Source organism: Drosophila santomea, chromosome X, assembly GCF_016746245.2.
Source record: "Drosophila santomea strain STO CAGO 1482 chromosome X, Prin_Dsan_1.1, whole genome shotgun sequence".
In the NCBI taxonomy this organism is placed as follows: Eukaryota; Metazoa; Arthropoda; class Insecta; order Diptera; family Drosophilidae; genus Drosophila; species Drosophila santomea.
Genome location: NC_053021.2, coordinates 20,004,382 through 20,076,470, shown reverse-complemented (window position 1 = coordinate 20,076,470; position 72,089 = coordinate 20,004,382). Strand labels below are relative to the sequence as shown.

At 42.5% G+C, this 72,089-nt stretch overlaps 1 protein-coding gene and 1 long non-coding RNA gene across 3 annotated transcripts; one reads left to right on the top strand and one right to left on the bottom strand.

The window, feature by feature from the left end:
- Nucleotides 1–34,879: 34,879 nt before the first annotated feature.
- Nucleotides 34,880–48,014, top strand: LOC120455784 (runt-related transcription factor 3). 2 transcript variants are annotated; one of them, XM_039642241.1, is made up of 5 exons: nt 34,880–35,481; nt 41,167–41,280; nt 42,730–42,831; nt 46,477–46,674; nt 46,993–48,014. In XM_039642241.1, exons 1-5 carry the CDS (start codon nt 34,926–34,928, stop codon nt 47,979–47,981), a joined length of 1,959 nt encoding a protein of 652 aa, XP_039498175.1. In that variant the 5' UTR covers nt 34,880–34,925; the 3' UTR covers nt 47,982–48,014. The 2 variants fall into 2 exon arrangements, with proteins under 2 accessions (XP_039498175.1, XP_039498174.1); XM_039642240.1 differs by having other exon boundaries at nt 42,715–42,831.
- An 11,954-nt stretch (nt 48,015–59,968) lies between these two features.
- LOC120455785 lies at nt 59,969–61,196 on the bottom strand. The gene is made up of 3 exons (XR_005616769.1): nt 61,090–61,196; nt 60,648–60,937; nt 59,969–60,154 (listed from the first exon to the last, which is right to left on the bottom strand). It is a non-coding gene; the product is annotated as an uncharacterized LOC120455785 (long non-coding RNA).
- Between the last annotated feature and the right edge of the window lie 10,893 nt (nt 61,197–72,089).

The window sequence follows — 72,089 nt, the reverse complement described above, 5'->3', positions numbered from 1 at the left end:
AACAATAAAGAGAAAAACACCAGAAACACCAGAAACGGCAATAACAACCGTGACTGGTCGAATCAATTTGTTGTTGCTTCGTTGCGGTTGACCAAACCCGCTGGCCACTCACTTGGAACCAAAACCCGCTGCCTTTTGGGAGCCGGAGCCCCAGAGTCGGCGTCTTAGCCGATCTTGGGCTAGAAAGACCCCGGAGCTAAGCCATCCCGCCATTCTCAGCCCAAGCGCGTTCAACCGAAATGAACTGCTTAGTGTGACCAGGCCCCTAAGTGGGTGTGTTTGAGGTGGCCATAGTTGGGGAAACTTCACTTATGGCGGCGGCTTGCAAACTGAAGACCATAATGGGCTGATGGCAAACGAGGCGGGAAATCGATTATATATAGTCACTTAATAATTAGCTTTGAGGTTTTCCACGCTTCCGATGGCAGTTTTTGCAGTACTTTTTTCATAATTTACCCTAAAATTATATTTTATTTGCCAATTTGTAGTCCTCTTATAAACTATTATTGCTGTAAACTTGACCGACTTTTGGCAAATTTTAGTAGTATATCTCTATGAAATGAACTCTATCTATCTGTATGAAATTTAATGAAGCTTAACTAAACTTAACTTAACTTAAAAGCGAGCAAACACAACATTTCCTCAAGGCATTTAAAGTCTAAATGCGCAACCAACCGCCAAAAGCCCATCGAAATGTCCTTTAAGTCCTGGCCCACTGGACAGGCCCACTGGCCACACAGACGCGTCGGCCATCCAGTGCAGAGATTTGACCATTAAAATGCTCATTAATATCGTATGGCATGGCCGTGTTGTTGCAGTTGGCCCTTTGTTTGCATTCATGTCGCCGCTCGGCTGCCGTTGGGCTGCATTTTGACATTTTGACGAAGAGGAAATGTCACGTCACGTCGTGTTTTGCCGCACACCTCCAATTTCCGGTTCAGTGAGCCTATCCCCATACCCATCTCCATTCCCATCTCCATCCTCTATCCACTACCATCTGCAAGAGCGGACGGACCAGCGCCGGAGTAGTTTAAGTCCCCCATCGAACTTCAGCCGAAGTCTGGGCCGTTGCAATCAAAAATTGCACGCACAAAATCATGGCGAAAGGGGGCTTTCGAGTGGTTTTTTGAGGGGTGGTGCACGGGAAGTGGGTGTTTGTTTGGTTGGGTGTTTGGGGCTCGTTTGTGGATGTGCCGTTCATGCATTGAACGTCCGCTCTCGGACGCACATTTCGGCATATACTTTTGCGGTGGGCGCCGTGTGTGGTTCTCCTCGTTTCGGAGTTCCCTTCCCGTTTGAGCTTGATTAGTGAAAGATAATGAGAAGACCCGGCTGGTTTTTGATCAGAGCACACTGGGTGTTAGCGATTTTAAGCCTTAGGCCTAGGCATATTAAATTATGCATTAAATTATAATGTATTTAAATGTAATGTAATGTGTTAAATGTTAATAGTTTCAGTTTAATATATAAATGTTTGAAATAAAAAATAATTCCAATAACATAATACATTTTATAAATATTTTATATATTAAATAAATGTTAAATTTTATCTTCACGTATTTGCTGCATCTCCCATTTAAATATATGTATATAATATATGTAATTAAAGTTTTCCCTCGCACTATGGCAAACTCCGTTTGGCGCCATCTATCGCAGCGCCGCGGAAGCTGCGCATTTTTATTTAAAATGGCGAAAGCTTTGGCGCCATCGCTTTGGCTTAAAAAGCGAAAGGGTTGCGCCTGGGGGCGGTAAAAAGTTCTACCCCCAAAGACTTGGCGCTTCTTTTTGGGGGAGCTTGGGTGGATTTCCTTCGCCTTGGTATTTTCAATTTCATTTTCCGTTGAAGAGTGTGATAACTTTAACTTCAATCTTAAACTAAAATCATTATGCAGTCTGTTATCTGTTTTACTCTCATTTTTAAATAAATGGTGGTTTCTTTTATTTTCATTTTTAGCATATAAAGTTAAAACATTTATATTCTTGCTTTTGCTACATAGTTTGATGGCTGTTTATTTTGTGTAAAATAATAGCACAAATATTTAAAATAAAATATATATTTAAAATATTATTGATGGATCCTTATTGGTTATCTATGTCTGGTTATCCTGCTTCTGCTTATATCCTGCTTCAGAATACATATGCAAATTGCAAGGGGGTTTTCCGTTCTTTCCGTTTTGGTTTTCGTTGTGGGGCGACTTCAAAGGATCTTCGCTGGACTTCCGAAATGGCCATGTGTGTGGTCGCCGGGCATTCGTGTATGTGGAAATGTATCTGCATCCCAGTATCCTGGGCTGATCCTTGTTTGTTGTTGCACTTCAAGTGGGCGGCCACTTGAGGCCGCCGAGCGGTCTGGTCGGCCTGACACAAATGTCTTGTAGCTTCCGGCCCTTGAATGACAAACGGCAGCGGCGGTCAACCGAGCAAAAGGTGCCGTAGATCCCAGGACACTTGACCAAGGACACGGCGCAGCCTCCATCGGAACTCTGGATATAGAATATCAAAACCGGCGACGTCCCACGGATAATTAATGATTTGTTATTTCTGACCCGGATCGTTAAATGTTGTGATCGGCGGGGCACGAAAAACAATTCGCTGATTGATGGAATTCCGGCAGGGAGCGCTTATGATCTGGGTTGCAATGGGATACTTTGGCTATTGTCAAAATCCCAGTATGCAATATTTTACACTTCTTGCACTTGGACTAAGACGACACAGATGTATAAATTAGTTCCTATGTTTAGAACTAAGATTTTGAAAGAATTTCGGTGCAACTAAGCCAGATAGTGTTTTAAGTTTATTAAGTTTATATGTACAATCAAAAGTAACTTTATCCTGGGTTCGTACACCGAAAAAGAACTTTAAAGCGTTCTATATTTTAATTCGTTTGCTTGCCCCTTTTAATGGCATGTAAGCCAAATACTTTGAGAACAGCACAGCGCACATTTCTCATGTCGTGTGTAGTTTTCAATTAATTGGATTTAGCAGATAGCTCCATCAAAGTGGATCCCAAATCTTAAGTTCGTCTGCCACCCATCCACCAGGGCACACATAATTAATGAGCCGGCTTTTCCGACCGCTTTCCCTTTCCCTTTCCCAATTCCGCCTCACATGTCGGTCACATTCAGCTGGAAAAACTTATTTTAAATTGCATAGATTAAAAGACAAGCATAGTTTTCTGGCTTAAGTCAAGATAAACAGCTGGCCCGCGATTTGGGGAAGGGGAGTGGCAACTGGGGGGACAACTGGGGGGCAAGTGGGCGTGGCCGTGAGGTAGTCATGTGTGGCATGAGTGACAGACTGAGAAGGACGAAGCATCGCGCGCTGTCACTTTTGACAAATTATAAACGTCATTGCCAGCGACTTTGATGTGGTGTTGTTGCTTTTGTTGTTGGTGGCTTTTCCCGGCTTTGGCTTTCCCAGCGGCGCTTTCCCGAGGCTTTTCCGAGGCACGCCTCAAGCCGGCGAGTTTATCCAACTGATTAATGCACTAGTTTGGCCAGACGTGAAATTAATTAAAAGCAGTTCAGGAGAAACGGACAAGAAGGCGACAACTCGCAGTTGTGAATAAATTATATTTCTATATCCCAAAATGTGGGTCATGCATTCGAGCTTATCAATCAAAACTAATTAATAAAAAATAGTTAAAGAAACACTTTTTTTTGCCCTTGCAAGTTTGTATTGTGACGCTACTTGAAGGCCTGCGAAAGTTTTTCAAGGAAGCCTTGGTGGCTTGATAGTTGCTAATTGTTAAGCAAACTTGTTAAATTGGTAAATGTGTGTTTTATGATGTGCGTATGTGTCATCATATGCCTCATCCAGGCATGTCAAGATTCTATTTATTTATCTCGTATTTATTAAGTGCGGATTAAGTACTGGCAGGGATTGCTTCTTAAAACTAGTTCCCAGATGGATACGAAACACGATGAGCTCGGCCACATACGGTATCTTGTTATCTGCTAAGCGAACAATCTCAAGGCTGGTTACGCGTCTCTCCACAAACTATCCTATAACACTACCAAGCTGATCGGGCAGTTGTCCTTTGAAAAGATGTCCTCCATGGTGGCCAAGTTCGTTTTTCAGTAGCGAACAGTGACAGATCTTTCGCTCTTGTGCTTTATATATTGTGGTCACGGCTAATTTTATATTTTGCCATCAGTGGCATTCTTTGGCACCAGAAGATTTCTTGAATGCGCTCGGCCATCTTGGAGTTGGCCAAGTAGAAGATCCTTCAGAGCGGAGTAAGCTAAGGAGTAAGGCCACTGTGAGCGGTGTTGTTGACCAATGACCTCCGCATCGCATCGACCTCCACATCCGCAAACTAGTGCGTGGCCACTACGCTTGGGCATCCTTAAGTGTTGTCCTTAATAGATATATTATTAAGAGATATGAAGTATAAGGCTCCAATTAAGCATTGTTATTAAAATAAGTGTTATTTAAACACTTATTAAAAATACATAAAATAAAATAAATATCAATATTGTGTGGGTGTAAACCAGCATTACCAAATAGCGAATACATATTTGCCAACCTATATACTTCGTATATAATGAACGAAATGTGCTGTGCATATCCTGCTTAGGGTTCCAAAATCCCCTTCCACGGAGTTCCTCTTCGACCAATTTTTTGTATTGTTCCTCAGAAGTTCCGAGAAACGGAGTGGCGACAGCAAAAAAAAAACTGAGGAAGGATAGTTTTGTAACAACTGACGGAATGTTGGGCAAACAACCCCCGCAGGGGCATCGCGGATGAAATTTAATAACACCAATAAAGCCATTCAAAGGAGCACAGGCCAAGCACACGTGATCCTCGAAGGATACGCACACACATCGTGTTGATGGCGCAGGCGTATAATAAATCAATTAACGAGCTGGGAGTCTGCTGGATTAGTGGAGGATCGCCCTCTGCGCGGTGTTTGGTATTTATTGTTTACAGTTCCGGCTGGACGAGCGTGCGATGGGATCACGATCCCAATTGCGATCAGCCAGAAAATAGGGATCGTATATATGGATCGCTATCCAGGGCCCAGAACCCAGGATCCAGAACCCAGGACCCAGGAAATGGCACGCGATTGGAGGCCAATTAACGCATCTTTGGCCTCGGCTTACGCCTTTGTGCCCGGTTTTATGATCCCCATTTTCGAGGTCCGCCAACTGGCGCAGATATCCTGCACCCACACACGAAGAACGGCGAACGTGCCCAGGATAATTCCCGCTTTCCCGCTCTGTGTTTGTTGCTCTAACTTGAGGCTTAGCCCTTGGAAATATTATTTTTATTATTTTAGGACGTCTCTTGAAGGAGGCATGATGTGCAATGGCTCCAAAACATAGTATATATTCAGTTTTACAAACTTAGTGGCTCAAACTGCAAAAGGGCACATTAGCTCATGCTAGCAGTGCTATCATTAAGTGTTCAATGTTTTCACTCTTTGCTTTGATTTTGTTTTTGAATATTTAACGATTTTTATAAAGAGGGGGCCTGCTTATCACATACTATCGTATTGAACCAAGGGAATAGAAGAGGTTCTTACCAACACACCTAATATAGATATATAGTATAGTTGAAGCATCAACGGTTTTTGTATGCATATAATATTTATATATATTATATATTATTTATATCTATATATATATTTATTTATATAAGATTTATTATTAATATTATGAAGATATTTCCGTTGTTCTATTTTCAAATATTATCTTTCTAAGCCTTGTACATAAGTTATTTTGTAGCTGCATTGATCAAATCATTAAACTTGAAGTTAACTTCTTCCAAAATATATCTGTATTTCATTTTCAAAGGTTTTCACCAGTTTCATATGTAGAGGAAAACTGAATAGGTATACATACAGTATTTGTCACGTAGTTCTTAGCCTAGTTTTGTTAAAAAAACGCAAATCTAGCATATGACTAATAGTTTCATTTACGCATGGTGTTTAAGTGGAAAATTCGAATTTTCCGATTGGAAACGGTTGCTAGGATCATGCCTCAAATCGAGTGGCCTACTTTTCAGGGGAAAGTTTGATTCAAAAACGAAAGTATACTTCTTGGCTGCGATGTACCGTGGGACATAATGCAACTCGAGTAATAGAGGGTGGCAATCGATCATGTTTATTAAGTTATATCAAGTGAAAATTACATATGTATCAATAAAACCTTCAACGATTTTATTGAAACAAATTGTATTGGCTATTATAGCTTCCTTAATGCAATTTCGTGTTGCTCACTGCATAGAAAAATTTGTATCTTATTTTAACTGATCGTTTCCATGGGGAATTTAGAATATCAATTCAGAGGTAGAGGGCGCCACGTGATCGTGTTGGTAGTGACAACACTTCGCAGAGAAATAAGAAAAGGGGTCGTCGTACTAATCTTATGCAAAGTTATTACTAAAGAACACGGGCATGTCCCATTGCTTCCGGCTCTTGCCAAATACGCTCGCTGTCTGTGAAGTAGAATGGAAATTGGCTGCGATTAACCAGTCGAAAGTTGCCCTTAGTCCTGGGACTCATTATGTTTTGGCCCACCTCCGTTCCGCATTCCGGGGACAGCTTCTCTTTTAATTTAACCCCCAATCGGGGGATCTCCGAAATGACCCGCAAATACGCAAACTCTCTAATACAACTAACGAAGTGGACAAAGGACGCAGCAACAAGGACCAAGGACCAAGGACCTCCCCGCCCCTGAAAAACAAAGGGAAGAATCCGGCACTGGACCTGAAGTCCAGACACATGGAAAGCAGCCCCGAAGAGTTAAAACGAAAACAAAAGTGAAACTATGTGGCTCCAGTGGTGGGGTTGTTGTGGGGGTGGTATTTGGGTGGGGGGAGGATGTGTACGGTGGTTCACACACAAAAAGTGACGCTGCGTGGAGGGAGGGGGGGTGGGGGAGGGGCGTATGGTCAACCGGAGGAGGTTAAATGAATGAACGGATGAATGGATAAAGGCCACCGCATGTTACACAAGAGTCTGTCGCTTTTTCACTGTGTGCTCGTACAGCTGCGGTCAAATAATTAGAACTCTTAGTAGGCATGGTATTACGAGATAAATAAAGGTAACTAATTCAATTCATTTTTCAGGCGTTAAAGAAAACACCAAGCCTCAGGATCAGTATTATATTTACTTTTTAAAAAACTTAAGCTTAAAAAACTTAAAACAAAAATAAAACGGGATTCCGTTGTAAAAATAAATGGCTTATCAAAAACACAAATACTTTGATTTTCAATTCAGTTCTTTCGAAGTTTACTATCCAGATACTAACATTACACGTAAAAAAAGTTTACAAAACTTTTAACGTCTTCGTATTCTATTCCAGTGACCTCCACTGTGCAGCCTGCATACATACATACATATGTACATATGTGTGCGTTTTTTGGGTGGTTCACTCTAGTTTACTTTGGGATTTATGAATGCTTTATGGCGGCTTGTCTGGACAAGTTGTAGAGCGATTTGCATGGGGGAAGTGGGGGGAAAGTGTGTGTGGAAAATCGCGTGTAAGTGAGTGTGTGTGTGTGCATATGTGGGGGTGTGCTGGAAATGGGTAGGGGCGGGGGCGGGGGCGGGCGAGGAACGCAACTAATTTATTGCCAACTTCCGGCAAAGGCGAATAATTTTGTTTAGTTTTGGGTGTTGATAATGAACGAAACGGTCAGTGGAGAATCCCGCCCCATTTCTAACCCCCCGCAAGGACCTTCATTTTTGAGAACTCCTTTGCTGACCACCGGGGTCTTAACCCCTTCCTCAACACACCAAAAGGGGATCTTTTGACCAACCCTCCGGAAATGCTCATTTAATTTTCAGATATTTGCGCATAAAACTTGCCATGAATTTATTGCTTTTTAAATAAATAAACGAGCAAATAAAGTGCAGAAATCAAGGGGTTAGGAGGGGGCTATGCTGCTTAGTTGTGGCGCAACTAATTGAAAGTCACTCAAGTGTGAGAAGGACAGCGAACGGGGGCGGGGCGTAGATAAATATTTAATTAAAATATTTTGAAAACTGAAAAATTGGACGGCAATCGAAGCAGATACCACGAGTTTTGCAGTGAGTAATCAATGCAATTATCAAAACAGTATGGATATATGGAAAAGTACCTACTATTTTGTAGTTTATAATACTTTTCCATTTCTCCAAGAGCATCTGTTGAACATGTAACATGTAATTGCATTTACATTATTTTATATCTGAAAATAATTTAAATAATTTTAAGGACATTTTCAATGAGTTCTATACAGAATCAAGAATGAATTCCTATTTTTACCTTTAGTTACTGTAATATAGAAACTCATTTGATGAAAAACTAATATAAATAGTTCCAGTTTAATACAACATTTTTGTCAACGTCATCAAAATAAATACATTTTGAGTAAATGATCTTTTCCGTTGAATTTGCGAGCAATAAACTTTCGCTGCGAATACATTTTCCTTTGGTTTTCCATTTCCTTTGTTTACTCTGGCAAGCACACATGTACCCCTTATCCCCCCCTCCCTCACCACTCTACGCTTTTCTTTTGCAGAGATTTTCTTTATTCCCCACCGACAGTAAAAAGCTTTCAGCAGCGCGGCAACCTCAAAATCGTCTGCCATAACTAATTAATGCCGTACTAATAGTGATGGCGTACCCGGCACTCTGCCACGCCCACCACAGTCGACACCTAAGGCCCCTTTTTCTATATTTCTCTTATAAATATATACAATCCGTCCATATATACGTATGCATATAATCTGTGTTTTTGCTGGCCCCCTTTTTTCGTTTTTTGCGCCATGTCTCTCTGAGACGTCTTGAGGAGCACTTTCCGGGGCATGGCGATGGGGATGGGTGTGGGTGTGTGGGTGGGGTTTTGGGGGTACGAGACAGCCAACCACAGCCGTGCTGGAAACCGAACCACTGCCGCACCGCCAACCCGAAACCCGAACCACCCGCCAGGGGGCGCCACTTAGAGCAGCAGCCAACAGCAAATGGGAATCACGAAAACTTTCGTTTTTCTATTTTTCCCAAGCAGACTCGCACACATACACACACACACACACATACACTCAGAAGCCAGGAGAAAATTTTCATTGCATTGCATTTATTTTCTTTTCCCCCTTAGCGTCACCATGCCTGGCATTCGTTTAGCATTTTTCGCCAGGAAAAGCGAGCGGAAAATGGGCGCAAAATGAACGGAGCGTTCGTTACTCATTCCCAATGATGCCCCCTGCACTTTGCAATTTTGTTTAAAGGGGCTAAAAAATTCTGCGCATGTTCCCTATTCAAAACGAAAGCAAAAAACTAGAAAAACCGAATGCATTGGATGAATGAAATTTTCCGGGGAGAAGGTTAGTGGAGCAGCATTCAGCATAGACCAAAATGGCGGAGGAAAATCGTGAAAATCTAGCGGCGACCTAGCGATGCACTTAACCTTGGAGCTCAGTCGGAAAATAAATGAAATATTTGTAATATATGTAGGTATATTGCCTTTTTATATTTACATGGATCTTAGTTCAATTTGATTGTCCTTTTAAAAATTGTATTGACGTTCAACCGTTGATACATATTTATTTAGTGCATATAAAATTGCACATAAAAATTAAAATGAGTTTACTATACATGTAAATTTATACATTTCTATATATATATTCCATACAGATCCGTGCCGAGAACCAGGCCGAGTTCTTTCGGAAATTGATCTGCCGTTCATAGATGCATAGGCAATAACATTTAAAAAACACATAAACTATACGTACGTTTTAGGTAACCCGTCACTATAGAGTTTTTCCAGGCAAAATAAAACGAGTTTGTCACCCACAATATGCCATGCAACCAGCCAGTGGCGCACTGCCGCAAAGTGCAGCATGATGAGAGGGTCGAGTGCATTCGAGAAGGTGGCAACGAACCCCAAAAAACGGGGGACTCCCCTCGAAAAAAAAGAAGAAAAGAAAAAAAAAGAAGCAAAAAGGCATAGGAGAGTGGGCCAGTGCAACCCTAGAAACTATTGAAACCATTGAGTGGAGTCGAGTTGTCGGTCCTCTTCCAATCAGCGGATCCGATGGCAGCGCATTTTTCTCGTCTCACAACAAAAACGCAAACACAAACACAAACACGCCGGGAAGAGCGAGGAAAAATCGCAAAAAGGAAACAACAACGAAAACAAGTGGAAAATCCGGGCACAGAAATAAACTAGAAAAACGACGGCTCCGCCTGCTGCTGCCAATGCAATTCGTGGAGGAGTGCTCAGGAAAAGCGCGGACAGGGTTGCCAACACAGGAGGTGGGGTGCTGGTGAAAAAAGGGAAAACTGATGGGGAAAGAGGAGGCTCGGCGGCCCCCTTCGAGTGAAAACTGCGAGTGAGTGAACTAAACTCGGAGCTCGGTTCGCTTTTGACTCGGCCAAAGCATCTATCTCAGAGTTGCCAGGCTCTCCAGAACTTGAAATACCACATTATATATTATAAAATATTACAATGTCGCATAACTTCCAATGGAACTTCATTCTTCAGGTTGCTCTAAATTAAGCAATTAAGCATTCATTTGAGTGCAAAAGGGTAAGAATTTAATTTTTGTAAAAATTTGTAATTTAATGACATTAGTTATGTTTTTTAATAATGTAAGCTACAGAAAACTGCAGCCAAGTACCACTAAATTATTGTGTTATTATTAGTTATGCATTTGGCATTTATGTTCTTCAAAAATTGTCATAAACTAACCCCCTAAAAATTTTGTATGTTAACCTAATTTCACTTTAGAATTAAATTTTTAAAATCGTATGTCATGAAACCTGACAACCCTGTTGCAACTGCAAATTGAGTGCAACAATTTTTTCTTTCGTTTTGCCATTAAATTTGCAATTGGGCAGGGGTCTTTTCTCCTGTGTGCGAGTGCTTCGTGGGTTAAGGGACTGGGGTGCTGAGGGGTTAAGCGGTGAGGCACTGGAGGCAGGCTGTGATTCTTTTCTTCTTGTTTTTATTGCTTTCTGTCGTGGCACGTGGCACACAAAATGTAAACAAGCCGCAAAAGTGAAGCGCGTGGGAGGTCCATCAGGAAAATAAAGCAGATGGGGGGTCAAAGGAGAGCCGAGGGGTCGAGGGGTGGGGGGTGTTAAGAGATGCAAATGCGTCTAGGATTAGAGTCCTGCGGTAAGCAGATGAAGAGCAGCATCAGTAGGCATTTGCTTTCCTTTTGGCCGTTTTTATCCGCAAAATACTCAAATGGTGTTTCCGCAGTAAAATAATAAGCTTGTGCATAATTTAAATCAAGAATAAAAAAATAATAATAATTTGTAAAGAAATATTGATATAGATACAAGACCTAAATATTAGAATTCGAATTCAAACGTGCATTTCTGTGGACACTAGTTCATTTTGCAGCGCTTCTCTTGATGAAACTCACATCAACAACTTTACCGAAAAATAATCCTAACGAGATCTAATGTCATTGACTCCTCAGCATTAGTCGAATATCGGTCTTAGAAGTTGAACAAAAGTGATACAATTAAATTAAATGCAATTTACTACTCTCGAAGTAAGTACTCGTTTTTCAGAAATCTCCCATTGATTCCTTAGTAGTTCCACACTCCATAAAAAACATGTGATGTTTCTGCATCGGGGAAAATGATGTTTATGCGTGGTTGCCTAATCAGGATAAAGCTGCCGCCGCACTTTACGCACTTGGCAACGGGGTTGGGCCCCGCCCACGCCCTGAAAATTGTACCTGGCTCGAGTCCGGGAAATCGGACCGGAGTCCTCCGAACCTCCCGCTTATTCCATGCAAAATGGAATCGTTTGGCCGCCTCTTCGCTCGGATTGCGTGTGCATTGGTTTACTTTTGTTTAGCAAAATGTTCATGCAAATCCGCGCGCTGCATTGCCATTTGCATAAGCGGCCCCAGGACGGGGAATCCGGACCCATAACTCCTTGCCCGTAAACCGTGGCCCGTAGTCTGTAGTCTGTAGTCTGTAGTGCGTTGTCCGTAACCCGGACTCGGTTCCGGGTCCATCATTAACCATCGCAGGTTGAGTGCGCTATTGAACTCCGTGCCATGTGTGTGCCAAGCCACTGCACCAAATTTGTGTGTGCTCCACAAATCTGACTCACACAAGAAGTCCTTTTGCAGTACCCATTGATTGTACTGCCATGCTACTTGATGCACAGCATATATTTTCAGCAACAGAATATCAAATTTAATAACTTATGCAATAAGGAATTTGGCATACTTATTTATCAAGTATAGTTATACCTTGTTGGGTTCTTAGACATTGCAACAATGAGCAAAGATGTTTTTGTGTGTGCTTCTTCAACTTGATTAGTTTTAAGACTTTGGTGCCCCGGGGTATTTCTTCGATAGCTTTCCATTTCCCGTATCGATATTTCTTTCTGATGTTTGTAAAACTATAGGTAAGGGCAGGACCCTTTTCGTGCAGTGTACGTGCTGGAGGACAACTCATCACCATCGCCATTCCATCCTCATTCCAGGTCAATCCTTGCCACGCATATTCGCGCACGCACGAGGACTCACTCCCCTTTTCCTCGACAACTCCTGGCCCAAAGTGAATCCTTTTGGAACTTGCCAAACTGGTTGGTTTAGTTTTCAAAACGGGACGTCCTTTCGCCCCACCCACACCCACACCCAACTCCAACATCTCCACCCCATATGTGTGTGTGTGTGCGTGGAAAACCATTTAAAATTACGGCAAAAAAGCAGCAAAAGTTTTCCAACTGAAGGAGGAAGATCGTGTGGAGGGGATGGAAAAGTGGTTGGGGAAAGTCGCGTTTGCGTTGCGTTGCGTTAAATTAAAACGCGTATGTTGCACACATTAATTGCCAGGAAGTAGATACGATGTGGATGGGCGGGTATTGTGCAGAAAAGAGGGGAAAAAAAAGGGGGAATCCGGGGACTGGGAGTGCAAAAGGGGGTAGCCCGGGCCAAAGGTTTTTCTAATCATTAACACAGTTGCCATCGCCATCGCCATCGCCATCGAGTTTGTTTTGTTTGCCTGGCATTGCACATACGCATACACATTTGCAAATTAGAAATGTCCGTCAAATGCCCCGCCCCCCAGTGGCCGCCCGTCGCCACCCACTGCCCAACGCCCACATGCCACGCCCCATTCAGACAAGTTTCAAAAGGTCGCTCAGATGGCCGTTGTAAGGATAATGCCGATGATGTCCTGGCGAGGAGAAAGCGACACAAAAACTGCACATGCGAGCACTCACAAGCTGCACAGTGGGCCAAATGCCTCCAAAAGCGGATATAAAATGCATGCCTAAACTGTAAGGTAGGATATTAGCATCATGAACAACTAGTTTGGGTGGAAAGTATTTCCACATAGTTTAGTTGATTTTTTTACAACAATTTGAAATATTGAATAATTAAAAAAAAACTGTACTTGAAATGTTTATTCAATTATCTACAAACATAAATGGAAAGGTACGTCACTTAATAAATTAGATTTAATTAGGATGTGAAATAGGTAGTTTCAGATTAAAAAACAGTTTTGGAGAACGTATGACTAGAACTCAATTTGCTACACCTGTTGCCACTGTGCGATGTCTTATTTGTAATGTGTGTAAAAAAGAGTGTATAAAAAACAATCAATTCGAAGTGGAAGTTTATACCAAGTACAGTCCCGCTGCAAACCCACACTAATTTACAGTTAGACACTAATGCGTGCCCCCTTGGAAAAACTTTTGTTTGCCAACCGGAGAAGAAGAAGAAGAAGAAGAAGAAGCAGTGGCAAGAAGAAGACTTGCTACGACTTGGCTACGCTGCGACAGAGCGAATCCGATTCGAAGTCAGCAACAAACTAACGATAGTTCCACCGCCGAGGAAAATAGTTTAAAATTCATTATATATGTATATGAACGAGTGGAAACTACTCAACTGGCTACTCTGCTGTCTCCCTCGCTCGCTGCAGCCATCTCGCTTTGGCACTCGACGGACGGTTTCTCCCCCAAGTCGAGCCGTACATATAATTGTGAGCGAGCTCTAACCATATATTATATGTACGGCATATGTATAAATCTAGTGTATATTATGTAAAATGTTGCATTTTCCTGCTCAAAAATCCACCACCCCCACCAACTTGTTGTTGTTTATGATAATGAGCATTTCGCTCATGTGTACGTAGATGTAGATGTGTGTGTACATGCACAGGAGCAAAAGAGACCCCCCAAAAAAGGGTTGAAAACCCGTTCAGATAATGATGCTAAATTTATGTATTTTGTGTAGAAATAAAACCTGATTTTCAAACGAGTGAAAAGTGCCGGCGACTGACTGACCATTCGGGGTTACGGACTACGGGTTACGGGCTACGGGCTACGGACTACGGGCTCATGGGGGTGGGTCATTTTGCGCTAAACTTGTGGCGCCCCCGGAGGGACCTACGGTAATTTCCCCACTCCCACTTCCTGCCTCCCAGTTCCTAGTGCCCAGTTCCCATTTCCCATTTCCCAGTTCTCAGTCCACAGCTCCCATTTCCATATCCATTTCCACAGACTCTGAGCTCTTCTTCGCTTTTAATTGTTGCTGCTGCTGTTGCTGCTGCTGCGGCGGCGTCGCCGCTTTTGAGCCGAAACTCAATTTCCGTTTGAGTTATTTAAGGCCAGGCCGCACACACATGTGTGTTTTTTGGAGAGCGGCGGCGTTTCGTCTCGTCTCGTCTCGTCTCGCATCGGCTCATATATGTATGCCCGCTCGTTTGAAATTTGAAAAGTTTTTTGTGTGAAAATTTCGAAAATTCGTGTGCGTTGTTATCATTTGCAATTGTGCCGTTAACCGGTTCACCAGCAGCAGCAGCAGCAGCGCAAGCAGCAGCAGCAGCAGCAGCAGCAGTAGTAGCACCAACATCCGAGCCGTAACACTCGCCGCCGACCTTTCAGTTCCGATTGCGAGACGGACTCGTAAGACCCCTCGGTTCGCTCGGCAAGTGCAAACTGCAAATCGGGTGCGCTCAAAGGCTCTCGGGCCGCAATCCAACACTCGTTCGAGTTCGTGCCACAAACGAATTGCATCCCGGCAGCAACATCGCGGCAGCAGGCAACTCTGGAGCTGGTCAGGTGCCCCCGAATGTGTCACTCTGCATTCTGACCACTAACGCGCCGGCTGTGCATCCGTTCTGAACCGAACCGATCCGTTGTGACTCGCTTCGATTCGATTCGATTCGATACGATTCGATCCGTTACGTCGTTCCCTTACGTTGCGTGGCCAATAAAGTGGCTAAAACCGTGCTTGACTCCGGAAATCATCATTTATCGGCTAACAAAGTTGAGATTAACTGTCTACTACTACTACTACTACTACTACTGTAAATCAGCAGAAACTGATCGTGTGGCCAAGATCTCGCCAAACCCAGTTACTCAAACACAAAGATCGTTGGTACAATGTTGGCGCCATCATTGGTTTAAGTTATTTGTTTTTTTGAGTGTGCCTCTGTCGGGCAATAAAAGATCGAATGTTTGAAAACAGTGAAGAGATCTAAGAGAGAAATACAAATATTGAGGTATTAAGTGCACGCTGTACACGTTGAATACATTTTGGACATCATCGGTGTAGCAAGTGCACTTGGTGCATTCACCAGCCCAGCAGGTGAGTTTAGTCGTAAAAAATATACTAGCTACGGATATATATAATTTTGGGATAAAACAGCACGGGAATAGCGTTGAAAAAGAGGATTAGTTGTCTAGGGTTCTGCTTCATTGGTGTTGACAAAAAGGTCTTTAGTTTAAGCATTTTTATATACCTATGTACATTTTGAATCTTATACCTTACAAAGTAGATTATAATCTCTAGTATTAGGGGCAATAGGTAAACTAAGTGTTGCTTTACCAAAAAACCCTATAATTAATGTTCATTTGCAGAATACATTGAAAAAGCCTGTCGATTTACAGAACAAATTTTGTATTGTATGTTTGAAATAAATAAATAAATTGCTAGTAATTTTAAATTTAAAGTTACCAAACTATATTTTTCGTTTAAACTATAAAGTTTTCGCTTAACTATAGGGTTTTTTTAGAAACTCCTAAGTTAATCAGCGCAACAAATTTACTTTTGCTTTTTATTCTGAAATTATCAATGATAAATATAACACATGTTTGACACATTGAAACCATTTTGGGAAATTATTATTAGATGCATCGGCAATGAAAACCAACATCAATTATGGGAAATTCCATAACAAGAATGTAGTTAGGAAATTGCAATAACTTTAAGAATAGCAGATTAATGGTAGATAACGAACTTAATATATCAAATCGAACTTGCGAAGCCCTTTTAATGAATATTTGTAGCATCTGATAGTAGCAATGTAATAGTCAGCCATGTTTAATTTCTCTTAAATCCAAACAAAGCTCGAAAAGGAAATGAATGCAAAAAGCATTTAATGACCCACTTGACGTGTCAAAAATGAAACGGGCAGTGAGCCGCTTTTACTTAATGTAATTAATTAAATTTTAACGTATTAATTTTGAGCTGGACAAATGTCATTGTGCAAGTGCAAACAAAGACAGCAATAATTGCGTGCATATTTGTGAGTGCGTATAATATGATACCTTGGAAAACTCATTGGCCAACCGCACTTATCTACCACAAGTTCTACCACGAAATTGATAATTCAACGGTTAACCAACGGGCCAACAACTAACAAAAAATAAAAGGGAAAAACGGAGCAAAAAAAGCGCAAGCCGTGCTCCAGCGAGTGTTAAACGCTTTAAATCAACTTAACAGTGGGATCCCCATAAAAAACTACCCACACAGGACTATCACGTAAACAAAATCGAATTCGAGGTTGGGAGGGACTTGAAATACACTGGGAAAGTATCCTTTAGTTTCTCACAATTTCCTGCACAACTCATTAAAATGTGGATATGCAGTGGTTTATATTAATGTATGGCACGGAAAGTGATTGTTTTCAAACAGAAACCATTGTAAATATAGAACCAGGATTCTAGAACCAATATCCTAGGAAATTATAAGATGTTAATTAATTAATTAAATCGATATTAATAAAGTTATGAAATAGACGAACAAGATTACTAGGGAAACCGTAAGGGGTAAAAATTACTTTTAAATGTGAATTTGATGGGCGAATATTATCAGTCAGCTGAATAAGTTAACTGGAAATTAAAGTGTGTTCAAGTAAACAATATGAATCTTTATAACGGGTGTTTTTTTTAGAGGTATAGAACTTTAAGTTGGCATTACTGTTCAAGATGGCGACCGATTTAACAGCTGTCAAGTGATTTATTCTCAGTTTGGTTTGGCAATTCGTCATGCGTGCTTACAAAATCCAACTCGTGCAAGAATTGAAACCAAACGATCATCAAGCAAGGCGTAGATTCGTCGAATGGGCCCAAAACGAGATTGCTGTTGTTCCCGATTTTTCATAAGCCTCCAAGATCTTGTTATTTAACACCGCTAGACTACTTTTTGTGGGGCTATGTAAAGTCATTGGTCTATGCGGATAAGCCACAAACGCTAAACCATTTGGAAGACAACATTCGCCGTGTTATTGCCGATATACGGCCAAATATTGGAAAAAGTCATTGCAAATTGGACGTCCAGATTGGACTACATCCGAGCCAGCCGTGGCGGTCATATGCCAGAAATCATATTTAAAATGTAATGCCACAAGATTATCTTTCATGTCAATAAAATTCATGTCAATCGAATAATCCATCGTTGTTTTATTGCAATTTAAAGTTCTATACCTCTAAAAAAAACACCCTATACAATACTATAATCGAAATGCCCATAGAAGTCCTTAATGTGAATCAAAACAATCATAAAAAATGAATATCGGTGAACCAACGTAAGGAAATTCCTATTTACAGGCGAAAGTATAAATATATATTGTGCATAATCAACAGAGATTCGGACTCAGACTGCCCTGGAATGTGGGCGGATAGGGCGTGGCAGGCAGTTGGCTCAAGGGCCGGGTGGTGGTGCACGGTGGGTGTAAGACCCACCCACCGAGGGGGCGGTGCGTTGAGGGAGGGGCGTGGGCGGTATTTGAAAGTGGTCAACCAACTCGTTGACCGCAAAAGAGAAAAAATAATAAAATGAAATAAACACACGCAGACAGATAGGACAGATGTGTGAGTGTGTGTGCGAGTGTGTGCGAGTGTGTTCGAGTGTGTGCGTGTAAACATACACACACATGCATGTGTGCGGCCTGGCAGTCAAATCACAAACAAAACAAACAACAATGGCAACAATAATTCCAGCAGCCGGCGTTGAAATGTAGGCAATGGAATTATTTTTTGCCCCATTCATATTTTCCTGTTTGCATTTTGTTTATTTTTTGGGGCTGCTAATGCAATGCGACAGTTGAACGTTTCATTTTATAATGTTTAATTTAATTTATATTTATTGCAAAATGTTTAGGTTTTTATTTTCTATCCGCTGATTGGCCAATTTGGAAGTTGCTAGTTTTTACTAAAGTTAATGATTTATTTTAATTTGCTGGAATTATTGACAGTTTGACAAACTGGGAGATTAAATTAAACATTCCTCATGTCTGGCTGATGGCAAACTATTCACCAAGCGCACCTAAGGGAATTTACGTTATTTGAGAAATGATAAGCAACATTTTAGAAATAGTAAATTATATTCCAATGAACTAAAAGACCCTCTTAGTATTTGTGTGGCAGTTTTAGTATTGATTCCGAATTTCAAAATAAATTAAATGGAAATGCCACACTTATTTAACACCTTATCTACAAATATTTTCAATTTCAGTTGATTTGAAAGCACAAGGTGGCAATAGAACAATTTTTGGTTGACAGCACATAAAGTGAAGTGAATCCTTGAATGAGAACGTTTACAATCGCTGAAATGCATGTGTTATTCGATGCGTATTTAATTTTCCGTTTGCTATTTGCTGTGCTGTGTCTTAATTAAAAAGTACCGACCATTTTAAAAACGTTGAAATCAGCGCGAGGGTGTGGAATTTGTAGGATCGACGAGATACTCGTATATATTTGTGTATATATTTATGAGGGTTGCTTGCAATCATATTGTGCTGTTGTTGTCCTTCGTCTGGATGGCATTTTTTTTTTGTCGTTTTGTGCAAGTGCAACTTTTATCGATTTAAATTAAAAACGCATTGCTGCAAATTGTAAAAATTATTGTGCGTCTGTCCGATTTTCCGACCGTCTGTCTCGCTGCGTTTTCCCCATCCAGTTTCCAGTTTTCAGTTTCGCCAGCCTGTCCTGTGTGTGTTTGTGTGCCAGGAAGTGCCGGCACATTAAGTTGGTAGGCCGTGTTGTTGGACAGCATCCTGTCCCCCTTGCTACCCCCCTCTTCCACACCGCCATGTCCGGGTCCACATCCACGTCCATGTCCACGTCCACGTCCACATCCACGTTCATGTCCATGTCATTGGCCGGGGCAATTCGGAAAATCGCATTTTCTCATTTGGCTTCTGTCAGGCAAAAATATCAAAAGCGCGTCGCGAAAATCTCGTTTATTTTTCACACGCATTTCTGACATCTCCCGACGGCCCATCCTTCGCCCGTCGTCCTGCGAGAGCAAAGAATCCATCGAAGACTGCCATTCTGGCCAATTCTTGGGCATCTCACGCAAATTGGCTTAAAGCCGTTCGATCTGCGGTCGTGTTGCATCGCCTCGAATAAAGGACCACTTCAGCGCGAGCTCGCCTTTTCTTATTTGATTTACTTCCGTTGGCATTTATGAAGTGCTGTTTCTGAAGCGCGTTGCGTATACGCCACGTTGTCACTCGAAAGCGTAATACGCAGCCCTGCTATTAAATCGGCTCCGTTCGAGTTGTATCTATCATCTTATACCTTATAGACAGATTGGATTATCAAATAGGTGTGCATTTAAATTCTGAAAGAGCTTGCTGCTTATTTTTCCAATTGGGAAAACGTTCAAAAGAAAAGGATAGTTCTGGATAGTAGTTTTTTGAAGAAAGTCCTTGACACAATAAAATAGTGAGTGTATTAAAGAAATTAGTGCTTGAACTTTGCAATAAAGTTTAAGGAATGTGAGTGCATGTCTTTCATTACTCTTAATAATATCTGAATAATGGAAGTTTCAATAAGCAGAACTCAGTAATATGCATACTTGTATACGTGATGCGTAATTTTTCTAATTCCCCAACTACCGCCATTAAATCATATATATATGTACATATGTATATAACATATATCGCGTACTCCCACCGTCGATATCCTTTGCATTAAACATTCACGCCGACGAACATCTGTGATGTTCTATTTAAACATGCGCAGCTGAAAGAGTTAATGCTATGTCCTGGATCGAATGCATTAATGTCCTGGCCGCCATTGCAAGGGGGCTCCTGAAAAATATATAAGTATGTGCGGGCAAATGTATATTTGTATATTTGTATATTTGTATATTTGTATATGAGCGGCAACAGCGCACACAATTAATAAGAATTACAAGTTGTATGATGAGGGGGCGGTTGGTTGTGTGTGCCTGTTCGTGGGTGTGTGCTTGTGTATTTGTGCGGGCTTATCCGCATCCTGCATCCTGCATCCTGATTCCTGCATCCTGGGCGTTGGGGTGTGGCAGCAACAGCAGCAACAGCAGAAACAGCAGCATCAGCAGCAGCAACAGCAACATCAGCCGCACAAGTGCTAATGACTTAATAAATCATCGCGTGCGACAAAGAAATATATGGGATATATGTTCCTGGTCGCTCGCTCCCCAGCAGCAACAACCGCAACCAGGAAGAGCCGATGGTTTGGGCATTGCTGAGGTCGCGATTGGGCCAGCAAAAAAGCGAGAAAAAACGGGGGAAAAAAAGGAGGAAAAAAGATAAATAAATGCATAATTCAATGAAAATCCAGCAGAAATTCCTTTAATCCTCAATATTCATTAAAAAATATGAGTCGACCTCATGATGTTGCTGCCGTGTTGTTGATGCTGCCGTCGTGTTTATCGAAGTTGCTGATGATGTTGCTGCTGATCTGGCTTTTCTTGTTAAGTCTTTATTCTGCTGCCCAATGTATTTGTATACATTTGTATAAATGGATTTTTCCTCTCTCGCCAAACAAACGAGTTACCTGTACGTAAAAATGGTAACTTCATTATCTTTACTTTCTTGTTGCTTTCAAACCAATTACATTTCCAATAAGCCAAACGCCATGGCGTGACAGAAATGATGCCTAACTGGTTTAGGTTGTAGAACAGAATAAGATCCTGAAAGCTTTCCTGTGGATGATTTTCTTGGCGATCTTTGGGATGTCGCTTCCACGGTGCAGCGTATTTTAAAATTTTTCAATTAAAGCCATTCAGACGCGGAGCCAGAACATTTTCGCTGCTGGTTTCTGTGGCCAAGGGCCAGGTGCAGCGTCGCCCCGGCTCATTACATCTTTATGTGCTTGAGTACATAATGTGCGGAGTATATAGGCTTAATCAGCAACTTAAATGTGTCCTGCGGCAGCACGGATTTAATGCACGGCTCACCGGTACGATTTCTCCACTTCACCCCTGCGAACTGCCGTCGAACTGACGTCGAACTTTTCCGGCGCTTTTCCCTTGTGCGGGAAACTTTTGCTGTCCGGCCATTTGCACGTTACAAAAATTAATTCGATTTGCTGCTCGGCGGTCATTTTAATCGTTTGCCGTCGTGCGGTGCCGTTTAATGAAAGGACGAAAACCAGGACACACTCGCGCTCGGGCTCGGGCAGCCTGCAATGCAATTAAAAATTAAAAACGTGAGCAAAATGCATAATGAGCTACCAAGCAACACTTCATTAACGCGTTTTCTTCGCCGCCCCACATTTCCCCACCTGCATTTTCCTGTCAAGATATGTAACACTCCTTTTTCCAGCGAGTGCGTGTGGTGTGTGTCCTGTCCTGTCCTGCGCTTTCCCCATTGACGGCCGACAAAATGTTAACAAGCTGTTGAAAAATCGGCAAACTGGCCAGAATGCGTAACCAGAGAAAGCACCTCAACACACCTCAGTCCCTCCTCCGCCACTTCTCGATAAGGCCGTAAACCACCGAGTTCAACGAGGCCAAAAGTAAGGGAAGATCCTTGCCAAAATAGCATCGACTGTTGGATGACCTGTAAGGAGATTGGGAAGACAGAAGCCACTTGGATTGAAATGCTTAACAAAAACATATGCATTTTTGAAGAAGGTATAGTGACTTTACAGGAAAATAATCATTCAGTATGCGGTAGTGGATGTCCTAACAGGTTTTTGCCAAGCTTTTAGTTTTTAGCTTAGGTTTTCCAATTTCTAATGATTAGCATTCCAATGTGAACCGGCCAATCCTATATTGTCATTAGTATATGTCCCTATATACATTGCCATCTTAACATATATTTGCTTAACTTAACTTAAGTTTCATTTTCCTCAAATCATAGTGATCATTTTTAGAGGACCTTATTGTGTTTTAAAATATTACCGTCTAAGCAAAGGAGTCTATATCATTTAACGAGAATTTTCGAAATACTTTTTAAATTAATCTCAGTGGCAGGTTGATCATGTTCCAACAGCTGATCCTTGGCCGAGTCTAGGGTAACGCTTTATCATACAACTACTTAACCAGCGTCATAAATTTACATGGCAAGTGAGCAAACAAGGCCCGAAAAAATGAAAATGAAAATCCCATTGGTCAGGGGGAAATCGAGGGGATGCGTGTGTGTGTACGGAAACCAGGCGATGAGGTGGCACCCATCCGCAGTTCGTGGCCTCAATGTTGGCCTCAAAATGCAAAACCCCAAAAAGGAGCAAAGTGCAGGAGTGGAAAAGCCTTGCACGTGATTGTCAACAAGTTTGACTGCAATGGCTTGGAAAAATCGGGATGGGAAAAGCGGATGGGAGTAAGGAGTGGTGAGTGTTGAGTGGTGAGGGGTGAGCCGTAGGTAGGGTGGCAGTCCACAAGATGGACCTTGCAGTTGGTTTGCTTTTCCGCTTCTCCACTCGATTTCCTTTTTTATTGATTTTCCTTTGCCTGCTTTTTTGCATGTGCGCATATTACGCATACGCCGCGTGTGCAACGGAAACCAGCCAACTGACCAAACGCGTCCTGAAAAGCAAAGCCCCCCCTACCCCGCCGCTACTTAACCCCCCAGCAGGCGCAGCCCCTTAACCCTTGTTTGTCGGTCTGCGTTTGTACAGCTGTCAGACAACCAACCTCTGGTTGTTGCCCAAAAAGGCATGATAAAAGGGAAATATATGTGTGTAAAAAATAAATATAAAAAGAATACAGGAAAAATCCCGAAAAAAGGAGAAAATACCCGCGGAACACGCGTGTTCTCTCATGTTTATTATTGCAGCAACAAATTGGTGGCGAGGGGTCTTAAAATGGAACCCCCCCCCCCACTCCTTACCCATCACAATTGTTGCATTGTTGCATTCGCTTCTTTGACAGACAGACAGACAGACAGTGGGGAAAAAAATTGACCACCAAACAACTCACCTGCCCCACTGCCTCACCCCAACCCACCGTCGCGCCCCCTTGGGGGTATATGTTTTCTCTGTTTTGGGCCTTTTGTTGGTGGCAACCACATATTCGGTTGCTGATTTTTGGTTTCGTAATTTTTCCTACCCACAATGCAACAGCGGCAATTGTTGTTGCATTTGTTTGGACCTTGTTTTTGTTTGCGTGTGTGTTTGGCGGTTTTTCACCTTCTTTTTCACCATTTTCCCCGGTTTGGGTCTACAAATTATAGCGAGTTGTTTAAGCCAGAGTTTCCTTTGTTTTCTTTCTTTTTTCGGTTTTGGCCGAAAGAGCTGTTGATTGGTTGCGAATTTCGATGGTAATAATTCTGATGGGTTAAGTCCATACAATGTTTATAGTGTTTGCCGAAAATTATAAAATAACAAAATAATATATACAATAAAAAATAAAATAATATAAGCATATATTGCTTTGCCTATGTTACAAATGTATATACTAAATCAACCCATAGATTGAAATAATAACTATTCCACTCTTTTCCCACTTTTGTTTTTACTTACTTATAGATTAAACGTGTGTACTATATTTCTAAAAGAATATGTTTATTATATATATAATTATGTATATATTACATAATCAGAAAAGCTAGTTAAAATAGAGTTTCTACGACGCCTATGCCGCGAACACAACCCGAAAGTGTTTTAAAAAAATACTTTTATTTATTTTTCAATAAAATATATTAATTGTACCCAATGATAGGGAAAAATATTTCACACCCACGCTTAAATTTGTCGTGCTTAAAGATGTTGTAAATACGATTTCAAATTCAGTTTTGCTCATCAATATCGATCTTCAGCAAAAAACTCGATTCAAATCGGACCATTGGACCATTCAATAAATAATAATGAGCAATTATTTACTTGCATGTCTCGTTTTCATGCGAGTACTGGGTATCTGATAGTCGAGGCACTTGCCTCGGGAGTTTCGTTCGCTTAAGCTACATACAATGCAATTTTCAAAATGTCATCCAAGAAACGCTGTACCTGTGTGTCTTTTTGAAATACACTTCCTGCCACTGTGTGCCAGTTAATTATTTCCTGTCAAATGTTAGTTTTTCACAGCAACAAAACTCAATACATCAATTGCCATTGCAGCTGCAACTCCATCATCTGATATATAAGTGCATATGTGTGAAAACGAATGCCGTATACTGGGCAATAAAAATATTTACAACAACAATCATAGCAAAGGCTTTTTGGGTCTACCAATATTATTCCACACAACTTCAAACCCACAAAATGTTGGTTAGTTTTTCGTAATAACTTCAAATCTGCACTTGCCACTTTGTGTGTGTGGAAATTGGGTGGGTGGAGTAAGAGGAGGGGCGAAGTGGGGAATGTGGGGGGGGGGGGGGCAAATGCGGGTGTTGCATCCCCAAAATGCAGCACACGTATAAAAATCTATATATATCCATATATTTGCACACAGAACGCCTCCCACGGGCTCTGCAATTTCGGCATTGCATCGAATTTTGCGTTCAGGTTTTCCAGATTTTTTTTGTGTGTGTTCTGGTTTCTGGTCTGCCATTCGGGGTGTAAAAATAATTTAACTAAAAATTGCACACAAATGTCCCTCACACACGCTCACCGCAAAATGTGTATGGGTGGGCTTGGGGCGTCCAGTGTCCAAAGGTGCGTATAATATAATAAAATCAGGGCCGCAAAAATGTGCAACTGGGGAACAAAGTGTGCGGCGCCATGGAGAAATCCCTTGAAAATGGCTTCTGATTAATTTGTATATTTTATTGATGTTTTATTTACATTGTTCTCGTCGCACACAAAAATATAATATTTTAAAAGGTTTTCGTGAGTGTGTGGTTTAAAAATAAAACGTTCATTTGAACAGAATTCGTATTCAGTTCCGTAAGTTGCACTAAAAATGTAAAATGAGTTCAGGAATGGGCCGTATTCACCGTCGCAAAAGATATCTTTCAATTCATTCGATTGTGTTTCTTCTTCCGGTTTTGGTTTAACGTTTATACAAAAATTGGCGAAGTTTGGAATCGTTTAAAATACTATCGATTTAGTCACAATTGCTCTGATAATGAAAGTTTGATTTTTAGCGGCATTGTTCCTATGAACATTTTTCTGGAAGAAGTTCTGGTTTGAAAGTACATGTTAGGGGTAACCTGCTTTAGTGTTGCATGTTTAGGACTCAACACTGGAGGTCCTTGGAGAAGGACATTCTAGTACTGAAACGAGTTGGATAGTGGTGTAGATTGGGATTCGATTTGGGTTCTGTTATCATTTTATAATATTTTATTATTATTTAACTCAACAGACGAAATGTTTTCATTTGAAGATTCGGTTACGTTTGATATGAATAACAAATGTATTTATTAAGATCAAATTTTCGAATTTTTAGTTCTTCTATAAATGGATAAATCGTTTTATTATAGATTTAGTGCCAGGGACGTGAATAGAATTAGAAACAAACTGGCAACGGCATCGAAACGAAACCGAATCGGTAGACCATCCCCCATCCAATAATAACAACAACTGACCACTCACTCACTCACACACACACACACACACACACACACATGCAAGCACCCACACAAGCACATCCAAATGTTGAGTCTGCAATGGAATGCATTTTATTGGGGGCGGGGTCGCTGCACAGGGGGCGTTCAAGTGGGGAAATAACTTTTTGCGAGAGAACAGAGCTCCACTCTGAGTTCAACCCTTGCCGCCTGCATGTGTGTAAGTGCGCTATGTGTGTGTGTTTTTGTCTGTATGTGTGTGGTTGAGTGAGTTCGCCTGTGCGTGTGTGTGTGGGTGGGCTCCATATGTGCGAGTGCGAGTGCGAGTGCGAGTCCTTAATTTGCTAATTGAGAGCCTGCAACGGCGCATTACACTGAGGGCAAAGTGGCCAAGTGAGTAAAAACTCGGGCCGAGTGAAAAGCGTGACTAAAAAGCGAAGCTAAAAGCACTCAGGAAAAATAGAATCTTAAAAAAGGAGGATTTAATTTTGTTTTATTTTTTTTTCGACATCATCAAAGGCGGCAAATGAAGGAACACTCAAGCCCTCCGACGCCGCACTCCGTCTGAAATGGGATCCAATGGGATTTGCTTAGCCAAGACAACCGGAATGCCTCAGCGTTTCTGAACTCAACTCAATGAACTCGGAATTAGTATAAGATTCCGACTCAGACACTGCGGTCGCCCTTTGAACCCCCTCTGTGGAGGCTCCTCCCCCCGAAAACATTTACATAATAATGAAGAATTTTCCAAGACTACAACTTAAACTATTTCTAGTAAAGCACTTAGTGACTGCTCCAATTTATAGTTAAAAATCGTCCAAGCTAACGACGTTAGAAAGTGAAAAGTGGGTTACTTCTCAAACTGTGTATAGTGAACACGTAAGCAAGTAACAAATTTGATCTTTTGCACATAATCATAAAGTGATGATATAAATACAAATATTTTAAACTAATCAATGAGTAAGCAAAAACATACAGAACAGTTTTTAAAATAGTAAACAAATGAAAGTGACAAATTGCAACTGATCTTCAATGTCAGCCACCAAATAGAGGCGATGTTTCATTAAATGTTTCATATTTCCTCCTCATAACTTTGATAGTGCGTGTTGAGTATCTCCAACTCCCCGACATTTGTGCCACATTTTTTATGACCGATTTGCTTGGAGCAAACAAAGGCATAAACAATTTCCGACCTCTCTAAATCTCCCCTCCTTCCGCACGGCGATCATTGCAGTTGGTTTGTTTGTTATTGCAGGGAATTTAATTGCCATAAACATATAAACAAAGCAAGCGCAGCGATCATTGCTCATTGCTCATATTTTTGTGTATTTATAAAGACATTAAGCCAGGAGATCGTTAAAAATATGATATGTATCAAAGGCGGCGATGGAGACCACCCAGAAGGGGAATAAGGGGGCACAATGGAATACCTATGTATATTTTGCTTGCTTAAAAAAGAGGGGGAAAAGAAACACACATTTGGGGCTCCTGTTTGCGCCATAATTAAACCGAAAACAAACCGAAACCCCAGCCGTAGCTAACCGGAATGTTGACTGCAGTTGACAAGATGTCATGCAAAGTGCAATTTCCCCCCATTTTCCGGGAGGCGGGTGCGTGCCACGAGGGCGTAGGGCGGAGGGCGTGGCATGGGTTCGGTTCGTTTCGGTTCTGTTCTGCTCTGTTTGGATGGCCTGTCAAATGCTTCACATTGCAGGTGGGTTTTTCGCACTGCCAAGAGTGTCGAGCAATCAACAGCAATTTGGCAAAGTCCAGACGCTGGCTTAACACCCTTTTCGCAAAGTAGTCAACGGGGCCAAGGGGTTAAAGGGTGTTGGGGGGGCAGTGAGGGCCTTGGGTCACATCCGTGTCAAAACAATGTACGCACTAGAAGTCATTTAATTTGTTAAACTCGGTGATTTGGACAAACTCTGTGCAAATGGGGCATATGCAGCCCTCTCTTTCCCATCGCCTACACCCGTCTCTCTCTCTCTAACTCCCTCTCTCACTCCCACTGGTATGTCAATCGCTCTACCCAAGCGCTTGTCTATGCGATGTTTGCAGAATGCGACACATGCCACACATTGGCAATAACGTGTTACACTGGTCATCAGGGCAGCACTTTTGCCTAAGAACAGTTTTAGAACGCCAAAACATCAGGAATTATGCTCTTATGAACTCTTACTCTTATGAACGAGCTCGAAAGTTGGTTAGTTATTGGGCAGAAAAAGCATAATTTATTTAATATATTATTTTTTGTTTTCCTACATTATTGAAAACAAAGAACGTTCTGCATAAATAACTCAGGGCTCTTACTTTTCAATGTGCCCGAGATGTGGCGACAGATTTTGACAGGGCAACCAATTGAAATACGGAATCTCCGGAAAGACAGTGTTGTCTGAAGGTGACACACAGCCAGGCGGTGATAGGACGAACAGGACGAAGGACGAAGGACGAAGTACGAACAGGATGCAGGGGCGGCTGCCTTGCAAGTTGCATGTTGCACGTTGCACGTTGCACGTTTCAAGTTACTGGGGTGACACTGGGGCTGCGTCTGCGGTTGCTGCTGCTGTTTTGCAATTGCAATATCTGCCCCTGGCATCGCTTCTGCATTTAAACAATCTAACGCCCCGGGCGGCAATGGGGGGTTAAGTGCTTGGCTACGGAAATGCAAATTATGTTATGTGTCAAGTAACCGGTAAATGCGTTTTAATTGCCGTTGAAATGCAATATTGCACTTAAGGCGCTGCCCAATAGAGCGATTCAAAGGCACGGTGACGGTGACGATGATGGTGACGGTGGCTTAAAGCGGCTTAAAGTGCCCAAGGAGTTGCGAGGGTGGGCGCAAAAACAATTGTGATGACTCCTGGGAGGGCGGCTTGTGGGGAAAGTGTGACAAATGGGGGGCGTGGCCACATGCATTTCACCGCAAACGAGCCACTCAACGAGTATTTCAAAATAAAAGACAGCCGCAGCCGAGGCTGACCAGCAAAACCAAATGAAACCAAAACCAAAGCCGACTTCATCAACAATAAAAACAAAAACAAAAACAAAAACAAAAGCAAGAGCGAGAGCAGCAGCAGTAACAGCAACAGCAACAGCAAGTTGCAACACTTGCTGCGTGTTGCAAGTGCTGCAGCAGCTGCTCAAAATGCAATTTTTCACTTTGCGCATAGGCCAGTGGCAAATCCAATCAAGCCTCAAAAATGTTAAACGCCTCCAACAGTTTCTGGCCACCCATTTTCGGGCCTAGTCCTTTCTGGCTTAAAAGCAAAAGCCAACGGCCAGCTCTGCGGGCACTGGCAAACAAACAAGGACGACCGTCTGGCCAAGGATGTTGAGTTGAGGTCCTCGGAACCTCAGGACCTCAGGACAACGGCCAGAACAGGCTGCAATCTGGACTTATTACGCCACTTAAAGCTTAAGCATAACACACAGACAGACGTCCGCAAATGGAGCGCTGGAGTGCCGGAAAGATCCTGGCTCTCAAGTCGAACTCGCAATACCCTAGGCGGTTTCTCTTGAGATCGATATACTATAAATGTTCATGATGCTTAAATAGAAATTTAAACATAAGTATGACATTTACCTTATGAAACAGATATTAAAGAAATAAAACCCCAACCAATAAGTCCCTGAACTATACAACAGCATGACTGCATTTCATATGTGGTGAGAACTTACACTGTGATAACTATGCTTAAACACGTCATTATATACATAGATAAACCTCAGTTACCCTGCCAGTTACTTCTGAATGTGAATTCCTCTCAGGTTTTTGATTTACCTTAAAGTTCCCCAAGCAATCCTTCAGCCCACCTAACTCATCAAGCGAACCCACGACTTAATCGTGGCCTTAGGCCCAGTTTAACCCCAAGCTGACAAACTGCCTCGCACCTCGGTGGGATAATTCAATGCGGCGCTGGCAGTCTGGCAGTCGAGTGGCCCCTGTACTCTGTACAATCCGGCCACAGTACAGTATCACTCCGTTAGCGGCGCCCCTTGCTGTTGTGCTCAAATGTCGTCACATTGTCGCCTCAAAAGGACACCCACCCCGTTGGCCAGGGAAATGTCCTTGTCGTCTCCTCGTCGTTTATCAAATGGCCAGCGCTGCGCCGCCGGTCGTCGGCTAAGTGACAAGCAAAACCGCGAATTGACCAGAGAAAGTCCCAGGCTCTCCAGCTCCAGCTGCAGCTCCAACTCCGGCTGCAGCTCCTCCTGCACATGTATCTCCATCACCATCTCCAGTTGCAATTGCAGTTGCAGAGCAGGATGCACTCGGATGCAGGATGCAAGGACACATAGTCGAACGTGTGCCCGCACAGTGCACTGTGAGAAATCGCAAGAGAAATCCCAATTCGCAACACTCAATTTGCTTAAAACAGAAACAGAAATCAGGCTGGCTATGAACTAATTGAAGGCCTTATCGGTTCAAGTTAAAGGATAATATAAATAGGGATCTTCAAAAGGGAATTTGATACTTTCAGATACTTTGAAATATCTTAAAAAACTTGTTATTTCAAAGCAAAGTATTATCTATGCTAAACCGATTTTCCTTTTTCTTGGAATCAAACCAGCGAGCAGGAATTTTTCCCAGTGCACACGCATTGAAAAATTGAGGAGCCAGGACCAAGGACGAGGACAAGATGCGTGGCCCGTGTGTGTTTTTTCGGGCTCGACGGGCGTCGTGCGGACATGGGTTAAGGGGGTCACGGAGAGGGGTTAACACACAGGATTGGGCATTGTTTTGGCCGAAAGTTGACCGAAAACTTGGCATTGTTGGTCGCCTCGCTTCTTGGGGCTTGGGACGGACGGGCTGCAGCAGGACTAAAGGATTGCATTGCACTGCACTGCACTGAATTGGATTGCAACGAGACTGCAGCCTTGTTTTTTTTCTGCCTTTTTTCTGTTGGGCCTGGCTCGGTCGGCATTGCAGTGGCCCGAGTTCTCTGGAGGGCGTGTTACTGCATCAATTTATGGTTGAATTTTGGTGTCCACTCCTTCTTGGACTCTTGATTCCCTTGGTGTCTGGCTGTCCGTATGTACGGGTGTCCGGCTGTTCGGGTGTCCGGGTGCGTGCGACTGGTTTGTTTGGGGTAAGTGTTCTGGGCATGCCGGAAATAAGTTTGCTGCCCGCAAATTTAGTTGATTTAGGCATTAAAGCGAACACACAGACACCCGAAGTCGAGAATCCCGAATCCTGGGGCTTCTGTGGTGCCCATTCTGAGCACTTATAAACAATGTATGACTTAATTTGTTCTCAGTTAGCAAATGTTGTTAATTTCGGGTCTTGTTCCCTGGCAAACCTTGTGGCACCGAATGGAAAAGATAAATTGATTGCTGAGGTGGGGAAATTAAAACGGGGATTTATTGGGTAATCAAGTAGAGTTCACAAGGCCCATTGCCAAATGGCCAGGTATTTGCAGACAAAGGCTTAGTTTAAAACATAATTTAGTATCACGTTTGGATTATCCTTTGTTGTCGACACTTACGATCTACGTGTTCTCTATGGTAAAGCTCATAGGCACCTCTTCACTTGATTTGTGCATAATGGAAAGGATTAAGTTAGCTAATCACTGATGCAGCTATTCAATAGCAAAACTATCCTATTAACTTTCCTTAGCCCCTAATACTAAGTTCTATCAACTAACACACACACACACACATACTTAACATTGTTGTTGCTGCTGGCCGAAAAATACCACAGACGGGGAAGCAAAAACCCAAAGTCCAATTAAAATTTAACTACATCAAAGTAGCAGCCCCAGTAGCCCATCCACACAGGCCGGATATATGTATATACATATATGTACATATACATATAGCTATAACATTTAACAAGTTTAGTATTTGGGTTTGCCATTTTTTGCCGCCCTGCCCACACCGCTGACATTTTTCCATGGGAGACCAACAGATGGACGCGCCAAACTATGGGTGGAAAAAATCGAATGGGGGGTAGAACAAAAAATGGTCAACGCCACCCACTCACGCACAGAAAATGGGGTTGTTGGTGAACGGACAAGTTCATGGGTATCCATGGCATGTCGAAAATTGCGCAGCTTTACGGCAAATGCCGCAAATTGAAACAATTTACATGTCGTACATGTGTTGGCGGGGGGGTGTGCAACGTGAACGCGAGCCATCAAAGGGTTAAACTTGCGTGTAACCCTGGGGTCCTCGCTCGTCTATTGATACCCGGTTTTAGCAGTAACCATGAATTTTGATTTAGCCCCTCCGACGGGCGAGTCTGCTGTCGAAATAGCGAGCAAAAAAATGTATCTCTCCAACAACAACGAGGTGACAAACCGCGCGTGTCCATGTCCTGTGAGTCCTGTGAGTCCTGCCAGTCCTGCCAGTCTTGCCAGTCCAGCAAACCTTTCGGTGACGGCGAGCGCGGATTATGGCGCGTTTGTCGAGCACTTGTCGCTGATTTTTTCACTCCTCTGGCCGCCAATATTTTACACTTGAGCTGCCACAGCCGTTTAATACCCTGCAATAAAATCCATTTAATTGACATATTCCAACGAATTTGCTTTACAAAAATATAAAAAGTGAAAATTAAAAGGGAAGGGACTTTTTTTTTGGCTAAAACCAGGTTATGTATTAGTTCGAGTATTTTTGACTTTAAGCCAGAACATGCGCCTCTCTCCGCGCTTCTCAAAGTGCGTAGGTAAAGGGGATCGATTGACTCGCCACAGCTGGCTCCTCAACTTAATTTGAGAGTCCGGTCTGGCCCTGTTTTAACCCCCTTTTGCCGCTTATCTCACCTACTTCCTCCAGTTTTTTTTTTGTTGGTCCGCGTTTTTATCTCGAGCTCGGTAATAACCTTTATAAAGTAAATTTACAATAAAAGGCAGGCCAACGAAATGAAAGGCAAATGACGTTGGGAACTGAAACAGGCACCATTAAAACACGCCCCTCTGCCATGGCATTTTCCGCGCTTTTCCCCGGCCATTTCCCAGTGTGTGCTGTCTGGACTCGTGGCGACACGTTTGGCTTCCGTTGGACTTTTCCCGCGATTTCCTCTTTGGCGTCGCGCCTCCTTGTTGTTGTCGCTGCTTGTTAACCCCCAGCTTCATTTTCCCCATTTTCCCATTTCCCGAGATTTTCCAAAATTTCCCTTTGTGTGACAGTCGACGGTTATTTTGTGTACGTTATTTTTTCGTGCCTTTTCTTCAGTTCAGTGTTAATTTTTTCTTTTGTTCGTTGGCCAAAAGTCAACCCATGAGCTGTGGCATTTTTAAGTAATTTTTATCGGTCAGCAATGTGGGGGCAATGGTGGGGAAGAGGAAGTGGTGAGTCTCTCGCATGGGGGCGAATTTTTGTGCACACTGAAAGCAATACATCTAATCCACGCCAGATAGATATTTGGTATTTTTAGATGAAATAGAATTTCCTTTCACAATTGCTTAGCTTTGCAATTGTGAATTTTCAGCTGAGCGCTTCTTTAACCAGACTATACTTTTAGATTCAAAATAAATGTGTTTATTTTTAAGCGCTCTTTTAAGGGGAATTCTTTACGTAGTTATTATCTTAAATGGAAAATAATAAATAAAGTGCAATTTCCCAAAACTCACCGACTTCAGTGAGTTGTTGCTGAATGTGCGTAAACCTTTAGCGATTGCATCTGTATCTGTATCTGCATGCTGCCGTGATCCTTGATCCTTGTGATTTTTGGGTGCTGCACGAATGTCGACAAGTGACAAAATATGCAAGTATCAAACCACAAATTCTCACCCGTGAGTCCACAATCATTTTGACACTGGTTACGGTGACGTGTGCAGGTCCTTCGCCCATCGCCCATCGTCCTGTCGCCTTCGTCCTGGATCCTAGGTCCTGCGTCCTGCGTTCTGGGTCCCTCGCACATGGCACACAGCAGCGACTAGATTTGGATAGTGTTGCACGGCCATCGAGAGTGGTGGTGATGAAGTCCTTTGCCGGAAATTGAAAAGTGCAACGCAAATTGCGTTCCGCTGGGATGTGAATCTGCATCCCATTCCCATCCCCATTCCTATTCCCATTCCCATAACCACCGCCACTCCCGTCGCCAATCCGAGTCCTGCCAGCCGTCTGAAGTCCTTCCCCCGTCGAGTGGTTGACAATTGATTTGTGTTTATGGTGGCCATGCCCATGGACATGCCTGCATCCTGCCATCCTGCCATCCTGCCATCCACCCATCCTGCAGCTCCCATCACTTCCTTTGGTGCGCCCATGTAATATGCCATTTTGGGGCCGTGATTTAAAGACATTAACAGGCGCCGGCCAAAATGGGAGACTTTATGGTGTCGCAGGAGCAAGTTTCCCATTGAAGTTACCACCCTCAGCTGGAGGAGATTGATTACCTAATCGGATGCGGAAGCCTGACACTGGGTGATTCGGTTCGTGGAGGAATGCTATCCAAACAAGAATTGCAAAGGGGGCTTTACTTTAAGTCACTTAGTTGTGCCATTTCGATCATTTAATAATAAAATGGTTGAAGCAGCGTTATGAAAATGATGTTTTTAATATCCTGGTTTGCTTTATCGGTTAATTTGTGATTAATAGGATATAAATTAGATATGAACAAGTCGATTTAAGCTAGTGGTAAAATATGTTTCAACTATTACAATATACTTAAACAGGAATTTTGGCCATTTAATTTACTAAATTTTCGATGTTATGTTTCAACGCAGATTTAAGAAGTTGGTGAAGGGTGCTACAAATATCAAATAAGTTTTTTTTTAAAATTTGTTTAAATTCTTCTTGCAGGACATTGGCTACAGCCGCGGGTAAATCCTGAATTTTGATTGTTTTCCGAGGCAGGTGCGATTAAACGACGACAAAATTGTGCGGTTAAAAAAAGTGCAGGCTCACGCTCAAGGGCAACTGGAGCAGTTCGAGCAGCAGGAACAGCAACAGCAGCAGCAGCAGCAGCAGCAGCATCTGCATCTGCAGCAGCAACAGTTGCAACAGTTGCAACAGCAGCAGCAGCAACAACAACACTATCACCACTACAGCGCCAATAGCAACAACTACAAAATGCATTTGACTACCACATCGAGCAATTCAACGGCATCCAATGCCAACAACAACAACAACAATAATAATACCGCAAACAACAACAACACAAGCAGCAACAACAACACGACCAACACGAACGGCAGCAGCAACAACAACAACACGAGCGGCAACAACAACAACAACAACAGCAGCGGCAACAACAACAGCAACACGGAGCAAAACACACCGCCCACGCCCGCCCAACTCCTGAATGAGGCCTACACGAAGATGACCTCCGACATCCTGGCGGAGCGGACGCTGGGCGACTTCCTCACCGAGCATCCGGGCGAGCTGATCCGCACGAGCAGTCCGCTCTTCGTATGCACGGTGCTGCCGCCCCACTGGCGGAGCAACAAGACGCTGCCGGTGGCCTTCAAGGTCGTCTCGCTGGGCGACATCATGGACGGCACGATGGTCACCGTGCGGGCGGGCAACGATGAGAACTACTGTGCGGAGCTGCGCAACTGCACGGCGGTGATGAAGAACCAGGTGGCCAAGTTCAACGACCTCAGGTTCGTCGGGCGGAGCGGCAGAGGTGAGTCCAAAAGTCAGCTTCCCATTTTACGTGCGCCAAGAGTTTTCCGAATAGAGAGACCTAAACTCTATCGAAGATTTTCATTTTGCACTTTCTTGGGCTTCTCACACACATGACACATTCGTTGCAGTTAGAGAAAGCAGCGAATTCTATTCAATATTTTGTATCTTGTTTTTGTTCCGTAAAGCAAAGCACACACGGCATAGAAAGTTCTCATTACTAAATAAACTAAATAATGTTAGAATTGATAAATAGATGGTACATATATATTATTTTAGTGCAACCGTGTCAAGTATTTTGCACGATCAGGTCAATTTGCAGTGCTCAGTCAAGGCATCTTCAGTTAATCTCAGTCCTCGAAAGTTGTTCCCGTTAAGTAAGGCCTCTTATTGGCTCTTTAAAAGCCCCATCAACACTCCACTTTTGCCCCGCCGACTGCACTCGAAACAATTTGTTCAATTATCGCCCAAAAGTTTTGCCAGCTCCTGTTTCTCCTGCTCCATTTTGCCCATTGTATTATTCGGGGGCACTTTTTGCGCTTTTTGCGCTCTTGGCGCTTTTTGCATCGCTGTCATCCTTTTTCAGTTCATTTTTTTGGTGCTCATTCGCATCCTTTTGTATCCTTTCAACCGCTTGTTAAGCGCTGCACAAATTGTCAGCAGTTCATCAGCAGTAACCATCGCCATCGCCGTCGCCATCGCCGTCGTCATCGTTTTCATTCACCGAATAGAAGCGGATTACTCGGTAGGTCGTTACATTTTTTGTAGTCAGCATTTGTTTTGTGTGGGGCATTGTCTTAAAGTGTTTAATAAACTGTCGGAACGGAAGTGAAGTCAACTGTGGACTCAACTTTGAGTTGGTAATGGTGAGCTCTGGCGTTATTTTTGAAAGGCAATTGCGGGAATTTTAGATCAGTCATTATCATAATAATAAAAGGCTCTATTTTCATTAATGGTGGCTTCCTTTTAAGGCAGTCTTAAGATTTTGAATACTACACACAGCTTTTCGGTACAAATAATGTGTGTGTTTAAGCCAAGTTATTGAAAGTGTTAGTGGCGCCCATGCGACGCGATAGAGATTCAGAGCCCTCCATCATTCACACAAGCCATAATTCAATCAGCAAGGACTGGCCAAAAAAGATTTTCCAGCCGTGGAAGGGCTAAGCCCGATTCCGCTGCTCGTTTTGGCCTGGTCCAGAAAAGGGGGTGTGGCAGTTACGCATCCGCTGCGGTGGAACCGCAAAAACCAAAGCCTCCACCAGCGAAAAAGGGGGGATAGAAGCGGTTATTGTGGGCGGGTGTAGTGGTTCTTTGGGGGCAGTGCACCACGGTGGTGGAGCATGAGGTTCATGTGTGCGTCTCGCCGGGAACTCAGTCATTGTCATCATTCGCCCACTGCCAAATGGATCCGTGTCCGCGTCCTCGTCCGTCACTCCCTTCCGGACTCCGCTTCATCTTACGCTTTTCACTTTAACATTTTCCGCTGCACATTTCCCCCGCCTTCCACTGCGTCGCCTTAATTGGGAATTTCCCATTCATTTAGGCCGACTCCGGAATGGAAAGCGAGAGTCGTGAGTGCATTTTCCGCAGTGTTTCTTCAACTGCAGACTAGTGTGGTAATTATACCCGTTACTTCTGAACTATGAGGGTTAACTAGACTCATTGAAAAGTATGTAACAAGAAGAAGGAATATATATGTTGTTGATCACAATCATTAACCGAGTTGATCTGGCCATTCATTGGAAAACCGACTGTCTGTCCGTAGGAACGTCAAGATCTCAGTAGCTATAAAATCTAGAGATTAAGCATGCCCATTCTGACACGTCCTGTAACGCCGAGTAAAGGGGTATCTGCTAGTCGAGAGACTTGACTGGAGCGTTATCGCTTGTTTTAAAAATTAGCTATGGCTTAAGCTAAACAAACTCGAGCTCGACGAAGGAGAAGTAGAAGTGTTTTAAGTATTGTAAGAAGTGCTTTACGTAAATGCATACATATTAAGCCGTTTAAGATGAGTCTCATCCCTGCAAATCCAAATCGCTTAACTCCTCTTAAACCCGCTTAAGAAATCAAAAGCCAACGCTTGTCTCTGGCGCCCGAGGTCCTTGTGGTTCGTCATGTTTCATTTCACACATCAAATGCCTGCCCCACTGTCAAGTTATGATAACCGAGCATTTTTACAAATGCCTGCCTGTTGCTTGGGCCGAAAATATCCCAAGGCCTCTGGGAAAATCCGCACCCCAGGATCGAACAATTACCAACTTTGGAGCCAAAAACAAAGCCCCACCGGGAACAGGGACAGGGAGAGGGAGAGGGGAAATGGGGAACGGGGAAGGGTAGGAAAATTGAAAGGAACAGAAGGCAGGCCAAAGCAAATTGTGCACAATTTGGCACGACTTCGTTGCCCGGATGGTTTCCTTGATTTCCCTTCTTTTTCACAGCCAGGCGTGTCCTTTTCACAGGACGAGGTGTCAGTTGCTGGCAGAAAGTTGCCTTTTTCCTTGCCTTTTTAACGCCTCGACTTAACTTTTGCTAGGCATTTATCTTCGAGGTGGTGTACACCTTTTTTTTTTTGTTTTTTCAGCCAGGGGTTGTTGTCTCTTCTGTCGCCAAGATTTGGGGAATGTTTATCTTTTTCGGCGGCTTGGGATTTCTGGCGTTCTTGGCTCAGTTCATTTTGCGGCTGTTTTCGGTCGTATTAAATGGCTCGAGAGTTGTGTAAATAAAAACCTCAAAGGGGATGGCCCTCGATTAGGGGTAAGCTTTTTTCCTGCCCAAGGACTATGAACTGAGGAGTGGGGACTGGGGACAGGGTGTCGTAACTGGCGGAAACAGGCACCGACTTTAACCCCTTAAAGCCCCGAGTACCGCAACACCTAGTCGCTCCCCAATCAACAGCGTCGCCATCGCCATCGTCATCGTCATCGTCATCGTCATCGTCGGCGTTGTCGTCATCATCATGCGTGCATGTGCATGGCACTTTGCTAATTAAAAGTGTAGCCTAGCATTGGGCCAAATAAATCGATGGCTGGGTAATTAAATTGCATGACAGGGTATGCGGGTGGGGGTTGTTGGGCTCTCTCTCCGCCTATATGCCATGCATTTGTTATTGTAATTAGACGGGAGCTGCAGCAGCGACGGCTGCGAAACAAAATGGCGGCAGCGGCCACAGTAAATCACTCATACGCCCCATGGGCGCGACGCCAATTTAATGCAACTTAGAAGCGATAAAAACGCCAACTGCAATTAAATGCAATTTTAAGCTTGGCCAGAGACAATTTACTCCAAAAGCCAAGCTAACAATGCGAGCTTTAATGAGAACGGAAATATTTATTCCATTGAATTCTAATCAGATGAGAATTATGCGAAGTCAAGCTCATAGCTGAATGGGAAATTACAACACACTTGATCTCTCTAGTTGTTTGCTTGAGATTTTACCCAAAGCATTGGAAACTATTTCTAAAACATATTTTAAAAAAAAACCCATATCTGCATCATCGCCTACCCCTAACGAAAATGCCACACCTGCCATCAATCATTCGAGCATATATCCACTCTCAGGTAAACACAAACAAGAAATCAACAAGCAATCAAAATAAGCAAACATAAAAAGATGAAAACCAAAGAAGCCGCAAAATGTTTTTATTTTGGTGTTGGAGCGACTTACTGCCTGGCTTTCGAAGCTTTCAAGGGCTTAGTCTTTTTTGGCCAAGAAGTGAAGTGGAACAACGGCTTATGGGGCAGCCACTCAGAAATAAGGGTTGCCTCTCTGATTCGCAGCTAAAACGGTTTAGCATTTTTGAAAACGATACTTTTGTGCGGCCAACTCGAAGTTGAATGTTACAATACAAGAGGCAAACCATTAAAAAGCTACAAATTATTTTAAGGTTTAAGAAAATAACGTAATACTCCTTTTGCAGCTTGAATTTTCGTATTATAGTTTTTGAAAATGCTTTTTCAATGCAAATTTATTAAAACTAATTTCCCATCTTATTCGTCAATACTTAAATTCATTTTTAAATATTCATCTGTCGACGAACGTCTTTGTGTGCGTGTGTATCTGTGTCTTGGCGACACCTGGATGTGTGCGTGCGTGTGCGTGTGTGTGTGTGTGTGCTTTCATTACCCCCAAATTGATTTATGACGCCTGTGCAACGGTAAATTGCCGGGGATTTGCCAGCTAGGATTTCAGGTTATTTGTCAACAGGATTTGATTTTAAATGCCGCCACACCCGCACGGAAATGTTTTGCTCCTCAAGTGTTGACATTTCCATTTGTCGCACTTTCGGTGGAGATTAAGATGAATGCTTTTCGGGTTGGGGTGGGCATTATTGTGGGATTATCAATCAATTGGGTCAAAGCCGTCACTCCGATTATAATTGAATTGCCCAAGAAAAGGGTGAATTTTCACTTAAACTTCTGTGAATATCATAGCGTTCTGAAAGCTGTTTATCGGCTTCGTACATTTCCTAACATTTGCAATTAATTAAAGATTTATTTCAGCTGCGAAAATGGATTAACAGCAGGTTTTTCCCTCTAACATTTGTCATTTCCCATCGAAAAAATCGCCTCATTCTACTTCCATTGTAAATTGCTCGCGTTAATGATCGATTATCCATTGCCATTCTCACATTCTCACAACTTTTGCAGCAGTATCCACTTTTTGGCTGGGAAAACCCCACGAAAAGTGTCAAAGAATTGCGCAACAATGAACTGCACTTGCTGGCAAATGAACACAAAAGTGTTTTCCCATCTTGAGAGACTTGGGTTTTTTAAGAAAGCGAAGAGGAAGATATTGTCCTGGTTCAGTGGAGTGTGCCCAGGACATGTGTAAGCCTCGCCGTCTGCCTTCACACGTCACATATACGTATATATATGTATATATGGGTTTGGGGGTTTGGGGACGTCGGCGGTTTATTTGTATGTGCCGAAATGATTTACGCTTTGTTTGTCAACTTAAAAAGCAAACCCCCAGCCCCCAGATCGCGCATACGACGCGTTGTCATAGACAAGGCGGGAAAAACACAGGAAGGCGGCGGCTCAAGAAGCCTGAAATGCTTTTAATTGAATCCTGGGAGACAAAAAATGGCAGGAGCTGCGGACAAAGAGGCCTTGGCAACACTTGACAATGACTGGCTGAAACAAGTTAATTAAAAGAAAACTGCGGCGCAAACGAAATAAATCTTGGGGAGCGAAAAACGCATATGTGAAGGGTTTTTAGGGAGGTCGACAGACTAAATCAGTTTAAATTGTAATTAATTCAGCATTTCGAAAGGTGAAAAGGGGCCGGAATTGAATTTAAATAAAGGAGTCCATGCGAGGAATTACACAAAGTTTGGGTATATACACAAGTTTAATTTGAGCAAAATAAAATATTACCGAAAAGGTGCAAGATTTAAAACTTCCATCTAAAGAAATGTCAATAGTTTTTGGTGCACCCAAATAAATACGTTTGTTTTGCCAACTGCCATCAAAAGCCGTAGGCATCGATTAAGAAACCAGTAAAAGTAGGAAACCTCCCACCAACACCATTATTGTTTTATGGCCAACACATTTACGATGTGACAATACCCACGAAAAAACAGCGAAAGAAAACCCCAAAAACATATTTATCGATTTGCATGTCTGACAGGCATTAGCAAGGGAAATCTCATAAATTTGTTTGTTTCGCTTTCCCTTGTTTTTCCAGGGAAAAGCTTCACGCTAACCATCACCGTGTCAACGAATCCACCGCACATAGCCACCTACAACAAGGCGATCAAAGTGACTGTCGATGGGCCGCGCGAACCCCGTTCCAAGACAAGTAAGTATGTCCTGCAAGAAAGGACGAGCTGGGGTTCCCTTCCTGCCCTTTTCCAAGACTCCCGGCTCCAAGTACCCGGCTATTTCATTTGCAGGACAATGCATAGCAATTTATTAGTTGCCAAATAGATAAATTGTTCTGCAGCAGCAGGCAATTCTCAGGATGCAGACGAGTTGGAGGTTTTGTAGTTTTGGAAGCAGTTTCGTAGCTGGGGCATTCGGATTTCATTGCTGTCAGTGATGATAGGCTAATTGCGATTGTACAACATAAATCTATTTATTTCATTATTCCTTATAGATCATTCGGTTTATTATTCAAAAGACGAATCCTTCTGTATACACTTTAATTTAAAGCGCATTTAAATTTCGGCATATAATAGACTTGAGTTTTAGTTTTGCATATAACTAGCTGACTGAAGAATAGCTCATCGCTGAAAGAAAAGCTGGGTGGCTGAAGGGCACTTCTGAGATATTACCACCTCATACTGCAGGACATTCGAGCGCTTGAAGTCCTTGCTCGGGTCTTTGCTGATGCAGCAAGGACACTTCCTTGCTAATACTTCACTTCATTTCACTTCACTCCAGCATGCCGAATATCTTGAAGGAATATTCATTAGACAGCTCTATCACACACTCTGCCTGCCCGTTACATATTTATAAGGATGCAAATATATTACTTTGCATATGTTCCAGGACTCAGACTCAGAGTCCTGAGGCAGGGGGAGAGCCAAAGTTTAGCTGGTCTGTGTAATCTGGTTTCGGTCCGAATTCAAATCCATGAAATGATTTATATGCCCCGAATGCCAGACAGAGTCCAAAAAAAGGGGTGGAGGCCAAGAGGCGTGGGTAGTTCGCACACAGGACTCTAAGCTGCAGACAAAAGGTTATTATTTTATAATGAATACAAGCTGGCAGATAACTGCAGCCGCCGCAGGATTTTAGTGCGGGCCCAAAATTTAGCCGAAAGTGTCGCCGGTTGGCAGAAAGTTTTTTGGGCCATTGTCATTTTACTTTCATATGCACATACTCGTACACATAAAATCCATTCTCGATAGTGCTCTTTGGGGTCTTGGAAGGGCGGGGAAGGCCATCCCTACATCTTAAGTGATTTGAAAGCAACAAAATGTCACTCATCAAGTGTTTGTCATTGAAGTTTTCACTCAGACAGAGAAAAACGAATACAGTCATTTATACAATTACACACACACACATGGTACAGTGAACGCTTGCAAATGGAAAATACTACGAGGAGTATATGAACTCAAAGACATTGTAGCTGAAAGAGGAATCAATTATGTTACGAGTATTTCATTTAATACTGATTAAATTAGTTAGCAATTCATATACCGTATGCGCGTATTTGCAACCGTTCACTGTTCCATTGCAATAAAACCATTTAGTTAAGGACAGAAAATTATAACTGAAAAAAACTTAGTGTTATCCCTTTTAGGACAGCAACAGCAGTTCCACTTCGCCTTCGGCCAACGACCGTTCCACTTCTCCACGGATCCACTTTCCGGCTTCCGGATGCCGCCCATTGGCAATTGTCAGAGTGAGTAACCCCTACCAATGGGAAGAAATCTATTTCCTCACTTCATTTATGTGGCCTACGAACTTATATTTCTATGCCACTAATGGTGGCTCGAGGTGCAGAAGTAATGGGTAGTTTGGGAAAGGATTTATGGGTAAATCACGCAAAAAACGATTAGCTCAGAGTCATGTAAAGCTATGCAGTTAATGTTGCACAAGGCACTTAATCCCTTAATTAGCATGTAGCCGCTATCCACACTCATTCATAAATATGCAGCAAACGACTCCCAAATATTATTATTAATGCATTCGTCAAACTTCAAGTCTTTAATCCCAACGATAAAAACATTAATATATTTAGTTACTTCCTATATTGTTGGCATTGCATGGCATACATATGTATATGTATGCGTCGCCGGTTAATGAGCACAAAAAACTTTAAACACTTTTTTCGCTTATTGGACGGCCATTTGAATGTGGTAAAGTTGCGGGTCACCGTGCCATATAGACTTTTTCTGGGCTAAGTGGGCTCGTTGTTATTGTTGCTGTTAAACTGTTGGCCACTTTATTTAACCAAAGTTTACTATACAAACAAATAAACGTTGGTCAAACACAAGCACACGCACACACACACAGAATTGTGGAGGGGAGAGGAATAAGTCAATGCCTAAAAAAGCGCTTTTAAATCAGAGCTTCGCATACAAATTATGATTTAAATGAAAAAGTACGCAGTCAAATAAATTTAATGCATTTAACCAGGCGAATGTAAGCTAATTTTGACAGCTCAGATACGAAAACGAAATCGTAGTGTTTCTAAATTGCTCGACGCTGTTGATACCCACTAAATAAGAACTGTAAGCTAAGACATCAGCTATATATATAAACATAATATAGATATAATACCAAGACATGCAACCTGTCAAGCACACATGGCAGTGATTTTTCCAATTTTCACATAATTTTCAACATTGGTGCTGCTTCTGTTTGTAAAAATCATACATCTTCTATTTTGTAATGAGCTCGGTAGACGCGGTAAACTATTTAGATTCAACCCACCGGTTTCACAACTAGCTCCAATGATAGAATATTTATAACAAAATCAATAATTAATTTTGTGGGGGAGAATTTTTCTTGCTGTTTTTGCACATGTGCTCTCGCGTAGGTGAAACAAATTTAATTGTACATTTTAAAATGCATTTATATTAAGTTTGATGTTTCAATTTAAATTGACAATTAATTACATTACAACAACATCACAGCAACAGCAACAGCAACAAAAGCCGGACTAGACATTGTCCCCATTCCCAAAAAACTAGCTGCCTGGGGCTAAAAAAAAAAAATTGCGACAGCTACAAATGTGATTTTCTCTTTAGAGCTTGATGCTATTAAAAAAGCAGAAAATAATGAAATTAACATATTAACGATGTTAAAGTAGAAAAACGCAAAGACAAAGAGTTATAAAAGAGGCATAAAAACGCTAGTATGCGATATTTAACCAATATATGCGATGCATAATGCCAAATACCCACTGTTGCGGAAAACAATTATGAAAGAATTTTGCTCAAGTGCATAAAAAATATGTTAAATTCCGAACTCATTTTCTTTGGGCTTTCAGCATCAATTAATTATGTCTGCGCGTGCATTTTCCTCCCGAAGTATATTTATATGCATTAATTTTACGCATTTTAATTTCGCATAAATTAAAAGAAATTGTGTAGGCAATTCGAAGCGATAAATGCAACGAACGGGATTGCATTCTTGAATGAGACTTGAAACTCGGACTTGTTTTTGCTCCTCGCAAGGCAATAAAATCATGTAAATTCCTTAATTTGGTGAAGACTCCAACTCCAAAGTTTGTTCCATTAAGACGTGAATCGAGTGCTTTCAAGTAGTTTCTCAATTCATTATTTTTGGAGCACTTGCCACTTGTCTTTCATTACCGCCACTGACCAAATCGATTCCGGTGAACTGAAAACGCGCATGTAAATAAAAAGCCGCCATAAATATAAAATGCAACTCAATCAATGCAAATTGCCCGCCAATTTGAACGTCTCCTTCGCCTGTCAGCCCATGAAAACGCCCATTTTGTATCAATATTTTACTGTCTAGCCCAGTGCACAAATCAAAATGCAAATTGCGCGATTTACAGGATTCTGAAAAGGCAATCCACATTATGTAGCACACATAAATACGAGTATGTATGTCGGGGGGGGGGGAGCGGCGGCACACAAGTAAATAATGTTTACTGAATGCGTCTGTTGATACTGATTACCCATAAATTAATTGTAAATATGCAGAAAGCAAAATATCCTGAATTATTTATTAACAAATTTTATTGACAGTCTCTGCTTGACTTAATTACTGGCATATATTTTATTAATTTCGCAACAAAAAAACAAAAAGCAAACCATGAAACCCAACCGGAAAAGCAAGAGCACGGAACCCATGTACATTTTGTAAAGAAATTGAGGTTCTATCGGCGACCAAAGGAACTACTCCTTTTTATATACCTTTTTATGGGGGAATACTATCATTCTCTGTTTCCTAAAGTTACTGCCTCTAAATTGCCAGGTGACTTGAATGCTTGAGCTTAGTCACTGGATTAATTGGATTGAAAGCGAGTTTTGTTGTGCGAGTATATAAAATATTTGTCCCCCACTTCGAGGAAAGGCCGTAAAAGATCCGCTGTCCGGTGCCTTGTTAATAATTCAGGGACCCAAAATATGCGCAAATAAAGTCAATCAGTGTGACAACAAACAGGCAGGACTAACCACTCCCGCACACAGACGCAAAAGCACGCACACTGCCGCGAATAATGACAGACACCGTGTAGAGTAGCCCACATCCCGCATTCCACATCCCACATCCCACAGAGAAAATTGTACACAAAAAGCCACGTAATTAATGGAGGTAGAAACATTTAAGCCAATAGCATTAATAAAGCCACCACAAAATCAATATCCGGCTACGAAAACGCGCCCGTCGCCTATAAAAACTAATTAATAATTTCCGAATGGGCTATTAATTAAGCCTAATTATCTGTGCATGGGTCCCGGCGACCCGCAAAATGTTGGCTCTTCTTTTCCGCCCCTACCCTCCCATCCCCGCCACGCCCTGGCTTCTGTTTTAACCCCCGACAGCCCCCGACAGCAAATGGCCAAATGGGCGCAACAAACTGAACCAAACTGAACTGAACTGAATTTTCGGCAGGACCTGGTCCATTCCATTGATTTGTTTGTCGTGTATCCTGCTCATTTTTTACTTCCTGTCTCCGCAAAATGGCGGCAAAGGTCCCGCATTATGCGCGGAAATCGACGAACGGAGGAGGAGGTGGCCTCCAATTAGCGGCCCACATGGGCCATCAAATCGCCAGGGCAGGACCTTCGACCTTAGACCTTCGTAGGGAGCTTCTGCTAATCCCCAATTATCTTGTATTTATTTACCCGGGGTTTTAATGCTTGGTCACAGGCTATGAGATACGTATTTGCTATGCTTTTTGAGACTAACTTTAGACGCGGTTCCTATCCATTACAATGTGGTCACCACTAATTTACTATCTCTTATCTTTCCATTTACTTTTCATTTACTTCTCATTTACTTTTCTTTATTAAAGTACTATAACTCCAAACAAGTGCTCTACAATGCTCGTAATTTGTGTAATTTGCAGGCGCAAGCAACACGCACTGGGGCTATGGGTCAGCTGCCTCTGCATATTCACCCTATTTGGCCAGCAGCGGATTATCGTCCTGCACCACGCCCACTTCCGCCCAGTTCAACAATCCGGCGCTGGGCTTCACCTGCTCCTCCAACGATCAGAGCAACAACCAGGACTTCGGAGGAGCCACCAATCGCGACTGCGTGCCGAGTAAGTAATCGCAATTTGAATTTAAAGATGAACAGCATTATTTAAAGAGAGAAAATAAATTGAGAAAATAGTATTAGTATTAGCAAGTAAAATTAGTAACAATAGGGAATCAATAGGAAACTTTAAAATACCAGACAAATCATTCTTAACTTTGAATATCCAGCATTATTCGAGGAGATCCATGAGAAAGCGCTGTAAAATACTTAGTATTAGTATTAGCAAGTAAAATTAGTTAGAATACGGGTGAATCAATGGGGATCTTTAAAATTCCAGACAAATCATTCTTAACTTCGAATATCCACTTCCTTTTTCTTGCAGTGCTGCCCGACTCGACGGCCAGCGATCTGGACCAACACTTGAGCAGCCTGGTGGGCTCCACCAGTGGCCAGATGACGCACCACAGTCTGCTGGGCGCCGGCGGCCAGACCTCGATCTCCTCCACGGTGAACGGGGCGAGTGGGGGCGGAAGTGCCGGAGCCGGAACCGCCGGTGGTGGAGCGGGCAGCGGTGGTGGCGCAGGCGGCGGTGCGGGCGGCAACTCCATACTGGTGCCGCGGTACCACACAAACGCGAGCAACGAGTACAACGTGCACTCCAGCCAGAATGGACCGCGTAGCCTGTCGGACAGCTCGCAGGCGGAGTCGCCGGTGCAGGAGGACCTGCTGACCACCAACACACCGAACCTGGGCAGCACGGCGGGCGGTGGGGCGGCCAACGGTGGTGCGGGCTCGAATGCGGGCAGTGGTGCGGCGGGCAGTGGTGCCGGTGGTGCTGGCGGCGCCTCCTCGGCGGTGGGCAATCCCTCGATGCTGGGCGCCAATCAGAACTTCCCGGGCATTGTCAACCAGGCGCAGCACTCGGCGGCCTCGGCCTATGGCGGCGGAACCGGCGTGGTGGGCGGTGGACATGGCAGTGCCGCCGCCGCTGCCGCCGGATGCAATGGCTCGCTGTATCCCGTGCTGCCCGCCAGTCTGCTGTACTCCCAGCTGTACACCGCTGCCAATCAGTCCGCCCACGGGTTCCACTCGCACACCTTGCCCGCCCACGCCTCGCCGAACTCCTCCGTGCACGGCGAGCTGCAGAGCGTCATGGATCACATCAGCAATGTGGGCGTGCGGCAGCAGCACAACATAATGGCCGGCGGGGGCGTGACCCATCCGGGCGACCTGACCCTGATAGGCAACTGCGGCGCCTCGGTGAGGAACATCGAGGACGGGAACAGCAATCGGCAGGTGGCCGCCTTAGCTGCCCATCGCGGCCACCACAATCCCACCGACAATGGGGGCAGCGTTTGGAGGCCCTATTGAGGTCAGGTTCTGTGGTGCGGCTCGGCGGTTCTATAGTGCGAGGGGGGCGGGCCGCAGCACGAGGCGGGGATGGGCGTGGGAATGGGGGCGGGAGTGGGAGTGGGGGTGGGACTGAGCATGGGCATGGGCATGGGCATGGGCGGGGGCATGAACTGCTTTGGGGGCTTCTAATCTGTACATAGTTGGGGGTCAAGGGCGGGTCCAGCTGCTGATTTTCCGATTTGAGAGGAATTTCGATATTAGCGATTTGTGAAATCGATTTTATCGATAAGTCGGTATCTTCTAAGCCTTCATTTCTTTCAACGAGCATTACCGCTTAAGTATGCATGTACATTACTATGTTATCGCAAATATCGACTTGATATCGAAAATCAACGATTTAATATGCCAAAACCTTAGAGAATACTTATTCCGACCACATGTCGAATTTCGAAATACTTTTCCCTTGAATTAAAAGCAATCGGTTATCGAAAACTGGAACCGCCATACACATATACACTTAAATAAAATATTGATTGTAAATAGATGGGGAATGACGATGTTATCGGAGATGGAAAAAGGGTTGGATGTCCAAAAGTGGATATTTTACTTTGGCAATCCGAAGAAAGTATTTATCTGTATATAGTGTTAGCGGACGTAACATATTTCATATCCCACTAATAGGCATCCGAAGCATTGTTTTTAAAACTCTAGAAGTTGTGTGTGTGTGTTTTTTTTTTATAACATTATGGCCATAAAGTGAAACCAAAATGATCAACATTTAGTAGAATTTTTCGGAGTGCTTCAAAGCCCTCCACATAGCGCATAGTTAAATAAAAAGTCAAAACTATAAACTAGAGGTTAAGACAGAAATACTTAGCAAATTTTGAGGGCGAAAAGTATGCCCTTTCCATAAACATTTCAGTGGATTTGTAGAACATAAAAAAATATGTATGTATTTCAAACAGCATTGGATCTGTGCACTTTCTTTTGTTTCGTATTAGGTATTTTTTCCAGGCCCGTGGTAAGCCCGAGCCATAAAACTAGTCATGTTAGCGATAAGTCATTATCAAGAAAGCGAATACCAAAAACCGAAGAAAATACATAGAAACTTTAAACTAGTCGTAAGCACTGTGAAGCCAAAGTCAAGTTGATTTTTAGTGTACTGTTTTTTTCTTCTGTGTAAGATATGAGTGTTGAGAGTGGAAGGGGGATGGTGGAAGGTGGAAGGTGGAAGGAAGTATAATTCTGGGGGAGGGATTTGCCTGATGGGGCGGGTCGTAGAGCCGATGTATGTCTGAGTTCCTAAGCCGTAATCCATGTTCGTGAATTTGTTTACTGTTCATTTCATGTGCTTCGATCTGCGTGTCCTTTAAATGTGTATAAACATGTGCAATCTAAGCTAACCGAATAAAAAAAAAAACAAATATATAACTATAAATATGCATATAACGAGATAACTGTATACTAAATGGTAGACCGCACACCCGCAACCGCAATCTATGACACTTAAAAACTTAAAATGTAATTTTTTTTTGTTAGTTCATAAGTGGTAAAGAACCAGAAGCAAATTAAATTCCAAACAAAAAATCAATGTAATACGCGGATGGTAAAGTGTGTGTTGAGGAATCGGTTAGAAATGTCCAAATAGCACATTCTTTTAATATATATATATACATATATATTTATATATATATGAATTCACACGCTTACCAATGGAATCGAAGTAAAAGTGTAATTGATGTATACCAGAGTAATGGGAAATCCAAAAAGAGTTACCGAAACTATGTGTATAATTTAGCCAAGATCCCCGCATATTTAAATATATATAGAAATTAAACCAACAATTTGTGCAATAATGAATCAACAACAAAAGAGAGTTCTTTGTAATGAAAGAAAGAAATAAATGTAACGGAAGCATTTTATTTGAGAAACAGAAAACTAAACAAAAAATATCTAAATAAAACTTTAATTCAACAATTATATGAAATAAAATTATGAAAAATAATAACGAATGATGAATGCAGTTTATTTATTTCCGGGGGGAATTGACCGAGTTTTTGCTGTTAATTGAAATCGTTAATAAAATGTTTTGAAATTGATACTGATTCCTGACATATGTAAAAGTCGCATTGTCTCGCATTTAAAGAAAGACTTTTTTACCTTTAGTATGAAACTTAACTAAACTATGAAACTAAAGTTTCATATTCAAAATCCGATATCGTTGAAAAATCCAATTAGCAAGGAATATTGTTCCTTTATTATATTCACGAATTTGGGACGCCTTTGTGTGAACTTCATAGACAATCCTGGGAGACTGCAAACTCGGATACTCGGATTTTCTCGACCCTTTCACGGCCAGCCGTTTTACGACTCCGTCGGGGCGAATTGGCCGTATCGAAAACTTATGACCTGGTCGGGATATAACCACTGGCCACCTGCCACCTGCCACCTGCGCGTCTCTTCGCTCCTCGCCGCCTCTTTCTAATGCCATTCCGTGTGGTTTGGATTTGGCGGGCAACGTAATTTTCTGCTCAATTTATTTCACATTGTGGCATCCAATTAAGCTGCAAACCGAGCAGTCCACCATCCGGAACCGGGCGAAATCAGTGGAGTCCGTCCGGATCTCACCTGCCCGGACGTATGTGGCCATAAAAATACAGTCGAGCTACAAGACTTCGTGACGCGAAGCGTATCAAATCGGAGTGGAAGCGGAATAACCGCAAAATGGTAGCCAACGGGGGGTTAAGGGGACGTGGATTGAGCACCGGGTAAATAAGAGATCGATATAAGGACGCAAGGATACAGTGGGGCTCAGGCTCAGTGGGCTCGGGCAAGTCGTGGAAAAAACTTTTTAATTATTTCCATGCCGAAGATGTTTCGCATAACAAATTAGCTCGCAGTCAAGCATTCGGGTAGGTGTGTGAGTGTAAATAATTAAAAATTCTACCCATTACTTGCGAGGCTTGGTAAAATTTCAAACAAACGCCAGGACTCACAGACGCTTGGACTCACACAAGGCCTTTCGAGGGCACTGAGAGAAATATAATGCTGGAAATGCTTTTATGTGAAATAGAAAATAGCACTCATATACTGCTGAAAACGTTGAGCAATGTAACTTTGAGTCCTTAAACTCGCTGATATTCTCTAAGGAGTGACGTGGAATATGATGTTCGAGTAAAAATATGCAAAATAAGTATCTGCTAACAATCCAAGTTTCCTACAATTTGAACCAGCCTAAGTGCATTATAAAAAAACGGAACCAGAACTCAGAAATCTTTAACTGTTTGGTCTCTGTCAAATAACAAACTGATTATTACGCTATCTTTTGCAGAATAGATTCAGACCTTTTCAAATGAATTAAGATCCCCAAAAGTGTTACTTGAAGTTTGATAGATTTTCATTAAATTATCTGATAATCTCTTTACTGATATTTTCATAAAGATGTGCCCTGCTATATGCAATAAACTGTGAAACTGAAATGAATTATATTTCAGTTTATCATCCATAAGTAATATTAGTTCCATGGCTTGCGAGGTGTGCAATTAATTTACCCAGGAGTTATAGGTTAGTAAATATAAATAAGCTGTATACGTTTGCAATCTTATGATCTACTTTTTAACCGACACCTATTTGAGCTTCATAATTTTACTCAGTGTAACTAAGCCCCACACAGAGCTAGGGGAAACCACTTGAGACGCTGATTTTGCCTCTCAACGGGCATTCTTTTGCACCACCCAACCACCTAAGCGCCCAACCAACCACCTTCCACCTCCAACCACCCACCAAGCACCACTCATTCCAATCGGAACGTGTGCCGCCTCGCATATTAACACGTTTCATATGAGCGAATCCCTTGGCGACCATCAGCAAACGGGTTAAGGAGATAAGGGGTTAATGGTAAGGCTGGGGGCCAGTGGGGGATTAAGGGCCGACTCGAGATGAGCCAAGATGCGTTGAGTGGAAAGCGAGAAGTGGCAAGTGGAGTGGCAGGTGGAGTGGAAGTTGAGTGGAGTCCTCGCATTCGCCCCCATTTGTGGCACCTTCCCGCGTCTCACAAATAAAATTCATTTTTCTTATTAGCCATTTGCAGGCTCTTTTAGTCGCGGGTCTTAATTAAGGTGATAAACAAGCAAACCGAATTATACGGCTCACAATGGGGAACGGGATGAGTTGCGATGATTTGGGATGAGTCAACATAAATGTTAAAAAGAAGCCAAGTACACGATAAATGGGATGATTAAGGAGTTAATCAATCTACATTGAAATCAGGATAAATATTCAGCAATTGTTACGAAATTCGGCACTGAATCATTGGTGAATACGGTTTTAAACTCGATCTTGAACTGTAGTTAACATTTAAATCGTGATAAATATTCAGCAATTGTTACGCAATCCGACAATGAAACATTGGTGGATATGCGTTTGAACTCGATCTCGAACTGCAATCATCTTTATGTTCTGTGTCGAAGGAGAAAGAAAAGAGTTTAAATGGTAAACCACTAGAAATTGGAATGATCTCGATCAACGCATTGGTTTTGGGTGCATTTCGAGTCCGAACTCTCGAATCCGCCCTCGCAGCGTTTTGAATGTTCACCTGTTCTTTCGCCGGCTCCTTTTATTGGCTGACTCATAATGGAAATCATCTTTGCGCTCGCTTCATTTGCTCGTCATGTTGAGACTTTCACCCAAAACAACTTTCTGCCACCCTTTCTCCAGTCCCTTGCCTCAATTATGTATGAGTGTGTGTTTTGCATATGGGTGTATATTTGATTACGATGCCAATTAGGAAATATGTATGGGAGTGATGTGGGAGGATGTGAGAGGATGTGAGAGGGGGTGGAGCCTTTTTTCTTGTACCCTTGTACCTTGAAACCGGAAGGAAGCCGCCTTAATTAGCAGCGCAAGGAAACTTTCTAATTATGAAACTCGTAATATTTTCCGACAAACCGACAAAAGTTGGAAAAGCGCCCTTCTGCGCGCCGCTCGCTTTCCATTCTGCTGCTTCTGCTTCTGCTGCTGCTGCTGCTGACCATTAAAATAATGCAGTGATTTCTGAGGTCAGCAGAGAATTATGCAGATCTGCCCATGCGGAAGGCCATTCAAACCTAAAACGCCTTTGAAAATCTGTTGCTGCTACTCGTGCAAATATTTAACGGCTGCTACATTTTTGCACCTTTTGGCCCACGGACACACATACACACTGGCACACGGGGCGTATGAAAACATTCTTCGCTGCGGTTTTCCCATTGTTGTTTTCCATTTTTTTGCGCTGCGCTGCCCATGCTTTTGTTTTGCTCGCTTTGCCATTTTCCGCTTTTCCGCTGGCGTTGCACATTTTTGGCATTCGCGCTTTGACAGGCAAAAACGCGCCCATTCCCTCGATTTCGGCATTATATTTGTTTGCCCCCCGCCCGACTGACTGAATCCGATTCCCTTCGTTTTCCCCATCGACTGCTGCATTGGGTTGCTGGTCAGTAAAAAAAAGGGTTAAAAAGCGAGGAATGCAGTTCGCCGAAATTTAACGGCAGGGGTTCAAAAGGTCAGGACAGGAGATGATGACAGGTGGGAGCTCTACTTGAAAGGTACTTAAAGTATAATTGGTAATCATCTTTCACGATTGCCAGCACTGAAGTTTCGAATAAATCGCAAAACCCTTAGAAAATATCGTATTTTGGAATCCCTTGAATTCTGAGCGTGGAATATAGTAGTTCCATTTGGACTCCTTCTAACACCCACCCATCCAGTGACCCGACCCATTGGTGCATCCAAGCAAATTATGTGGCCAGCAATCTCTTTCCCGCAAACGCAGCTTACCAACCGCTTTACTTACATACACACATATGTATGTATGTATGTATATGTGCATGCCCTAATCCAAATGCACTCGGCTATGTGGCCAGGTGGCAGATGGTACATGGTATATGGTATTCGGTAGATGGCAGTTGGCAGTTGGCAGTTGCGACACATAACTATATGGCTTGCACAACTGGCCGCAATCATCTGGGTTCCAAAAGCCCGCGTGTCACCTCCAGCGAATTCCGCACTACGAGGAGCCCCGAAATCAGCAGCATTTGGGTCCCGTGTTGGCGTTTTCGGGGCGCAGAACGTATCGAAATGCACTGGCAAAAAAAAAATGCACTTGGCAAAAATATCTCTTTAATGTCTAAATATTCACGTTGTATACAATGTTCTATTCCAATCGGTATCAATTAATGCAGCAACCCTTTTGTGTATTGGCGTGTATTTTTCTGTATGCATTTGTGTGTATTTATGTATTATGTGTGTTTTTCTCACAGTGCACTGGAGTGGACAATGTTGAACGGCGGTTTAAAACTGTCAGGCAAATCAAACTGAAACTGAACTCTTAACGATTCGAGCACGTATTCAATATGGTTTGTTATGGGTAACGCTAAAGCCTCCCAAAAAATGGGGCCGGCAGTGGGCGTACAAGTGGTGCTGGTGTGGGCGTGGCAGGACTACGTTTCGAGTTTGGTTTTTGGTTGGGTTTTTGTGTGTCGAGCCATAGAGAGCATGGTCCGAAATGCCGAATATTGATTTGAATCAATTAATTCGTGCGGTTGTCGCTGGAATTACTCCCTCGAATCTAATTAATTTTAATGCACGACTACACACACACACACATATGAGCACAGACACACACACACACACAGTGCCAGAAGGAGACGGGGCATGAGACGGGAAAGGCGAGAGAGGGAGAGGCGAGACAAACAGGAGGCGACACTTTGGCAACATTTTAGGCGCAAAAGCTGGAAAATTTATATTGAAGTCGAATTATGCAATTTGCTACTAAATTGATTGCATTTGCACAGCTCAAACCCACTTGTGCGAGCGAGAAAGAGCACACAGCGTGTGTGTGCATCATTGAATTTCCTTTTAAAAATTATAAATAAATAATAGACCGAAATTCGTAGGCATCGGTGGAGTTCAGATAACATTTTGTTTTGTAATCTTTTTAATTCTCATTCATTCGTTATTTAGTAAACGGATAGAATTCAATAAATTTCAGCTATATTCATTGAACGTCGAATGAAATTTGTCTTAACACAAAACGATCTGTAATACTGTACAGTGATAACTTCAATTAAGATAAAGCCTACATGAAATGAACAGCAATCCATATGTTTACTAGTCAATATGTCCAAAGTATGCAGAGTATTTCCCACTCGTCATGCAATTGCAATTCGCAAAGCACTCACATTTGATATTAGATTTATTTTTTTTGCGTATTCTCAATTGGCGAAAATAAAATCATATTTCATATTTAATAAAATGCATTCGCGTGCATTATTATATTCATTATATGCCAACATATTTGTATTATTTGCTGGCCAAAAGCGGCGGCAACAACAGCAAACAGCGCAGAAATTCAAACATCCCGCTATTCAAAAGAGTGCCCAACCCCCCAAAACTCCACCCCTTGGCATGACCCCCCTTCACCCTACGCCCCTTTTCTGAGGGGGGGATAATACAAAGAGCGAACGCGTTTACCACACAAAAGACCAGCGCACAAACACGAGTGCGTTTATAAATATATTCATGCTGACAGTGGTCGCTGCGAAACTAAAGCTAAGTGATTTCTTTATCTAATGGCCACCAACATAATTTCAATCATTTCTTCTAGTCCAGTGAAAACGGGAAAACGTTTTTTTATTCACAGCATCCAAACCTTGTGTAAATACTAGGAACAAGAGCACCATTTGCATAGTTTCCTTAACTTCAGCTAAACTAAAACTAAATTGAGCAGAAAAGGCTTTAAGAAAGTACCTTAAGTATGTACTTACTTGTTTTGCTATTTTAAAACTTATCATAAAATGTTTCGAATGCAATTGAAAAACACATGGTTTTGAGGGCTAGTGATGGTGTTTTCGAACACCTTTAATCCAACTGGCCAGCGACCACTGTAAATGTTTATTTCTGCACACACACCTACATTTATATAAAGATATATGCTGACCAAAACAAATATTGTTTTGGCCATGTTTTGGGGCGCACACAAACACACCAACACACAAGCACACCAACACACAAGCACACAATGTCGACAATGTCCTGGGCGAGAAATGATTTTGATTTTGATTTTTCGGCAAATGCGATCATTTTAAAACAAAATGGCGTCCGCAACAGCGCAGCAACAACAGCATTTTAATGTATGATATGATTTGAATAAAATTTTAGCTACCTCCCCGCTGGGGGTTCCCCCCCCTCTCTCACTCGCTGTGCACGACCCTTGACCCCCTCACCTCCAGCGAAATGATTTGAAATCGTTTTGTGGTTTTTACGAGTTGCAAATCATTTTAATTAAAATATCAAAATTAGAAAATGGAAAATGATTACATTATTCATTAGTTTTCATTACGCATGTTTATTTATTAGCAACAAAAGCAAGCGCAAAGTTTGCGATAAAACAGATAATACCGACTGCACTGTACACTTTTAATGGTAAATAGGTCATTTTAGGCAGGATTACCCAAGAATTTATAAATCTAAAAGTGAACTCGGAGTTAAGGTCGCCGAAAAATGAGGAATGACAGTAATTCGGAAATCATAAAATGTGTTTGCCATCGTAATGAACTAAATTAGAAATGTAAAGATGCAGATATTGTTAGAATCTTCCAGAACCAATAAGATTTGATTGATATTGCGACTGCTGGCTCCATCTAGCGGCCAAGGTCTTTCAAAAGCATTAAAAAAATTACAAGCAAGTGCACAGAAGAAAAAAACGTAATAAGCACGCAAAGCTTACGAAAGTTTTCTTAAGAAAAATGCCGGCAAGTCAAGAAGATTGCCGTCTGAAGGAACTTCGGGTAGGTCTTAAGGACCGTAGACCAAAGGACCCCTGTGTGTGTGTGTGTATGTATGCGTGAGTCTGCGCATAAGACGGCTAACATAGACATTAACCCCCGTCATTTAACAGGCGCCTTTCAAGATGCGAGACAACTTTTTGGCGCCCAACGTGGGCACTTGTTGTTGTTGTGGATGGAATTTTTTCCAGCTCCTTTGGGTAACGATTGCTTGTTTTTTTCCGGGACGCGCTTCGCCGTTCAAGCGCCAGATGGCGCCAGGCAAAAGCTCTGCAGTGTCCTTGCAATTTTCTTATTTTTGCCCTCTTTTTCGTCTTTTCGCAAGGTAGTACACCTTTTCTGGCTGCCAGTAAATGATGAATAATTTTTTTATTGATAGCTGCCATCGATGGGCAGAGTCACCAACACTCACGCAGCCGCAAAGTCCCGTTAAGGGAAGGTCCTGGCATTCAGCACACACACACACACACACACACACACTCGCACACGGAGAGAGCAGGCAAGCGTAAGGCATTTCGACCAATTATAAGTTGCGGTTAACCGCAACATTTATTCAAGAAAATGTTCGGCTGCGTGTGCGAGTGAGATGGCCGTCCCGTATGCTTCGCGGGCGGCAGAGCGAGAGGGGAAGAGGGCTGAAGTACTGGCATTGGATAAAGGACCTTCCCTAGGGGGTGGTGGCATCGAGGACTCAAGGATTCGTGGGCCTGGATCTCAAGGTCTGACAATTGAAGGGGAAGTGGTGAAATGTCAAGAATTCCGCCCGATTCTTTTGGGGAGATTTTACCGCTTTTCGAGGGTTAAATTTGACGGCGGATTATGATGTTTGCGGTCAACAGAGAAAATGAAAGGAAGGCTGTCAAGAGCAAAAATCAAAAAAACACAATACAGGACATTTTTATACAAGCAACTTAATGTATTCGATTTTTAATCGGTGTTGAATTAAATTTTTAAACGCCTTCACCACGTAGTAGTAAACATTTTATTTTTAGAAAACAGTGTCAATTTCAAAAATAGGTTATACTATACTATACTTAAAAAGGTTACCTACTACATTAAATTTAATCATAGTTTTTCATAATTTAGTATACACACCTCTGCTACTAGGTGAAGATTATTGCCAAATACAACGTAGCTCATAGGGAAGTTAAAAAAAAGTATTAGTGAAATCCATTATTTTCCATTTTGAAGTACTCGTCCAGTAAAACATCGCATTGGTGGCATAATAACTAAAGCAGCTTGACTCGGATAGTTTTTTTTCATTTAAAAGAAACACACATAAAGGAATGTATGTATTCCATCTCATTAAGTTGGCTTTGGGTTTCCATCCCATTTTTTCCACCTTTCCCATGCTGTGCATTTTCCACATTAGAGTTTTCCCACCTCTTGCTGTCTGAGTGCAGAATTAATAGTTTGCCGGGCTTAAACGAATCGCCTTTCAAGTCGCTAACCACCGACAATATGTTGGACCAACGACAGACTTCAGGACGATCCTGCCTGCCTGCCTGCCGTCTGGTGTCTGCACCACCCGAAATCCATCCACACTGCCACTGAGAACCCCAAACCACCCGAGCCACCGAGCCACCGAGCAGCCGAACCACCGAGAACCACATCAGAGGAGACACCAACAACGGCAGCTGAGCTGTGACATTAGTTTAACGCCAGAATCCATTAAAAATCCATACTAATATATGTCAGGATAAGGCAGCGACTGCCACAGCGCATAATGAGTGACGAGGTGGTCGAGTGGCTGGATGGTGACCCACACCAGTGGGCTGGTGATCTGGTAGTTCACTGGGTGGCACAGGAGCTCAGTGGCGCAGTGGGTGGCTCGCAGGACTTCGAATAAGATACAAGATACCGCACACACTTTGTGCGCTGTCTTTGCATCTCCTTCGCTTTCCACTTTACCTTGTCGATTTTTCAAAGCCAACTCAACTCAACTCAACTCAACTTAACCAAGAGCCGAGAGCTGGGAGCTGAGAGCTACGAGCTTCGTCCTGCGGCTGCACTGCACTAATGAAAACTACCCGACAAAAGCAAAGAAAACACGTGAGGGGTTGGCGGGTGCAAAAAATAAATTAGAAAGCATTATCAGACTTTAAGCTACATGGTGATTAAATGACAATTTTTTACATTACCCCAAGGGAGATGGCAGTTTCAGATATGAGCCACGTTGGTTGCTTAGCCCTATAAAATATGTGATATAATAACTTTAAGAAGGTATAGGTAATAACCTTCTCTGGTAGCAAAGTGAAAAACTGTTCATAAAAGGAAGTTGAATTTCAAACAAATTAAAGTCTCCCTTAAAGATTAAGGACGGCCTTCAATATCTCCTCGATTTCCCGGCATCGATTTTATGAAATTTTTATTAATAAACATTCGCGGCGGATTCCGCAGAACGGAGCTCCACATTTTCCACCCCCTGCCACCAAATAAATTGAAAACGAAGCGGAATTTTTTAATAGAAAAAACTGAAGCTGAAGCGGAAGCGAAAACCCAAAACTAAAGCATTTCACTCAAGAGCAGAGAGCCCCGCAAATCAACGTAATTAAATGCCCAATAAGATATTTTAGCGGACGGGCATCCCGGAAAAACCCGAGAAAATCGTCAGCAATTAAAATGGCGCTCGGTCCGTCAGCCAAAAGACTTCAAAAAATGCCAAAAAGTTCAAATACTAATGAATTATCCTTTATTAGGATAATGTATGATGTGGTTCCTGAAGAGTTTGCTTAACTACCTCATGCCGCCCGCTCCTCAAAAAGGATATCTTGCGATCTGCGGGACGGCGAGGAGTTGCGGGGGGTTGGATGAGTCCGAAAGCTGGAAAAAGGTTCATGGCGAGTTTTTGCTGCGTTTTTGCCCTATAAATAGAGGCAGAATTAAGGGTGTATCAGCTATTGAGGTCAGTTTGCCTGAAAGATTATATAAATTGCATATACATTATTATTATATAGTATATTATTAATTATATTATAGTATATAGTATTATAGTATTGAACTTATTAATATAAATAAACACATAAGCTTTGCTTAAAGTGATATTGTAAAATAAGGAAGTAAATGGTGTAAGTGATATTAATACAAATGAAACGCCAAAAATGTACATATTGTTATAACTAATATTTAAATATATTTATATATTTTAAGAGCTTAAAAGCACGATTCGTTGCAGTCCCGAAATTCTCCAATACGTAATCCATATTAAGTCTTAGCAATTAGAAGGGTATTTACAGGTTGTTGATGCCTCCAAGGCGACTTCTCAAGTCCCATGTTTTGCGGGATCTGTTGAGTTGCCGGGTGAAAGTGCGGCGAAGGACGAGCAGAGGTGGTCGACTGGCTAAGAGGCTTGGAAGCTGCGGCTGGGAGCTGTTGGCAATTTATGAAAAGAGCCAAATTAATCAGACTAATAACGAAAACACGCCGAGCCGACGAAAAGGCGTCTAGGCAATGGAAATGGCCTGAAAGGCAAAAGGGCCAAGACGCACTGGTAAGTTGGAGGGCGGGGGGTGGAAAAAAAGGGAAAAAGGGGAAAAGGGGGGACTGAACATGCGGGGAAAACTTATGCAAAGTTTTCTTAATGAAAAGATTTACGATGGCAATACTCGAAATTAGCAAAAACTGAGGTTGTGGCCAACAATGAGCAGCCAGAGGGGGTGAAAATACTTATAAACTTTTGGCCAGCAGCAACTTTTGGCAGAATGGAAAACTTCGCCAGCAATGTTGCAATCGAGAAAATATGCCAAGAATTGGACTGACCCAGCCAGAATTCTTCCCGCCCAATTAGTGCGTACTCCAATTTGTGGCTCTGGCCAAAAGAAAAATGCTTCGTTTTTGAGCAAAATCAAATTAATAAACTCACCTATAGCCATGGATGCCATGGCAACAGCAGCAGCTTCTTTGGCCTTTCAGTCTTTCGGTCTTTCGGTCCTTCGGTTCCTTGTGGCCAAAACTTAGCCATTAACAATCAAATCCACATGCTCCGTCGTCATTCGAATCGATTGGCTGAGATTTATTAAAATAATTCGCTTCACAGGCTCCACTAATGATGTCGAACTGCAGTTGGTCAGCCAGGTGTTAAGACGGCTTTTAGGCACCTCATTCGGTTGGCTAACTAGAGGGAGTTATTCTCGACAGGCGCTGTTGGTTTTGCTGAAGTACCAAACTTGATTCATATTAGTTAAAAATACATTTTAAAACTAATTTAAAACTACTTTATTGAAAGCGGTGGTACTTAAATACGTCAGCTTTATACGATTTTTGAGTGATTTATCTAGTGACAGGGAAAGCAATAAAATACTTACGTATGTGTACCCTTTGAAACCAGCTTACTTCCTTATTTTTTGTGTAAGGGGTTACAAGAAGTATATAATAAATTTGACTTCATATATGTGTGTACGAATTTTCAAGCAAAGAAAACTGAGACTTGGCCCAGGCCTTGAAAAGCTCCAGCTCCAGTTCTTGGCTTAAAGCCAGCGATTTTCCAATTTGGTGCAGCGTAAATTCGATTGAATATCGAATATATGAATTTATTTGGCTTGTTCGCTGTTGGCTTCAATCGATGCCCGAGGCAAAGGCCACAATCCCACTTCCACTTCCACTTCCTCATCCACTTCCGCACGAGCAGCGGCGGGACAAATAAAAAACGACTCAACACAACACAACACAACACACACAAAACAGAAGAGAGCAGAACAGAACGGGACGGCGGGAAAAAAGGGTTAAAACAATAGAAATTGTTGCCGGCGTCGGAGGAGTTCGGGAAAAACAATTCCTTATATGTAGCATGGTTTAATGCCGCCTTTAACGGCCCTTTCAGCTGCTGCTTGGGCTTGGGCTTTCCTGGCTTTTCCAGCCATCCCCAAATCATTATTGCAAAAACAGCTCCTTTTTACTCGACATTTTTCAACCCCTCCCAAATCCGGCGGCCCGGACATCGAATCCTTTCGTTCATAAATCAAGTCTTTGGTTTAATTAAATCTTGTGTTGGCGGTAAAAACTCGAGCACAACAAAATGCCGGCTGCAGCAAAAACAAAAAAAAAAAACAAGCAAACCAGAAAAAAAAAAAAAAAAAAAATTATCCAAATATCCAGGAGCCGGAGCCAAACGCCTCCGGTCTTTTGGCCAAGAATATAGGAGATGCCAAATATTTGCACAGTCTGCAGGATATGGCTGGGAAAATGGAAAACGGGTGCCGGGAAAAGCGGGAAATGCGAGAAAAGCGGGATCTTTTACACCATTGTCGACTCGTCACGTTTTAACTGTCGTCGCGGTTGTCCCTTTCATATTTTCCTTCGCAAACTCATTTCCTTTTGTCGGTTTTGACTTGTTGTCTAACGTTCTTCGTTCTTTTTGGCTCTTTAGCTTTCTAGCTGGTTAAATGGAAATGGAGAGCGCTCGACGCATCTGCAAGCTTAAATCAATTAAATAAATATATTCAACACATGCATTCATTTGCAATCTGATATTTAGACAATTGTTTAAATAATTATCAATTATTTCGAAGTAAGACTACGCATCTTATAGGCTTGAATGCTTTCTCGCTACTTACAACTATTCCCATATAAGTGAACTTTTTTTTTCAGTGTCGACATGATACAAATGCCAGACAATTTCAAAGAACATGTTTGCTGAAAATTAAAAAGACAGGAGGACCTACAAAATAATATTTCGATGCCCTACTGCTCGTGTTTTTATTTTTCCACTCGCTCAGAAAATGGTTGTCGGTTTTGAAGGCCATGGCGGGAACAATCTTGAGCACTTAAAGCTCACTTAATCTTTGACATAAAAACAAACGAAACAATGTGGAAAAGTGCGGAAAAGCGTGGCGAGGGGTGGAAAAAGAAAAAGCAGAGCGGACGAAGGCGGGAAATTCAATGCAAGACACGTTGCAGGATTTATGGCCAAGGAGCAGCCGCCGAACGCAGACTAATAAACAGGGCTCCAAAAGCGAGGGCAAAAATTAAAAGTCCTTAAGTCCTGGGGGAAGGGGGTGGAGCGGGTGGAGGGGTGGAAGTCAAGTCCTTGGTCAAAATTGCTGGGAAATTATAGACAATATATACATATTTACGCACGTGAGGCGATGTCGGCGAATCCTTTCCCTTTTTTGGCCTGATTCGCTCGTGCGGCAGGCCAAGCAAAGCGAAAGACGAATGAAATGAAATGAAACGAAATGAAATGAAATGGAATCCTTTACCGTAAGAATTTCATGCACGTCAACACGTCCTGGCAGCCAGGACACTCCCGTTGACAGGCGCAGGTCCCCTTTCTCCGTGGCCAGGAAATCCGGAACCCGAAAAACCGGAGAGAAGGCTGTGTAACGATTTCTAATTCATATGTTCCTGAGCCTGAGCCTGAGCCTGTTCCCCAATCCCGATGATTTATGATCCGGGCACGCGAGTCCCGGAGGAGAACTGAAGGTCCTGTCCACAACTGAGGAAGTCCCAGTGCTGAGTTCGTGACACACTTGAGTCGATACGCAAGGATATTTCTATTCGATATTTCAAGTGATGGCTATGATATTTATACGAATTATAATTGACCAATGTGTTATCAGGTTTTTAAGTGTGTCTTTAAAGCCCGAATTGTAAGTTCTGATTAGCTACGTGTGTGGGGAATTTTAAAGCAATTACTTAGCAACTTTATTTTGTTGGTAATTTCGGTGACAACCCTGTTGTATACTAGTCGTCACTGAAAGATCCCAGATATCCCTTATATATACGTTAGATACATCACTAGACCTCAGTTGTGGGAGCCTTTAATCATTCAATAGGCAATTTGTTTGGGCCGCTTGGCAGCCTTGAAATGAAATGTTTCACACATTAGGCCGGTCAACTTCTTGGCCAGGACAGCCAAATCCTCCGGAATACCAATCGGAGTCCCCGTCTACTATATTTAATATCATTTATCTTTCTTACGCCCCCAAAATGCGGTTTGTGGGTGTGTGGGTATGCATGGCAGCGGGAATGAGAGGGCCGAGCGTGTTGTTGTGATTTATGATTATCAAAGTATTTGTTACCTTTGTGTCCAAATTATTTGCTCGCCCATAAATCATTTTATCCTTGGACAGCCATCACCACTTTGATTAATTTTCCCCAATTGCCGCCCGCGATTGGCGCCTGCGATTTTCGCAACGCACTTGAACGCATAGGGACCTCGATTGCGAATCGGCTTATGGGTTTGTTTGGTACTCAAGACGGACCGATTTGCTTGATATGCCAGACAGCGCCTTGGCACATAATTCACACAATTGGTCAACAAGTCACCGACAGGACCTCCTCCTCCTCCCCCTCCTCACATCACACCAATCAACCTTCCATCAGGGGTTCTCCTTGCAGCTCGCCGACTATTTTTCTTATCCTGATAGCAAACACGTCGAGTTCTATGACTCATATACCTACTTTGCCATTTTCCCTGAACCTGCGAAACAGTAAAATATGTTTTCCATAAGCGCAGGTATGCAAAAAAAAAAGTATATGCAAAATAATAAAGCAAATTAGTTATAGAATACCCAAATTACTGGCAAACGTTTTCAACTAAAATTTGTAGTTGGATAGTTCTAAATTTGTTAAAAAATGTATGTTTTTAATTTATTGGGACACATTTTCTACAAAATATGGTAAAAATAATACATATATTATTTCTATTTAATAATGTTCAATTGTTTAATTGCTTAATCATGAGCCTTGTTTTTATGTCGCTTACAAATTTTATCCCATTTCGCTATTCGCGCATTTGATTAGTAAACAAGCCAGAAAAATGTTGCCGCCTTATCGAGAACCTGCTGCAATCAATGGGCGAAAATCTTGAAATCTTGAGAGAAAACTTGGCGGCCAATGAATTATTTATTTGGATTTATTTGAGGCCGAGCAAAACAAATGATGCGGACCAAGAACAACAAACGCTGACCCGAAAAAAAAAATGGGAAATCGCATAGAGTAAGGGGCCCCAGCCAAGTGAAAGTGAAAGTGAAAGTGGCATAAATAAATAAAGAGCCGAACACAAAGCATATTAGGCTAAGCTACTTGCGATTTCCGTTACACGTCCGTCCGGGCTATAAAAATGCGGAAGCTGATTAGCCTCCCCCTCCCGGCCACGCCCACATCGCCGCCCACCGGAAAAGCCGAGGAAAAAATGAACTCGCAAGAAGGTCCAAGGGATGGTCGAGAATTTTATGAGGCACGAAAATTTACAACGCCTCTGGGGTTGTCTTCAAGAACTCAAGATGGGGACAAAGTTAACAAAAAAAAATTGAGAAAAAATGGTGAAATGGTGGCAGGAAAAGCAGGAAAAGCGGGTAGCCCGGGCGAAAAGAAGTTGCCAAGTCTCATAATCGAAATTGGTCACAGGTGGCCCCGGCAAGTTGACCAAAGAGAGCTTATTGAAATTAAATGTGCTGGCCGGCAGATAATGCCCGTTTAAGGCTTGTTTAGCTAAGTTGAGTTTGATTCGGGTGACCCGTCTCCTCCTCTCCTCCTCTCCGCCTCTCCACCGATTTTCGATGTTATTTATGGCGAAGGCAAGATGTCTGGGCAATCGAAGTGACCCCTGAACCCTGAGCCCCACATAAATGAAGAAAAATTACCAAAAAAAAAAAGTGTCGCGTGTCCCGCTGAACTTCCATCAAGTCGTGACGTTTCCTTTGGCTGGCTAAATTTTTAATCAAATCAAATGGCAGACATCATTAATTTTGCTTCAGCTGAGTTTCTTAAAAAAAGAACGCGTCAGGATAAAAGAGCCAAGCAATTTGGATGTAAAATGAAAAGCAAAAGACAAAGTGTGCTAATTAACGCAGCATTTCAAGAATGCTTATAATATATTTATGAGTTATCGATAGAAGCATTCGATAATAAAATGTGCCCATAATGCATAGGCATCGGTAGTGGTATTGGTAGTGGTATTGGCATTGGTATTGGTATTGGTATTTTTGGAATAGGTCTACAGGAAACTCATGTATTACTTGTATTACTGCGTAGCTGTCGCTCCAGTTGTCGTCCAATCTCCTCCGTGACGCAGCGAAGGACGTGCAGTCTATTGCACTCCTTCTCCGCCCGGGCAATCACTGCGTCCAGGTCCTTTATTTCCGCATCGAGGCGCTGGCGCTGTTCGCTCAAAGACTCTAGATCACCTCCCATCGCCGAGTCCCCTGAGTCTAGCCCCTGTAAGAACCTGTCGACGGCCTCACTGTCCTCGGAATCGGTGGTTACCAAAGACGAAGTCTCTGAGAACGACGAAGTCTCTGTGACCGACGAACTCTGCGACTGGATGGGTGTATACATCCCAGACGATTCACTCGACTGCCCAGGATCCTCCTCCATCAAGAAGTCGTTGTTCTCAGTTGGGTTTTCCTCCGGGTTCCACTTCGCTGCCATATCGGAATTCAGTTAAGCTCTGGATCTGGTTGCTCGGGCAAGTGGTGAAATGAAAGTGAGCTAAATATTCAGTCACAACGAAACGTTTTGACAACTGACAGCACATTAGTGTTCTAAAAAGTGACCTTTTATATTAGGGCTGCTCAAAAAATGGTTGCCAACATCTAGCACTTGTTTTTTCATACCATTTGAGCAGCAATCCTGAAACTTGTTTCTCATTTAAAAGACTGATTCTTCTTTCTATTACACACAGACTTACAGAAAGGCGCATAGTAATTTGGATCAAAAATATATATGGGTTTAATAGGGTCAGAATTGGTTTCTTCAACCTGTTACATGCTCTGCAACGAATCTATTGTATCCATTTACTCTACGAGTGACGGGTATGAAACGAAAACAGTCCTGCGAAGTCATCTATCACGCCAGCTGATCTTTAATTATTTGAACGATTCAATTGACACTTGTAATAGTTTATACCCGCCCCAAACTTGCCTCATTTCAAGCCGGAAACATGTGCGGCTGACAGAATGGGGATGGAAATGTGGAAAATGTGGAAGCTGTGGAGACTGTGAAAATGTGGAAACGAGGAAATGAGGAGTGAAAGCAGCCAAAGCTCTGAGGCTAGTTGGATAGATGGCTGCTGACGAGCGGACATTGATAAATCACATATGAACGGCCGTTTCGGGTTCGAGTCTGTTTCCTATGCGTTCCACTGCTGATATTTCTTTTCAGCTCATTTTTTTGTAAAGTTTGATGGTACTGGGAGGGGGGTAAAATGGGGTAAAACCCCGACACTGGAAACAAAACTTTCGCTAATCAAGTCAACGAAATCTGTACGAGATTTCACACAGAACGAAATAAACGACCGCTATGTGATTTGCATAGAAAATGTTTAGAAAAATATTAAGATAACTACCTATGTTTATTCATAATACTTACATATGTATGCGCACTACAATATTATATTTATAATATATTTTAACCGACTCGTTAAGATATATTCCTTGATATGTTTCTATTTCTTTAAATGTTCATGAATGTATAGCTTAATTTTAAATGTGTGCATATTGATATTGGTATTTCAATTTCATTATTTTCAAACTTTATTATTGATATTGATAATTATACATATGTATATACATAGTATATACTTCTTTCGCGTATGTTTAAATATAGTTATTTGGAATACCTACACAATTTGTATTTATTTCATCTTAAGCCCCTCAATAAATTGATTTGTTTTTTGTCAGTGGCACCGCCACGTGTTTTCTGCAGCGACATCAAATTACGAACTCATTATTGTTAGCGACGACAATGGGTGCCCAGGGGTTTTTGTGGATGGGGGCTTTCCTGGCCCCCCAGGCCCCCAGGCCCCCCTTTTCCAACGCCCCCGTTTTTGGTCCTGTTTTGGTGTTTGCATTTGCTGAAAAATACTTGAATAGCTCATTCGTCGCTCCTGGTCCTCGCGAAAAAGGGAATCCGAGTATTTGTTGACTTGATAGCAGTAAAAGGGAGCACACATTTTTTCTCTTCCCTTTCTATACCCTCGCAAAATGTATATTGATTTCATTTGGAAGTTCGCAACGCACTATTAAAATACATTTGCTTCTAAATCAAGTATATATATTCTTGATCAGTCGAGTCGATATATTTCCTCTGTCTATCTGTCTGTCCGTCCGTTTCTCCGAAAACTAGTTGCTAGTCCACTTATATTATATGGCTGCCATACAAATAATCGAAATAAAAATGAATAAAGAAATGTACGTCATAATTATGGTATTGCAAGTTTTTTAAAATCTATAATATGATGAGTTTAATTACTAATTTAATTTAATTCAATTTACTAATCGTAAAACTAAATTAATCGAAAAATGCATAAAAAAGAAGCATATCATGGTTTCGTTGTTTTTGATCCTAAAGTGATATTTTCTGTAATATATAATTACTGCAAGGATACATACGCTTTGGCTAGCAAAAGCTAGCCTCCCATCTGATTTTTGAATGATTTCGCGCAGTGTAGGCGGAGTGGGGCAGGACACTGAGTAAGGAAAACCCACATCAAACTGACCAAAATGCACGGAATGCCTATGAAAATTGTAAAGCGTTGTTGCATTGTCCGACTGCAGCTGCATCGCCACCCAGTTGTGACCCCGCCCTGACCATTAACCCCTGACCCGCAGCGCTCATTAAATGACACTCACAGGAAAGGAAGCACAGAAATTGCACGCTATAATGCACACACACACACACACACACATGCACACACACGCTGAGAAGGGGGCGTGGCGTTGCATAATTTTAGTTTTGCATTGGAGGCGCTAAAAAGCCAGTGAACCCCGCATTTTCCCAACCCTCTTCCGCTGAACAGCATTTCCCCCAGCTTTTCCGTTCTTACACACATACACACATACGCTTCTTTGGAAAAAAGGAAAAGCCAGGGAACAGTGGAATGGACCTGCGGATGGTCTTTGTTTTCCGCCGCCCCCAGCCACGCCTACTCTGCGAACCAGAAGTTCGCGTTGTTTTTCGCGACCGAAAAATGATTTTGGAAAATGCGTAAGCATGTTCGCGAATAAGAAATCATGTGTAAAATTAAATCTACATATATCATTTAAATGTAGTAATTTTTGTATGTGCACCTCAACACAAAAATAACGTTTAATCAAGAGATAAAATATATCAAGATATATGTATATATCAAGAGATATAAAATAATATTCAAAAAGTCACCTCAAATCTTGTCCTACTGCAACATACCCTGCAACAGCTTTTCAAGATACACAAACATATGCATTGCAGTGTATTTCAGCGTCAGCGCATTTCTCCTCTCATTTCTGTTTAGTTTTGTACGGAAAAAGGGGGCGGGGGGATCGGCTGTTTTTGGAGCGAGGGAATTTTCGTCTAGCGTATTTCGTTTTTCGTATTTGCGAAAAACCGTGAAAATTACATGCCGCTGACGCAGCGGCGCCGTCACTCATGACCTGCCTTTCGCCCCGTTTTCCTTTTTATTTTCCCCAAAAACCGTGACCCGGGGTGTAGGGGTTGAGGGGGTTGAGGGGTCGAGGGACCTTTTCCATTTTCCGGGCCCGAAGTTGTGTCGCTAACCGCAACATCGCATGTTGTAGGTGCGCCAATGACGCTGATTTTCTGTTCCGTTCCTGCTCACGCTGCACATTATTAACAGTTCCTGTGACAAAGCTGGAAAAGCGGGCGGAAAAGTGGGTGGGCGGCGAGTGGCGAGTGGTGAGTGGCGGGCGATGGGCGATGGGTGGTGGGTTGCTGTGGGCGGCAATGGGTGGCCAGGCCACCTGTCATGTTACAGGCGACGCTGTCGCTTCGATGTCCTTTGCCGGCCGTTCGCTGTCCAACAAAATGTTTTGTGGTTCCCGTTCCCGCTTCCCGTTTCCCATTTCCCGCTTCCGTTCCTGTTCCCGTTCCCGCTCCGCGATTTCCCACCTCCCGGCCGCTCTCCCATTTTCCGATCCTAACCGTTACCAAGTTTGTGACGCCGCCGGCTGCTGGTTGTTGTTTATTTTGGCTTCCAGAAAACCCATTCCCTGTGCACCCACCCATTCCCTGTGTCAGTCCGTGTTCATTCAAGTGAAATCGAGAAAATTGCATGGCCAGTGCTCGGAATTGCACTTTAAATGGCAAGAAACTGGTTCACTGGGTAGTTGTTAGTAGCTGCTTTCACTTGTCTTCCCGGAAATCCTGTACACTTTTCTGATGGCAATGGATTTTGAGACCGAAGGCTGCGGAGAGACGCATTTTTTTATATTAAATCGAATTTTAATAATTCATTAGACTTCAATAATTGTGCAGTGCACAGCGTATGCATTTAAAATTTCTCATACACAAAACCATTAATATGAAAGCACGACAGCTCAACAATTAAAAACAATTGAAATAATTTTCAGATTCCGATTCGATAAAGACAACTTATCTCATTTCCATTTCCATTTCGCATTCGTGGCATTCCAATTTGAAAACTCCTCACTACTCACAAACGTTCACGGAATCCCTTAATTGCTTAATCTGTGAAATGCAGCCACTGCAACAATCAAGCAATTTATTAATAATAAGTCGAGCAATTAGCACTGCTAGTGTTTAGATAGCAAGTGCCACAGTGAAATTTGGCGAACATGCCTTCAAATGTGGGCCCACACCGCGAAAAAAGCCATAGTAGCTTGCATTTAGTGCACAATAAAAATGGATTTTCATGTTAATAAAGTTGACATATACATATATAGTTTATGCCTAATCTCGAACTCATAAATGCATTGTAATTAAATTCAGCTCAACATGGAATTACTTTCAAGAGGCAAGAAATATATCGAGTAAAAGCTGGAGTTCATTTTCTCGCTGTGCATTCAAGTGCTTCGATGTGTCATAATAACCGGAAAATACCCCTTAGCAGCGATTTGCAATAAACTGACGTCACATGATGCCATCCCAAAAGGGGGTGGTGTCAAATTTATTGCATGTGCTGGTGAATGGAGGTGTGGGTGGTGGTGTGGGTGTGGGTGTGAGTGTCTCTAATGATGGCATAATTAGCACCAAACGGTGAGTCCTGTCGGCTTCAAGTCGGCTGCCATCCCTCTGATGTGCACACAAGTTTTTGGCGCTTGAGAATGGCATAAAGTCAAATTACTTGGCATTTGAATGGGGACTGCAGCTTCTCTGGGGGGGCTGGCAAATGTTAATTGAAAGCCCACTTATTGCAATGAAAATGTGTGCTCGAGTGTGTGTCCTTACACTGGCGGAAAATGGGGAAGGGATGCTTGCTGGAATATCTTGAATTTTTCCACTAAATATTATATACTTGAATAAGGTGTAACACTTTTTCAATGGCACTACCAATTGTGCCGAAATGCGAATATAATTAGCCTGCGCTCTATTTGATTGCTGAAACTGAAATATCCGTGTGGCCATGGCATTATCCTGTGTATTTTCTCTACTGCTGCATATGTACATTACCATACCTCCTTAATGCCGAGTGGACAATTGTGTGCGTGTGTTACCAGGACACTAACACTCTCAACGAGTGGCCATAAAATTTTCTATTTAACGCTTGAGCGACAGACAAAAATGGGTGGAAATGGGAAATTCACGCAGAGGAGCAGATGCTTTAATTTCGAACCTGTTCAACCTCAAACACGATATGAAAGTTTGGTCCTTTGTTGCCAACAATCTGGTGGAAGTGCTCTCGCAGCGACGCAGGCTAAAAGCCGGCCAATGTCAAATGCTCGTCGTCCTGGACAACAGTTTATTAGGTTGTGTCGTTGCCGTTTCTTAAGATTGCCAACCACTCACCACTCACTGCTCACCACCACCCATCCCCACCCACATTTGTCGCCATCAAATGCCAGTCATCATTTGAGGCAGAAACGGGTAGCCAGGACAACGTCTTCAGACTTTCTGCTCCTTTAGCCCGGCTCCTTTTAATGTCTGGCCAAATTGGAAGGCAGCCCGGAATTTCCGACTCCGATTCTATATTTCCTTGCCACACAGCCATGGAACAGCACGGGGACTGAGAGGCAATTGTGTTCAACTCTATCGAATGAGGGATACCTATCATGGGGGATGCCCATCAGAATGAGGCATACCAAATATTACAAGACATTCTGATCGATTATAAAATGTGAAATACATATTTCAATTATTATTATTATTATACAAGCTAATGTTTCAATCGTAGGGCACACATTCCTTGTCAGACCCGCTTTAAAATTACTTGAAATAGTGAAAACTGGGAAGGATTCTTTCTTTACAATATAAATGTGATCCCAAGTATATTCAAGTCTGCTTGCTAAATTACCCTTGTGACCAACGAGTATGCGACAAAAAAGAAACCGAAAATACAGAAATCAGCAGCATTGACCATGAGCAGGATAAAATAAGGATGTTGACGAGCAGGAGGATGTGTCAGAAA

Bases quoted from the DNA above. Each gene is read 5' to 3' on its own strand.
- LOC120455784 (XM_039642240.1), top strand. From the start codon at position 34,926: ATGCATTTGACTACCACATCGAGCAATTCAACGGCATCCAATGCCAAC. The intron at 41,281-42,714 runs GTAAGTATGTCC...AAAAAAACTTAG, and splicing joins CGAACCCCGTTCCAAGACAA to TGTTATCCCTTTTAGGACAG. The intron at 46,675-46,992 runs GTAAGTAATCGC...TTTTTCTTGCAG, and splicing joins CAATCGCGACTGCGTGCCGA to TGCTGCCCGACTCGACGGCC.